Source organism: Rhagoletis zephyria, unplaced genomic scaffold (assembly GCF_001687245.7).
Source record: "Rhagoletis zephyria isolate East Lansing unplaced genomic scaffold, Rhagoletis_zephyria_1.1 Rzeph_scaffold_01142, whole genome shotgun sequence".
Classification (NCBI taxonomy): Eukaryota; Metazoa; Arthropoda; class Insecta; order Diptera; family Tephritidae; genus Rhagoletis; species Rhagoletis zephyria.
In genome coordinates this window covers 46,423-116,982 of record NW_016158226.1, presented here as the reverse complement: position 1 = coordinate 116,982, position 70,560 = coordinate 46,423, and the positions used below count along the sequence as shown (strand labels likewise).

Genomic DNA, 70,560 nt, shown 5'->3' with positions numbered 1-70,560 from the left:
TGCTACAGGCGACTATTTGCATTTTATTCGATAATTTTTTCCATTAGTTTAAAAATTCGATAAAGCAGATATATCATTACAGTAAATTTTGAGCCAAAGATTATGAAAATCGGATTAGAAATATAGATGCTATGCAGCGCAATCTGCACAAATTATATATTTTTGTAAATAACTGCGAAAAGTACCAAAAAACAAACTCAAAATTTGCCTATAAAATAATAGTTTAAAGATTTTATCTTTTACTATACTTTTATAAATATTCATGTAAAAAAAAATTAATATCGATGAAGAAAACGTGATTTATTTTTAAAGCTTAAAATGTATTAAGAATTTTGAATCATAAATACTCTTTTGATATTTTTATACTACGTAAATATATGTAGGCATATTTTTGAAAAATTGGCCCTCATTTTGAATCCATATTTATGGTCACCGTAATTATAGCACCCATTTAACAGAATTTTTAAGAGAGAGCCGTAAGTTACGTTTAGTTGCCATAATTAGACCATAACAGATTCTCAAAACTTAGCTCATCAGTGTTGTGATTTCTAGTGCACCGCAAAATGTGCCAAAAAAGTTCGATTTCAAGTGGTAGAAAAATACACAAAAACTTAAAATTTCTTGTTGTAGTGACATATTTGTTGCGGCGGCAAACTTTGAGGCTCAGTAGAAATCACAGCATTGATCACAGCTCATGTTAGAATACAGCTGTAAATGTAATCTCGAGCAATTTTTTTTTTAATTTGGTATTCACTTCACCTCACACAGTTTCAAAACAGTCGCATCCCTCTAGGAAAGGAAACATTACGATGTCATTAGTGGAAATCTTTTTCTCCTCACTGTCCATGGAATCTATGGGGAGGAAACTTTTTTCCAAAAAGTTCTCCAGTTAGCTTTACTTAAGAATTGTGAAAACATTGTTTCCATATAAGAAGCAATAAGGAAGCGATGCTTCCTGGTACTTTTTTTCCATAAGCAAAGAAGAGGAATGTTTCTACATTAAATTGAAAGTTTGCGTATTTTTCTTGAGGACTTTGACCCACCAACTGTCTATCTACAAACATCCATACATAAGTATACTTTTATATTTCTTATGGAAAATTTATTATTTCTTTCTTCAGCAGGAATACTGAAATCCCAGAGAGGTAATACCATGGATGAGAATGAACGCCCAATGGGTGCTGAAGGCGAAAAAGAAACCTTTATCTCGAAAATAACAAATTCCATTTCCTCTTTAACGGATAGAGATGGTCGATTTCAATTGAGCGAAAGCAAGTGGTCACTCTTCAAATGCACGCTCGTCTTCCTCTTTGGCGTAGTCTTGACCAAGAAGATGCAAAAGGTGGTCAATGAAATTATGTGAAGTTACCATGTATGCAAGCACTGAAATAAAATAAATTGCGTAAATAAAATATCCGCTCACTTTTGTTAATATAAGCTATTCGTGATATCCATGGATATACGCGTTCACCACTTGCAGCGTCGACTTCCGCTATGCCACAACGCGCTGTGTTGACTTTGGACTGTTCCGTTGGTGTGATGGACGGCTTCTTTGTTGTTGAGGTCGTTGTTGTTGTAGTAGTTGTCGTACTTGTGGTCGTTGTCGTTGTCGACGTCGGTCGCTGCATCGGAAACTTTAGTGGGCGATTTAAACGTCTATCGTCTGGATATACAATAGCGCCATCATTTAAGGGTCTAAAAATTATGCGAGGATATTCATCTTCATCGAAATGGTCATTATCGTGTATGCTAACATGTCCGTGTCCTTGATCGAGCTGGTGATGCGAAAAAGATTTATGCCCGCCAATGGGATGCCATTGCACATCCGTTATAGGCTTGAACTGTTTTTGCCTATCCTTACCACAATCGCGCTGTGCATTATCTTCATAATTTTTATGGAATTCAACAGATTCTTCATTGAAAGAATGTGGAAAATTTCGTTGCGTCTTTGGATCCTTAAAATCAAATATATCCGTTTCTTCGTACAAAATTTTTGATCTGCCTTTGGTTGATCTGCTATCCATTGAGCTGGCTGTCATCAACTTTTCTGTGAATGTATCAAAGCGTGTGGGCAATGGGGCACTGTCCCACACCCACGCGTCGGGATCTGTTCTAGCGAATGTATCGATTTCTGTTGCATGCACGCGCGTCGTTGCTTTGTGGTTAGCATAAGTGGCGGGGCAGCAGACAAGCGGCTCAAGACCGGCATAACCACAACCGGCACTCTGCACAATTTTGTAGATTATGTCTGCTTCCTGCGGCCTGTGATTCAAGAGCAAGTATGCGATTGGTTCGCACTCTTTCACGGGTATACAATTACATTTGGGCAAGTCAACGGGTAGGGCAATGGCATTGCTAACTGAAAGTGGTAAAACAAAAACAGAATGTGGAAATCTGCAAAACTTGGGTAAATAAGTATTACTAGGTATATGCGTTTGTCATTTCATGAAATCATTTCATGAAACGTAGCTAAAAATGCCTGCATAATCACAATTTCAAGCATTTGGTTCATGTATTTAGAATACTTTATTTGGAAAATTTATTAGACTCATTATCAGGGAGCGGATTTTATGAAACTATTTTTTTTTTGCTAAAGGGATAGAGTACATTCAATTAAGGATGTCCACGTATTAGCTTTCCCTGATTCCATATATGTATACACATTTGATTTTGCTTTTTTTAAGATATTTGCCTTTTTTCCTTTAAAAAAGTAATTGTAGCTAGGAAAAAGCCCTTATTCTTGATAATATAAACACTTCAAACGCTCCATATTTAAAACAGGCGCCTCATGTACATATCAACTCACTATCACTATATTTATATATAAGATAATAATAGATTGGATGTTAATGTTGGGCCGAGCTTCTCCTCCGTTTTGTGGTATGCGCCTTGATGTTGTCACACAAAGAGGAAGGACCTACCGTTTTACGCCGACGCTGAATGGCGATTGTATTTTTATGATAAGCTTGACCGAAAAAAAGTTTTGGTAAGAATAATTTACAAAAATAAATCCTTATGAGTTATTAAATAATAATTTAAAACTTTCTTATTTTAAATTACAGGATTTGACCAGCGTGAAGCAAAATTAGCAGGCCCAGCTTGGAAGTAAGGCAGGAACATCTTCATGTAAGTATTATCTATTTTTGACAACGTATTTATATACCAAATGACTTGTTGTGATTTAATAAAGACAAATTTGAATATCATATTTTTAAAATGATGAAAAACCATGTTAGGATTTAATTTCAACATGCGCATATTCAATTAACAAACGATCATTTTTAAAAACGATATGAAAATGTGCATATCAAAAACCAAAACATGGATTTTGGAAATTTAATTGAAAGTTTTCGTTCTCAAAATTTAAATAAATATTGTAGGTGCAAAACCTGGGCCAAAACGTTTTTAAAAGTAAAACGTTCCATACAAATTTGAAAACGAAAATTTATGTGTCATAAAAATATATTTTAATCTGAATAAAATTTAAAAATGCTTGTGGTAAGGATTTTTCGATGTCCCGAGTGATGCTAAACGGCTTCCGATGAATGAACTGGTGAATTACTAATCACTACTCCCATGCAGTTCCTTCGAAGAAATTCTTTTTACCCTAGTGAAAGAATTATATGTGCAATATGTTTTTCTTCGATTTCTCTTTGTTAAATAAGGGTAAAATATTTGTGATGAGCAATTATAATAGTCTTTAGTTTAAAATCATTTTTCCGTACAATTGGTTGGTATTCCGGTATAATTTTAACTATCGTTATAAAAATCAATAGCACATTCAATGGTAAATAATTATATGTCCATAAGGAGTAAGTCGACATCCGATTGCTGCAAATGTCATAAATTCTCCCGAGCCCGCAAAGATAATGGGAAAAAATTTTCAAGGCATGTAATCTTGTTAAGAGTAGATAATACAAATCTTCTGGGGAATTCAAGCCCTGATTTTAAACTAGACACTTAAAAAGTGGGGTTGTCTTTCCTTGAATAAAAGAAAAAGTCCAAATATCTTTTATCGAATTTCGAACAAAATTAATCAGAACGATGTACGAGGAATGTGTATACTTCTGCGTATTCATTTTTTTTTTTCAAAGTAAAAAGATTTTATATATTTTCCAAAGCTATACTTATGTACATAAGGGATCCCTTTCGCCAAAGGTAGGTTTTCCGTGGAAAAATAAGAACACTAGTTCATCACTCAAAATATCGTTTTTCAATACTTTGAGGTTTATATAGGTAGTGGTCCTAGTGGTAGAGTATGGAAATCATAGTCTATAGATTTCTTGAAAGTAATTTCTTTTTATATTCTGATGTCTGCTTACTTTATCAATTAATTAGCTACCCGTCATGCCACAAAAATTCTTTACCATCATCTTTCCGGTCTCTTCTTTAGATAGTTCAATGCCACCGGATATTATGGGCTGTGACATAATATGGAAAAATAACAATACGTTCACGCACGCTTTTAATGGATTTTTCCATATTCACCAGGTGCAGTCTTTTTTGAAACTCGCGCTTTCTCAGGGGTCTATAATGTTAAAAAGCCAATTCAACAAATTTTGGTCGCTCTTTCTTGATTTCTTCGTTCAAATCCGAACTCATCATTTCGCCACATTGTCCGTAATGGACAATCCCACCAAAGACTCAATATAAATTGGTTGCTGTCGATCAAGGCTTTGGGGTCGTTTGCAGATGGTCATCGATCTTTTACCATGATCGCTTGCATTGCTTATTCTCGTATTCGGTATATTTTTCAAAGTCCCTAATGACTCGCTTCAAAAATGGTTCGATTTTATTGCGATTCAACAGCGTTTCACCGATGGTCAGTCAAATTTTCATTCTTTCAGTAGCCTTTTTATGTGATTATAAACTGTCATGTGAATGATGTTTGATGTCTCCGCTATCTCCTGACAGCTTACATACCGGTCTCGATCAACCATTTACATTATTTAATCGACTTTTGCAGTGACTGGCCGACCAGAGCGAGAGGCGTTTTTGACACAAAATAAATTCCGCAGCGGAATTGAGCAAACCGCCGTTCACTAACAGCGCTCCCATTTTACACTACACGAATTTTTCGGCATGTTTTTGCGGCATGTACAATCATCAAAAAAATTGGAATTTCCCCAGATATTTCACTCATTTTCAAATGTTACCTTTCAAAGGCACGTCGTTGTGATGCAATTAGATTAGTGTTGCCAGATGTATGTATAAACATGACATCTGGACAAAAATCCGCGAATACTTTTCATATGACCCCATACTTTCAGTTAAATTTTTTTAGAGTATCTGAACTAGCATGTGGCTAATATGAAATTTTATGCCACTTTTCTCACATATTTACATAAATATTAATTGCTGATTAGCGATAATTAATTCAATAGTACATACATTAAGGTGCACGCGAATTTACATTTCGCACACGTTCTTCAGAAATATGTACATACATACATATATCAAAACAGAGTTCGTACATATATTATGCACTAAAAATGTTCACAGATTATTCATCAATTTACCTTCCAGCAAATGCCAAATGCTGAGGCAAAAGAAGAAGAAACCTATTTAAAGAAGAGCCTCCCTTCTCCATACGCCTAATATGAGCTCAATTTCAAATAAATAATAATAATTATGAAGAACATGTGCGGTAACATACAACACTCATTTGCTATGTGACTATCAAGTTCGTGCCCAAAGTCTTTTGTTTTCTTGCGCTGATATACGCTGTACCGGCACATTTCATTCGCATTGCGTCACAACCAAGGGCAACGAGCCTGTGTGCAGGTTTAATTGCCATGCAGACATGTAAGATATGCAAAAACATACCCACATACATACATACATATGTATGTATAAATGCTCTGGCATCTGCATATGGAACTCGTTAAGCACATGTTCGCCAAACTACTTCGTGATTACATGGCTATGCATTTAAGTAGGTACATACATATGCACATATATTCATACATACATATTTCTACTTCGATTACTATGAAATCGGAATTAGTGCAGCTTCAAAAGCAACCACTGAATGGGTTTGTGGGTTTTTTTGTTGGTTGGTTTCTTAAAACAACACAAACGACATGTGTCACTCGCCCTTGTCGCTTAAGAGATATGTATTTAAACTTTAAGTATTCTATGGTAAATCCCAATGCGGAAATATTTGAAAAAGTCGCTTAAGAAATTTTTTGAAAAGAGTTGTGTTCTTTTGTTATTTGCAAGATAGAATGCAACAGATTTAGTTGTCTTTAAAAACAATAGCATGTACATATATTAGCATAAGCGAAGAAATTTTTTGGATTACAGAAAATATATATATTTTTTTTGTGAATTATTTCAATTCAATTATAAACTTAATTAGATAAGAAACTGTTGCAGTTCCAATTATATCAATTAATTGGGTTGCATTTTTGATTTGTTGAAGTTAATAATTTTTATCACCTGGTTCGTTAAATTTGCAGTAGGAAGTACAAGCACATATGTAGCTATATTGACTTCAGTAGGATTTCATATTCATAGGCAGGTATGTATTTATGCCCACACCGATTTAATAAGGAACAACATTCCGAGATTGAATTTGGCAACATCATATCTTCATTTAAATAAATATGGTAGTTAACTACTTACGTTTATAAAATGTACACAAAATCAGCAAACAATTCCACCGATGCATTTTATGTTTTTATTATTATTTTTTTCTATTCTATTTTGCCCGTTTCTATTTATATATTCACTATTTGCCTTTTAGCTTTTTGTTTGGTTACAACCTTTTTGTTTTTTTTTTTTATCTACTTTTTTCTTCTTCAACGCACTTCAAATGAGATGCAGTTTATTTCATTTTTTATTAACTAAGTTTTATTTTATTTTTATTTGCTGCTCTGCTCTTGTATAATAAAAATATTTATTTTTGTGGTTTTATATATTACCAAACTCATTTCGTATGAACTGCCCAGCATCCCACAATCTTCTGTCAACCAACACGATTCACTTTCAACTCGATATTAAAACGGTTAAAAAAAAAATTAAGTTTATTTGAGAGCTTATCGTCAGGAAGCAAACAAAAGAAGAGCAAGAGCAGTGAAATACAAACAAAAAAAAAAACGATAAAATACGCTACGAAACAATAACACGTATCCAATGAATAAATTGTGTTACTCGCTTGCATGTATTGAACTAAAGAATAGCCCCGTTTCGTTTAACCTTAACAGCTGACTGGCGAAACCGGAGCAGTAAATCTGTGCATCACAAGCATAGAAAAGGTGGCGCCGCGGCACACAGTGTGTTCGAAATGAAAGTCTGTTAATAAAAATCAATTTGGCGCATTCGTTCAATAAGTATGTACGAGTACACACTAGTACATTCATACATCTGTTTTATATATCGAAGTACAGTGTACGGCGATAATTCAAACTCCGTTAATTCGTCAACCTCAATAATTCGTAACAATGCATTGGTCCCTTGAAAAAATCGCGTTAATTCACTAAACGCCCATAGATTTTATTTTGCTCCTCTTATTAAGTGGTTTTTTTTTCTTTTGTTTGACAATGCAAGTTTGTTCCAGCTTTTATAAATNTGTAACAATGCATTGGTCCCTTGAAAAAATCGCGTTAATTCACTAAACGCCCATAGATTTTATTTTGCTCCTCTTATTAAGTGGTTTTTTTTTTCTTTTGTTTGACAATGCAAGTTTGTTCCAGCTTTTATAAATCGTAGTTGGTTGTTGACAACCTCTTGTAATTCCTAATGCAAAGCAAAATTCTGCGCAGTTGAACTTTGAAAAATAAAACATATTTAGTAGGCGTTTATATATAGTATAGCGTTTATGTCTAGCATTAACTATATTTCCCGATCGAAATCTGGAGCCAGAAGGCCTAAATTAAGTTAGTTCAACTATCAAAAACGTCTGACTATCATATCCGCTCACATCGATAATTCCCGCGAAGATTGGTCTCTGCAAATAGACTGATGGTATAGCACTCAGCCTAAAAAGGTTCACAGGTCCACCGAAAGTTTCAGTCTGTCATATGCTCCTGCTACAATACCCGCAGGAGTCTAAGAGCCGTTGTAGCTGTTGCTATTGTTGTTGTTGTTGTAACAGTTCACAAATTCTCCAAAAATAGTTTTTGGGGAGTGTTCCTTGAGTGAAAGTGCTTGACCAGATATAAATCTGGGTCGTTCCGATTATGTGGACCCCACTGTCGTGGAAACGGTCTTAGAGCCATCTGGGTGCCTAGCTTGTCCCTGTGCCTTGATGATAAGTCCTTATCTTTGCCCTCTTTCGCGAAATTTAGTAGAGTTCGCTTTGAAGCCCTTTCAACTGTAAAAACCTCCTGCGCTGCCGTCGGGCATGTGCGCATTGCTCCTGTACTGCTAGCAAACGCAAGACTTTGAATCTTGGTGAGGGTATTCCTCACCGTTACTAGAGTAACCCTGGAAGCCATCTCATGCGTTATCACAAAGGACCCTGAGTCTAATTGAGTCCACTTAGGACTGCCATCTATCCTGGAAACCGAAGCCAATGCCCCCTAGGCTACTATTTGTTGGTGGTACTATCATAGTGTGCATGCATATCGGAACATGGATATGCCCACTAGACGAAAATGAATTCTCCACAGGACTTTGGAATCCAGGATAAGTCCCAAATACTTCGCTTCTGTTCGTCTTGAGAGCTTCTTTTTTTGGTGAAGGGGACGATAGCTGTCTTTAAAGATACATCCGTGCCCCATCTTTGTGCTAGGTTAAGTCCTCTTTGGACGAATTCGCAGAGGGTACTTGCGGAGCAGAGGAGATAACACCAATCCATGCGGGCACCCTCAAGTCCCTTGCTGACAGCATTTACTGTTGTTGTTATTGTACTCGTGACAGTCGATGATGAACTATGTAGCGCCAGTATGGACGACAGAAGCCATCCCAACAACGTAACACGTGAAAGGCCATAGTGCAAGCTAGATATGTGGGGTTACACATACTTAACAGATATGTCTTGGCTGAACTCATATGAGTATACATCTGTACATTGACGTCGTTCGCTTTGTGTTGTCGCTTTCTCCCCGTCTGGCTCGCTGAGTCGGAAGATGAGGAGACTTTCTGTGGTTCTTGTTGTTTTTGTAACAGCATATGTATAAATTCGCCAAAAGGGTTTGAGGAATGATGCTGGAGTGACAGTTCTTGGCCAAATATAAATCTGGAGCGTTCCGGTTACGTAGACCCGACAGTCGTTTAGGTCGAGCACTATGCTGCTACGATAACAATATGTAATCCCAAATTTTGTTCTGAAAAACTGTGTTTAATGGGCAGATAATTTTTTAAACCTACTTGAGAAAACAGCCTTCGTATTTTTTAACCGACTTCCAAAAAAGGAGGAGGTTATCTTTTTTTTTATGTTTGTATGTTACCGCAAACTTTAGACCACGTCAACCGATTTCGATAATTTTTGCATCGGAAATGTAGTGTCTCAGAGGTGGTTCCATACTAATCTGGCTAAGATCTGATCAGTNTTATGTATGTATGTTACCGCAAACTTTAGACCACGTCAACCGATTTCGATAATTTTTGCATCGGAAAGGTAGTGTCTCAGAGGTGGTTCCATACTAATCTGGCTAAGATCTGATCAGTGGATCATGGGGTATATATATAGATATTTTTTTTTTATATGAGAGTTGAAGTCGGTTTTTTTTGCTAAAAATTACTTGTTATTTTCCTTACACAATAACCTACAAAGTTTAACGATTTGAACATATCAAATACACTGTGCGTTGAAAGTTCGCAGCCGCAGTTTTAGTTGCACACTTAGTTACCCATTTATTTTTGCACATACATATGTACATACATACGCTGCTATTGAAAATCTAATTGAACTGCGAATGTGAAATGAGTACATATGTATGTATGTAGATAAGCCACTTGCGCCCCACAGTGACGTGCAAACTTTGTATGAGTAATGAAAAGGTCATTCCAAATTTATATTGCATTACGGGTATGTGGGGCAACAATTTTTGAATATAAAAACGTTGGGTGAGCCAAAAGCAATAAAAGAAGATCACTGTTTACAAGAGATTCTGCATACAATTAATTTTCATTTTATTAAGTTTACTTATAAAATAAAAATACACAATTAAATCAAAGTTTTTTTAGATCTATGGTTAATAATGGAAATGTTAACTTTCCAATAAATGCAAGTGGAATGCTGTTGTTCACAAAAACTTTATAAAAAATATTTCGAAACACTTGTATTAAATACAAATTTGTGACGTTAATTTTATACTAATAAAATATATTTAAAGCATCGAGTGTGCGGCAGAAACTTAGATTTTTCGACTAATTTTTATGCAATGGTAAATAAACATGAATCTGTGTTTGTATGTAAGTATATGCATATAGATTTCTATGTATATATTTATTTCCTTATAAAAAATGTATCTTTTCTGGTATGCTTCGCCTTTTCAGTAACGGTAATTGATGCACTATTGAGGAATAATCCAAGTCATTAGCCCATTTATAGATGCTATGCGTATAAATGTAGTTAATTAATTCTGGTTTACATGCTTGTTACTTGGCTACTTGCCACAATTATTAATTAGAAAGACAAATGCAGCTTATAATATGTAGGTATGTATGTATGTTTTACNTTGTTCGTGCTTGTTACTTGGCTACTTGCCACAATTATTAAGTAGAAAGACAAATGCAGCTTATAATATGTAGGTATGTATGTATGTTTTACATATATTTTTTTAACTTATCCACGTTAGATTGGAATCTTTATGCGACAGTGGCAGTCGTGTTTGGGCTACAATCAGCCAATACACTATTTTCTTCGAATATGCTTTGTGCTTGCATTAGATCTTGATCAGCAGGTTCCAAGCGCAGTTGTGTATCAATAAAAGAATTCACTGTGACAGCGGTAGAGTCTACTTCAGTAGTACTAATGTTTGTATTTGTTAGAGTGATATTGTCATCAACCGGTGTTTCATTGTTCAATGCTGCTACAATTTGGCTATCCAAGTTGGTAGCTTCCTCTGTTGTCTCTGAAAGTTCGTCAGTGACACCAAAAGACGTTGAATTTCCCTCGTCGCCCACCTCAGGTTCAGTAGGTGCTTCTATATCTTCTCCGACACCGTTAAAACCATTCATTTCAATGTTCAATTGTTCGCCGCCATGTGACTTGATTTCGTTTACGATCTTCTCCCCTACTTTCGAATCCATTTCTGTAATTTTCTCTTGTAGTTTCAACTTTAGTTCTAAAGGCCATTTTTTATTCCATTCTCGGAAAAGTTTTATCTGCATAAGAAAATATGAGTTATTTTAAGAAAGAGCAGGAATTTACTTATATATATGTACATATTAACAAATTAAAATAATACTTTTTAAAGTGGTAAAATTTAAAAGCTAATTTTTAGCTCTCAAAAAGAATTTGCATTTTTGGCCCGGTTAAAACAAATCGAGCAAGTGGTATTTGGCACAATAAACACATTACTTACCCTGCATTGAAATAAGCTCATTGGCTTATCTTGGATACCCGCATGTGCCACTGAGTTCACCATCCCGTTCATATAGACTTGACCAGCACCAGCTTCTCCTTGCAGCAGATACTCCACCAACACCGGCACAAAATCATCACGCTGCAATTCACTCCACTCGTTAAACCACTGTATGATGTAACGGAACTCGCCATCAATTGATAAATTGTTCATACCCATTTTTTTGTCTAACAACCAAAATTTGTAGTAAAGTTACGGTAGCACAAATATTAATCTCTGCTCCTACTGATTTGCTACCAATTGATTCAATTAGCTAGATTCTTCTAATGTATTTACTTTTATGTAAGTTTGCTGCTGGCTCCGTTAGTGCATTGCAATCAACTGATTTTTTATTATTTCACTTTTCATTAAAAACAGCTTTAAGCTATGCGTTTTTTTTTTATGCCAAGCCGTTCACTTCACTGAACAAATGCAAATGCTAGAGTCTAGCAAGGTGTTTTCTTCGACGCCTCTCATTTCAACCCAGCTCACCTTTTCCGCACTTCTCTGCTGTGTGAACTCTGCGCTGCAATTTTCTTCCACGATCAACCCAAAGATGAAAAACTAGAATCTCTGAATTACCTACAAATAAGAGTACGTACATATGTACATGTTTGGTCGTTATGCAGCTGCAGTCCAGTGTTGGACAAATACACACGTACGAATATAAGCTGAAATGGTTACTGGACACTGGCAATTGGCTGATGTCTGACTTTAACAAATATTATTTTCTCGTTTGTTTGGTTTTTATTCTGCATTACTTGTTGTTGCATTAACAATTTTTATGAGGCTCCAAATGCATTTTACCTTTGTTGCTTTGTGCATGTACACTGCACTACCAGCCGCTTTCGCGCTGCTGTATCGACTTATTTTTGTGATTTTTCTATTTTACTGACATCCTAATCGGGTTGGAATCAATATGCACCCATGAACCAAAAATACAAGATAACATAAAAACGCGACGTTGTATCAAAGAACGTGAATTTACCTTCTTTGCCTTAACATTGTTTCCAAGATGTATCAAAATAAAAAAATGTTTATAACTTCAACTGTAAGCTCAGCATTGTTTCAAACATGTCCACACATGGGTAACATTGACCGTTTCATTGCGTGTTTGACACTTGTGTTTGTAACAATGTTCCTCGTGTATTCGCCGCTTTAATTCAGCATGACAACATGTTTTAAGCAGTTTAATGAATAATTTTACCTAAATTGTGGGGACATATTCTTCTAGGAGTCGGGGATGGAAAATTATATTTTGAAATTGTACCAAAGAAGGTCATCCACGTATCATGTAATACATTTACGTTCTTTGAATTCACATATTCTACGAATTCTTAAAAACGTAGATCCAGACTTACGAACGTCAATGGATTCACGTCTGATGCCAACTTTTGTCCATTGTGCATACTGACAAGTGAAAAAAGAATCAGATGTTTTCCCGAAATGCCTCACAGCTGAGATCACCTGATTCTATGTGCTACAGGGTTACACTCAATATATATAAACAAAAAAAAAAAACTTTAAACGGACTGACAAAACCAGCAAGAAAAGCTTTATTAAGTTTAGGAGTCATTGACGAAAATGCTTCAAAATATTAAACTGCAATGTAATCATAGGAATTCGTTTACTTCGATGCGTATTTTGCCAATTTTTAAGGTTAATTTAATACTTTAGTCCTTTTCAACATCCCTTTAAACACCCTGTCTAACATTTTGGCAGGTTATTTCTATGTATTTACAGGATATTTCTATGTATTTTCTAGGCGGTTTCCGGGCAGAAGAACATTTTTCACTTGTATCAAAGAACGTAAATGTACATTTACGTTCTTTGTCTCTACGAAAACTCTCATGTAAATTTACCAATATATTTCAAGACTTCTGGCACCCCTAGCAACATATGTCAAAAAATTTCCTCTACGAGACGAACACTTTTTTCATCTGAGAAATAAAGCAGGTAAATTGCGAAAAGTTTTAATAAATTTTATACAGGCAATGTTTAATCCAGTTTAACATTAAAATTAAATTTATTTACAAAACAGTACAGAAAAGGGAGAACGAGTTCTGCAAGTGAATTTGCAAATAACCTAATTGAAAATACAGCGCCAACGCATTCACTTGCACGAGTAGCAAGCCCCCACCATAAAGGAAGCGCAGCGTAGGACGGTGATAAAGGAATAAATTTGTAAAGAAAAGTTAAGGGAAAGTTATTTGAAATATGTCGGCGACAAAAGTAGAAGTGCAACAGAATAACGAGGACCCTAGTGGGGTGAGTAAAGAAGTCGTCAACGACACCGACTCAGCGTCAGCAACCCTCAACAATGCAATGAACGAGAATAATAATGCGGCGGAGAAGGCGACTAAAATGGATACGTCAACCACGACGCAAGAGGCGACCAACAATGGTGTAGATGAGCGTAAAGAATTAGCTGAAAATTACAAAAATCAGGGGAACGAACTGTTAAAAAGTAAGTCAAAACAAGATTTACACCTGCTGATAGGCTATTCACACGAGGAATGAATGATATGATATAGTCATTGTGTAAGAAATGTATTGCCCGGATTGTTTGTAAAATCGCTGCCCTTGCGTTTATTATGTACACGCGTGTGTCAAACTAAAGATGAAAGCGCGCACCCCTTAACCGTGCTTCAATCTAACCTTAAAGCATTCGATAGAAAAAGCAGACGACAAATAGGAAATCGTTGTTGGTATTATATGTATGTTGTTGCCGTTGGGTGTTAATTGATATCTGATAAAAGCGAATTTAGCTTTTGTAATAGTTGAGGGCCCGAAGATAAAGCAAACAGCTTGATTATTACTTTTTAATTGTAATATCTCATCACCTACTTGTAAATAAGAATATCTATTGATATATCCGTAAATTATAATATGTTTAATACACAATTTTCACTTAATACCCTAGTTTGTTATTAATTGAAGTACTTATGTACCTACATATGTTTAAGAAAATATACGAAAATGTTTAGGAACTTATAATTTTACCAATCACACTTTGTTTTCTCAGATAAGGAATTCACTAAATCAATCGAAATGTACACCAAAGCTATAGAATTATATCCGTGCGCTATTTACTATGCCAACCGTTCACTAGCTCATCTGCGGCAAGAGAGTTTTGGATTCGCGCTGCAGGATGGTATTGATTCTGTCAAAACCGATCCAACCTACCTGAAAGGGTACTATCGTCGTGCTGCTGCACACATGTCTTTAGGAAAATTTAAGCAAGCCTTATCCGATTTTGAATATGTAAGTTATATATAAATATATAATAAATACTTTAATGTATTAATAGTACGAGTACTTTGAAATTTACAGGTCTCAAAATGTCGTCCTAATGACAAAGATGCTAAACTCAAGTTTACGGAATGCAATAAAATAGTTAAAATGCGTGCTTTCGAACGTGCCATTGCAGTTGATACGCCCGAAAAAACGTTAGCGGAGATGTACAAGGAATTAGAAGATATAAGTAATTATGTTTAAATTAACATTTATTTAGTTTTTATAATAATGTATATTTTCAGCTATTGAAGATGCTTATACGGGGCCGGCCCTCAAAGATAATAAAGTAACATTGGAATTCATGTTAGAACTAATGGAGCATTATAAGAGCCAAAAAATATTGCATCGTAAATACGCCTATAAAGTATGTGCAAAATTCAAATATCGATTTAGATGTGAGCGGTTATTTTCCATTTATACATAATTATAATATATTTTAGATACTCTGCGATATCGATGAGTATATGCGTACTCAGCCTTCTCTGGTCGACATTAATGTGCCCGATGAATCTAAGTTTACAATTTGTGGTGATATTCACGGTCAGTTTTATGATCTTATGAATATATTTAAAATAAATGGCTTGCCGTCGCCCACGAATCCATACTTATTCAATGGCGATTTTGTTGATAGAGGCTCATTTTCTGTGGAGTGTATTTTTACACTATTTGGCTTTAAACTTTTATATCCGAATCACTTCTTTATGTCACGAGGTAACTATAAACTTCAACTGAATTTTGTTAATCGTTTACCAATTATAATAAAAATATTCATAGGCAATCATGAGAGCATTAATATGAACCAAATGTATGGCTTTACTGGTGAGGTGTCAGCTAAATATACATCCCGAATGGCTGATATGTTTACACGTGTATTCAATTGGTTGCCACTATGTCACTGCATTAACAAAAAAATTCTTGTTATGCATGGTGGTCTATTTTCAAGTGATAATGTCGTTTTGGAAGATTTGCGTCGCATCGATCGTAATTGCCAGCCACCAGAGGAGGGTCTCATGTGTGAGCTATTATGGTCCGATCCGCAGGCATGGCCTGGTCGTGGACCTTCAAAACGTGGTGTGGGCATACAATTTGGTCCCGATGTCACAAAAGCGTTTTGTAATCGCAATAATCTGGATTATGTTGTACGTAGCCATGAAGTCAAGGATATGGGTTATGAGGTCACACACGACGGTCAGTGTATTACTGTATTTTCAGCACCTAATTACTGGTAAGTTTTTACGAACTCCTTTTTTTCTAATCAAAGAATGAGATTTTCCCTTATGATAATTATTTAAGTCAGACTTCTTTAGCGGCGGTAGTTTTTATTTATTTATTTATTACGGTCATATGACCTACATATATATACACATAACCATATAAACAAATATTACAAAGTTCACATTTATACATTAAAAGTAAAGATCGCGTAATGTTAGTTTTCGTTTGCAGTTTTTTTTAATGGTAATTACAAAATGCCACCATAAAATACTTCCTTCGGCGGTTTTAGGTTAGATTAAAAAAGTTGGAAACTTTTTAGGCCTCTAATATTTCCGTTTCCCACTAAGGCCCGCCGTAGCTTATGAAAGTTGGCAGCACACTTTCCGAGAGCTTAAGAATAAGATACGTAAGATACAGCGACAGCAATTTCACCTCTGTAGTGTGGCCCAGACGCACTTATGTATTTTCTAATAATATCCTCAAGGCGATCTATACTTCAAAAACTACCCAGGTGTGCTTCAATGAAACATTAAAACATCTTCCTAAAAAAACTAAAGCTAGCGACCACACGAATTTATATGCTGTTACAACAACAACCATAAATTATGATATATGAAGACTGTTAGCGTTGTTACAGCAAAAACATTGATTTAAAGAGTTTTGGGTTCTGGTTTCCCAGACCCGACCCAAGTTCAATTTTCGTTTTTAGTTATTCCTATAAATTCCTTACATACCTAAATATACATACATAAATACTATATTGTCAAAGTATCATCTTTTGATTTTGCACTCTCTATTGCTTCTATTCGTATTAACATTGCATATTATGAAACTTCATTTGATTACAGTGATACAATGGGCAATATGGGTGCTTTCATAACAATAAAAGGCAATGATTTAAAACCAAATTTCCAATCGTTCGAGGCTGTGGTAAGTGCCCCTTTTTACTTTACTTGTATTTGTGCAAATTTCTATGTTTTTTTTTTTAAATTTATGGTATTTTTCCTTTTCATTGTAGCCTCACCCTGATGTCAAGCCAATGGCATATGCAAACAGCTTAATGAGCTTGCTTGCGTAGTCATATAGTTTAAGTTGACTTTGTATAGTACGTATACATAAAATGGGCAAGCGTTTGAGCAAGTATTGTATTATTCAACAAAAATCAACAATCGACAAAGAACACAGATATCAGCATGTCTTACGATTACTACCATGAAATGAAGTCAGAAATTTGTTAAGAAAAATTAAGGCTTTTGAAAGAGTTTGCAAATTTGTTTCAAAAACAATAATTGGTGCTTAGCATAGAACTCCAAAAATGATAATCTACTGATTACAATCAGCCCTAAAAAACCAGCAAAAAACAATGAAGATTCATTACTATTATTTGAACAGCATACCATAATTAACGTTTTAAAGTCATTGTATCCAAAATAGGCATTGTTTTAGCAAAGAAAAAAGCTACAATAAATATATATGTTAGTCTTACTTTTCTACACAGCTATTTGACCAACTGCTCAGAAAACAACATTTAATTCAATTACGTAAAATACACATTTATACAAATATACAAGATGTGGTTAATTCTGTTTTCATTTATTAAAGTCAAAGATACGTTTGTAAATGAAGAAGCAGTGTCATTGCACAACACTTGGAAGGTGTTGTGTGAAAATGCTTTTTTTTACAAAAATTGAACTGTTTACACATCACCAATTGTTTGCAATTTTTATTATCCTAACAAATACATATGCGTGTTAAGTCATCCTCAGTACGTTTTAGTTTTATTTAAATTTAAACACTTATACAATCATACAAATGTATAGAAATAGAGATTGAAAAAAGAAAACAAATAATTTGCTATGAAAAGATGCAAAAGTGTGGTTTTATTCATACATATAGATGCTAAAGCATACACTTAAAAAGTACTGGGCTATTTTATTTTAATATTTTAAAAATAAGTACAGAATTACTGCTCTTTGCTGCATGCATTGTATCTATTTTTCCTCTATTGAGTTTGGTGTAAGAAGTAAAAAGACATTGTATGCAAATAAAGCCGCCTAGTACATACATAGGTGCATGCACGTTGGAGAGTGTTTTAGCTTATCTTTTGATGAATATACATATACTTACGCTTGACTGCGTGGATGCCACTAACCACTAGTAATAGATACTTAATATGTATGAAAAGGCAGGAACGCATGTTGATATGCGTGAAACCGAATGAACAATGTATAGAGCAATTAAAACAAAAATATGTATCAAACTAAAATTTTTAATAAATAAAAATTCGAACAAGTTTATAAATAGATACTGTAATTTTATTTTTCTCATGCTGCAACAACATGGCTACACTTCTTTCTCGATGGCAGTTGCTACAAGATTTTTTTTTACTTTACAATGACTTGAAATGTTCCACAAAAACTGGATTTTCATAAACAGAATAAAACAAAATTTGTAGTCAAAAACAATCACTTCTAGACTTATTTTAATAATAAAAATTTCGGCCAATACCATTTCGAAATCTTCCAGTTTCTTATTTTACCAAAAGCGTTCGCCGATTAGGTTAAAAAAAGCTTTATTGCGAAGACAGTTTCTCGGATTACAGGAGTTGGAGTTGCATTGTGTGTTCTATGACTTATCATATTGCATTACATTGATTTGGAAAGTTGATACAACTGTCGACTAGGCCTTTGAAACTTTGCACGAGATGAGGTATTTGCAATGCAGCGCAAAATAACAATAATTATTATAAATACGTATATCCATATATGTAGTTGGTTTTGTTTTTAGTAATTCTAATGATTTGAATGCACCAACGTATTTCGAAGAACGAAGGTATTCGTCTAAGTATAAACATGTATACATATAGTATATCCGCTAATGGGTTTCTCTCTTCAAAGAACAAAATTCAACAGCATGCACCAGATCGATGACGAACGAGTCAGTGGATGTCAACCAGCACAACAGAATCGCGGCAGACAGCGTTTGAGCGCACCCTCACCTCGTTTTCCGCCCTCACCACGTCAGTATGAGGCACATGAGTTTGGTTTATGTGAAGATGAAGAGTTTCAACATCCACGCATGTTTGAAAATCTAACTTGTAAGTGTGCACAGCTAGCGTTTCAAATTGTAGGCACGTTGTTTACCATACCCCTCACTAGATGAAAAGAATGCTGATGCATTTGAAGCAATGCGCGCGGAAAACGCAAGACCACCCTATCAACAACAGCCCAGATTCAATGTCTCTGACCTCCCATCGGAGCAATTGGAAGATTTTTCGAGTCCACAATTTAGCGGTGCTTATGATGAAGAGGACTGTAATGAATGTTCAGAGCAACCACAAACACCGGATATTTGTGATATTTCTGCACCAGACTTTTGTGATGTATCTGACGCCTCACCTTGGCCGGATCAAACACCCCCACCAAGGCGTGCGCAGTCGCCATCGAGACAACAGCAAGGGCAACACTATACAAGCGAATGTTTGGACGATCAATCGGCTCCAATGTACGATAGTCCAGGAGGATCACCTACACCGCAAGCTCATTATACTCCTATACGTCTCTTGGACACCCCGGATGTGTGTGCTCCATCACCACCGGCGCCCACGCCTACACCTCCGCCTCAATTTTCACCAATAAGGTTTCAGCTTTCACCAGTGCAGTATCCGAGCGAATGTTTGGAAGACGTTACAGTGCCTTCGTTTACACGTACGCCTTGCGACACGCCGACACCACCTTCGCCACCAAGAATACAAATGCCACAGGACTTGCCTTCTGACATGGTTTGCGAAGTCAGTGCTCCGTCTTTTCGTTCACCTGCAACGCCTTCGCTGTCATTTCCAAGTGAGCCGTTAGACGAAATAACAATGCCTTCTTTCGAAAATGCGTCCTGCGGTTCACCTTTGGACAGGCGATTTCTTTTGGACCCAAGATTAGCCGAAGAAAGCCCACCCTCTTTTGCCGTTTCTGGTGCTTCATCATCAAGGCGATCGCATTCTCGAAGAGATACATCGTGTGTGCTTATGGGAACACCACCTCCTGCGTGTCCAACACAGCGTTCAGTTTGCCAACCATCACAGCAATACGAGCCAACTCCCATACGAAAACGCACGTCCCCGCCACGAAGATTTAATCTAGCTCAGACAATGGCACAGGATTACCCACCTATGCAAAGTTCATGTCCGACAGACTCGCCTACTCCTCAAGCGCCGCATTTTTCATTCTATTCCCCAACACCGGTCGGTAAAGACTCTTTTCCCGGAGAATGCCTAACAGACATCAGCGAACCGACATTCTTCGGCGCTTCTTATCGCAGCTCACCTCACACAAGGCAATTTCCAGGCAGTTTACCTAGTGAATGCCTTGGTGATATAACTGAGCCATCATATCAGATGACTCCTCCTGCGCGTACACCCTCTCTTCCGTGTGATCTACCGTTAGAGCAAATTTGTGACATGAGCCAACCCATGTATGATAGCCCACGCAGCGAACGTTTGTCTAGCATGTCGATGCCGTCCTTTGCAGATACATCATGCGGCTCTCCTTTGGATAGGCGGTTTCTTTTGGATTCTAGAATTATGGATGAAAGTCCGCCATCTTTTGCATCATCTATGCCATCCCCGCCTCTCATTTCACCGCCATGCAGATCGCCTTCGCCATGCGTGCCGCGTTCCAGAGCGCCAACACCTCAGCGAACTCTGTTTGCGCCCTCTTTTTCTCCATCCCCAAGACAGCGACGTTCTCGAAGTCCATCTCCTGTATGTCCACTAACACCGCCAGCACCACATTTCTCTTTACGCTCTCCTACGCCAATAAGATCCCCACCTATGCATTCAATACCAACAGATCTGCCGGAAGAGTGTTTAGCGAACATAAGTGAGCCAGCATATTTCAGTACCCCACCTAGAGCTTCACCTATGCGAAGATATTTTCCCAGTAACATGACCAATGAGTGTTTAGCTGATATTAGTGCACCATCTTATGAAATGACGCCACCCCCCAGAACGCCATCAATGCCACACGATCTGCCATCAGACTTGATATGTGACATGAGCCCACCGATGTACCAGTCCCCCGCCAGTGAGCATTTATCAGGTGAATCGATGCCTTCATTTGCAGACACTTCTTGCGGCTCCCCCTTAGATCGTCGATTTCTATTGGATCCATATTTAGAAGACGAAAGCATGCCAACAATGGTTTCTGGTGGATCGCGATCTATTTCCCCGGAGAGATCAGCGCCTAGGGCAATAGGCGACTCCAGCTTTGATGGGACGTATTGTGAAATTCTTCAACGGTTTAATGCATTGAAAGGCAAAATGTATTCCTCGCAGTGTGGAAGTCCGGGATCTCCTAGCATGAGCGGTGGAGTGATGCCGCCAGGTGAATGCATTCGAGAAACTGTTATAGAACGCACAGAAAATGAGAATGGACAACTAGAAAGCACCACTCAGCACATAGTTGTGACGATTGATCCATGCGGCTCTATGAAAACGCACACCAAAGAGATAAGAACGCAATTTCCACACCAAACACCAAGAAGATTAGTTCCACCTTCGGCGGACTCCGGGGTTCTTACCCAAAGTCCTAGGCCCGCTACACAAATTGAAAACTTGCGAAGCTCTGTTCGCAAGCGGTTGGGCTTTGACATCTCGGATATGCCCAGCGAAAACTTAGCCGACATGAGCCCGCCGTGTGCTGATGATTTACCTTCTATGTCCACCGAAAATATTTTGCAACATTTATCAAGTGTACCCGAGGAACAACTCACAGATATTTCTGCACCATCGTTTCGAAGTCCACCGATTCCATCCGTCTCGTATCCAAGTGAAATGTTGGAACAAATGTCGATACCATCCTTCGAAAATGCCTCTTGTGGCTCACCACTGGACAGGCGATTCCTATTGGATCCAAGATTGGCGGATGAAAGCCCTCCGACGCTCGCATCATCCTATGTTTCTTCGCCACAAGCTTCTTATGCGACTCATTCATCTGTGCCAAGCGCATCTGGTTATAGGCCTTATATGCGTGTTAGAACACACACTCATTCGCCTAAACAACATTCTCCTCAAAGAGCTTTTGAAGCGGAGCCAGCTAGCACTACTTCCCCACAGCGATTTTCGCTTAGGCCATCACCTCGCACAGCGTCTCGTTCGCCTACGCCAGTTACCCCACAGGCGCCTTACTTCTCCTTACATTCACCCACACCTATTGGCTCACCACCTGGACGTTCTTTCCCAAGAAGTTTGCCCAGCGGGCAGTTAATGGACATAAGTGAACCAGCGTACTTCAGCTTTCCACCTAGAGCTTCGCCACAAAGGCGTTCGCTACCTAAAAGCATTCCTAGTGAAAGACTTGAAGATATAAGTCAGCCATCATACCAGAAAACTCCACCACCCAGGACGCCCGGCACACCTACAAATCTACCAAGCGAAATGCTAGGAAATGTATCTGCGCCTTCTTTCAGTTCACCAGCCAGTGAGCACATTTCAAGTGTCAGTATGCCAAGTTTTGCAGATGTTTCATACGAATCACCTTTGGACAGGCGCTTCCTCTTAGATCCTAGATTAGCGGATGAAAGCATGCCTACATTACCTAGGACGCCGTCGACACATCAATCTTCGAGTACATCTAGACCTGGCGGAGCAAGACGTCGGCTCTCGTATAGTCAACCGGATTCAAGCAGAGGAAGTGCTAGGAGAGAAGATACGGCCAGAAGTAGATCGGAAGGTAGAAAAGACCTTGGTGAACACGGTGCAGCCACTGTAGAGCAAACGCACATCACAATAAAACAGAGCGGAACATATCAACAACAGCAAAGGGTATCGCCTGCAAGAAAACACGGTTCTCAAACCATAACTCAAGGTGAGCGTGGACAATCCCCCTTGATGGACGCATTAAAGGAAGAACTCAAAACAACAACGTCAATTCACTCTGTCAGTCACATATATCCTCAGGATTCTAGAGGAAGTCGAGCAAGTAGACAAGCTCCAAGTCGAAGTATGTCATTACCAAGCGAAAATCTAGGAGATATTTCAATGCCAACGATGGGAATGACCACCACAGGCTCTTCGCAACAACGCAAAATGTCACCAGCAAGTCAAAATCTGAACGATATTTCAATGCCTTCAGGTCCAACGTCTACATTCATGTCTACTACAGGCCGCTCATCACCGCGTACCAGGCGACGAAGATCTGTACAAGATGTTAATGATATATCGCCTATTTCGTTTGCAACTACGATACCGTCGACTAATATATCCGGGTCGAGTCCGGGTAGAGGAAATTCCAGTAGAAAATATACATCAACATCGTCGAGGGGGCTGTCGGGTTTAGCTAATTATGCCCCTTTCTCCGAACAAATACGTTCGCGTAACACCTCTGGCACATGCGATTGCTGTGATCCTTGCAGTCCTTGCTGTCCAACAGTCCAAAATAATGATTGCAATGACCCATGTGCGGGTTTTTCTAATTCTAATAGATCAAACAAAAGCGACAAGCGTTAGTGGCTAAAACGTGGTTGGTAAAATATGGACATGCATTTTAAATTAAGAAAAAAAAAATCAGTTACACTTTAAAAATTAATAAAATAACTATGCAATATTTTATGTGAAAAGCATATCAAATAAATACATAAACTTTTTCTTCTAAGCTTTAACGTCAAGCTTCTGGGGTCTCGGTAGTGCATACCAAATCTAGTATCCTGGCTTAATAGAACGCATGGCGGAATGGATTTTTATCTGAGTAAGTTCTTGAGTGGTCATGGCTGTTTTAATGCATACCTGTTTCAAACATGAGCACGACCCGTACTGCGACTTCTGTCGAAGTGGCGTGGAAGAAGATGTCCACCACGTATTCTTAGAGTGCCATCAATTCCATAGGCAGATGAATCATCTGAAACTAGCCGTTGGATGAGTGTTTACGTCACAGTCAGTAGTCGACTACATGATGAAAGGAGCCAGTGAATGGGCATCAACCAGCGACACACTAACTTAAATTTTGAAGAAACTCAGGGACCTAGAGAGACAGCGGCGTATCACCCGGGATTATTTTCACCAACCAAAGCGTAGGCGCGGACCGGAACCTAGGCCGTTCCAGCCACTCGAGCAGTGCGGCTTAGAAACTTGTGCTTTCAGACCGCGCCTTGAACATGAAACTTACCAATTAAATCGTAAGCGCGGACGTATCACGTTTTCGAGCCGTGAACGGATGTTACGATTCGAGCTTATTAAATATATTCAAGCGATTTATATATTCAGCCAAGGCGAATTTATATAAGGTGATAGCAGGAGTACAATAAAAAAAACTTACATATATTTTGTTTTTGCTTTGGCGGCATAAACTGTCAAAATCTGTAAGAGTGTGTGTGGAAATTCAAACAAAATTTTTCAATTTGACATAAGAAGCCGTGAGGCGAAACACATACACAAAATCAGCTGATTTAGTAACACCACCTTATATAAATTCACCTTGTATTCAGCCTTATCCTGAGTTTCGCCTGAAAAAAAATTCACCCGAAAATTTGTCATTCGCCCACAGTAAAACCATGGAAACCAAAAGTGAAAAGTGAACCGGTTCGGGGAAAATGAAACTCATGATAAGGCTGATTATAAGCAAGAAATGCCCCAACGAATATACAGTGACTGAAACAAGTATTCATATGTTGACTTTTTTAATTTTCACAACATTTTTCAAGCTGATTTTTTTTTTTGTTATTTTTTATAAAAATATTGTTGATGCTTTAATCGAAACCACAAAAATCGAAGTTTCAAACTTTATACAAAATAAAGACCAATTAAAAAAGTTTTGAACAAAATTTCGAACTATTTCATTTGAACCTTTAGAACATTTTTGGGTTTGCAGTTTTATAGCCCACAAAATTTTAATCTTAATAAAAAATCATCTGGCTAAAAAATCGCTCCCATTTTTTAAGTTTTTTTTTTCTGATAATTTTTTTTTTACAATGTTAGAATTTTTTTAACCCTTCGGGATTTTATATGTTATAGCGTTTGTCATTTCTGGAACGTTTTGGGTTTTATCGAGTTTTAGTTTAATAAAAAATCATCTGGCGCCCATTTTTACCAATTTTTTTTTGCTGATGATTTTTCGGAATTTTTTCTGAAACTTTTTTTAAGTCTTTAAGTTTTTTTCTGAACTCTTCGGGATTTTCCCTGTTATACTTTTTGTAATTTTTTCTGGAACATTTTGGATTTTATCGGGTCTTACCGTAATTTTTGGAGTTTTCGAGATATTTGGTGTTTTGTTTGAATGAAATTAACCAAATACTTTTATACTTAGTATTTTGTACTGTGTAAATAAGTAAATACTAAATTACTTGGTATTTAGTAACATCCAACAAAATTAGTAGATAGTCCTATGGTGTTTACTTCAACCTAGAAACCTAGAAATACTATTGTACTTAGTATTTAGAAAATAAAATTTTGCCCATCACTGTTACATATGTATGTACATATGCATATTCGTGCAAAATAATTCACTGCCCTTAATTACACAGTCCAACAAATTTAAACTTTTTTCGACAACAGATTAAGCATGGTATAATTTTGAAAGAGAACTGGCCATTGTCGAGAAAATATTTCTTATCAAAAATTAAGGGCGAACAATAAAACTTCCACAGCATTTAAGCAAAAAAATTATGAAAAAGTAGAATACGCCATAACCCCTTAACCACTGTTCAACGAAAATTTTCAGCACGATGTCCTCTTTTCAAAATACTAATCATCATTATTCTGTTTACAATCTTATTAGACATCGAGCTGTGCGAATAGAGCGATTGGGCAACCTGATTATTCTTGTTTAAGCTGAACTATGTATGCCTTTATAAAACCGTTTAAACCAACTTTTTTAAAATGATTTTTTTTTTTCTTAAATTATGAATTACCTTATTTAATTACAGCTGTTGTACATTTTTTAAGCAAATACATTAACACTTTTTCTGCATTTTCTCTATAATTACTTATATGCGCTTTCTTCAGCACAACCATATACGTTAGAGGTCCATTATATAAATAAAGGCTGTGGTAAAACTTTACAGCTAAATCTTGCAATTCCCTCGGCTGCTCTTTGGCAAGATATAAGGAAACATTTTCAGCGATTTCATTTAAATGCTTACCATCAATTTGTATGCTCTGAATGAGATTAGCAAGGTTTTCGAGCAGAATCACTTGTAGTTTATACTCTTGTGTTTGACTGAAAGAAAAAATTAAAAGAAACTATGTATTAGTATTGGGAAAATTAATTATCGGTCATATCTATAGCACGCCATTTCATAGTGATATTGTCTGCCCCTTATGTTTATTTTTTAATTTTCAAGAATTTTCAATTAAAATACAGTTCATTCTCTTACAAACCCCATATAAACCAAAGTTTAAAGCTTTGTAGAAAACTTGTTTTTCGTTTTTAGTATTTATGGCCTATAAGAATTATATTCAACATTTTTTATTGAGCTTGAGGCGATTTTTAAAGAAAATCCATTGTGGAACCAACAACCACATGATCAAGTTTAAATAGCACTGGAATATCTGCGCTTGATTATAGTTGGCTTAACAAATGTAATAATTGGAAAAGCGACAAGAATTTATAAGGGCTTTGTTAGAGAAGGATGGTATTTTAATTGAAACTTCCTTAAAATTTAAAATAAATATAGGTGGCAAACAATATCACTTTAAAATGGCGTGCTATAGATATCACCGATACCGTTCATATGTACATATGAATACATACATATATCGTAACCCCAATGCAGAAATACTCTAATATTTTGTCTGTTTACAGAATAATTAAAAACGGTATACAAGTTAAAGTTTTTCAGTCGCGATTTTCTTAAAAAACTCTTTTCTAATAAAGACTGCAAGTAGTCTTTCGACTCCTGCAGTAAGGTGGACGTTGGCAGACAATGAAGTAGCGTATTTTTGTATTAAGGTACCGATGAAACAAATTCAATAAAACTTACACTGTAATTCCCTCTACTCTGCTATGCTTAGCTGTGTTTCTCAAAAAATCATTTAAAAAGGGTACTACATCGCTACCAAAGCAAAAAAAAATAAATATTATTGTTGCATTAATTAAAAAAAGCGCAGTAACATACTTTACGCTACGTTTTAATATAAATTCCTTGGCATAAGTCGCAAGCACATTCAACAAAGTAAAACAGCGGTTCAAAACAACTGCATCCTTATTGCGGAACTTCTCTACTAAAGGTGACCATATTAAATGTACAAGTGGCAGAAGCTCATCCTCGTAGTCATGCAGCAAAGGCACCCCACAAGCCAAACACTCGAGGGCAAGTATCTGATGAGTTGTTTCTCTAAATCCAACGTATTTCAGTACTTGATTTATTATGTCTTTAACCATCTCAATATGACGTGGCAATTGTGGTTTTAAGTCCACCTCTTCATCCTTCATATCAACATCATCAGCAGCGCTGGTTGCAGGATTTGCATTTGATAAGCTTTCCATATTAGAGGCATCACTTTCTTCGAAAGGACTAGGCCTTTCCAAAATATCTAGCCAATTTCGCAGAGGATCGACGTCTTGCATTTCCTCCACTTGCATCGTCACAGACGCGACATCAGCATTGCTAGTTATCTTCCAACGGGCAACATTTCGCAGGAACGCATTAAAGACACGCAAAAAAGCATCAATATTTTCAGATTGTTGGGATTTGCTGCATTCGTTGCGAATCGTTTGGAAAATGCTCTCTAAATGCGGCAACGATCTTCTACTGCTTAGCTGTAGCACAACTGTGAGTATGTCCACGGCAGCATAACTCTCGGGTGACTACAACATATTATACAAATATTACATAAAAAGAAAATAGGATGCAAAATTTTGATATATGTATGCACATACATATGTAAATAAGTACATACCCGCTTTAAGATTGAATTGAGGTGATAACTGATGTAATCTGTGTGTGTTTCTATTAAATGTGTGACTTGTGCGAATTTCAGAGCCTTTTGTATGGAAACCAGACAAAAGTTGGCCGCTTGGTTAACTATTGTATTGCTACTTGCTAAGAATACATATAGATAAATTTTAATTAACTCATGCATATAAAAACAAATAGATAGCATTACATACCCACTTTCAAAAGCACTTTGTGAAGACAGCGAAATATGTAACGGTCAAACCTGTCGCCGTAAAACAATGAGCAGTGCCCTAAAACGTCCAGTGCTAGGCATGTGTGCAGCACATTGAATTGGGCATCCAACATTGTTACACGTTCAGATTTGTTCACTGGTTATAGAAATAGATAAATATCAGTGATTAATAACTCAATAGGGCGGGACGTAAATAGCAATCGGAAATATTGAGATCTTTCTATTACATATGTACTTGTCTATTAAAAAATTTTAAAATTATCGATTCGTACCAAAAAATACGCCATTATTTAAATTTGCATGATAAACATCGTAGTTGCAATGTTAAAATAAGATATTTTCGGATAATTCTATTAGTCACATCCAGAGGTCGCGAATAACGGTCACCAAGCGCGACGAATACCGAATAAAAAAGACGAAGCATTTTGAAAAAACAGCTTAGCTCCGAAAAAGTCCGAAAAAACTGAAATTTTAAACCAAAAGAACCGAAAATTCTGAAAAAGTACGGAAATGTCCGAAAATCCCCCAAAAATTTCGTGTGTGATTTTTTGGAGGATTTTCTCGCTTGTTGGGAGCTAAAAATAATAAATAACATACAATAAATCCGAAAAAAACCAAGAATACCAAAGAATTTGGGGTTTAGGAAAGTTAAGGATTTTTCCAAAACTAAAAATAAATTTTTTCGGGATTCGTGGCGTCTAATTTTTGGAGACTTTTCTTCCGACTTTTTGATGTTTTCGAGATTTTCGGAACTCAAAATCAATATAAAACACAAAAATGCCGAAAAATTATCTAGTTCTTTAATAAGTAAAACACGAAGAATTCCGAAAAAATTCCTCGGTACTTCAACTCAGTAGTCTTCGTGTTTTTCGGAATTTTTCATGTTTCATATTTTTTTAATTCTGAAAAACTCGAAAAAATCACAACATGACCAAAAAATCTCCTCGGTGCCTTTAAGATGTTTTAGGGATTCTTTCTGTTTAATTTTCCGGGATTTTTCCGAAAGTTGTTTGGAACTAAAAATGAAACACAAAATACGATACGAAATACACGATTTTATATATTTACCTTCATCAAAATTTTTCTCATCATCGGAATCCACGTCTTGTGTTCGAATTTCAACCGCGGATTCATATAAACCCGGTGTCCGATCCACAAACCAGTCAGTTGGCTACATAATGAAAACAGAAACAAAAAAATTAAAATCAAGCTAACAAATATTCGAATATCTGAAATATATACTTTATCTACTTTAAGTCGCCAATTCGCATCCGGTTTCAATGCTAAGTACCAATGGTGGTCATTTAGTATTTCTTCAATAAGAGTTTCCACCAATTCCAAATCATTATGATCTTTGTCTTTTTTGGCAACTGTGCCTACCCAAAGCAGTAAAAGTAGTATCTCATTCATGGACTCATGATTTTGAGCCAACAGTTCCAATAGAAAGTCGTAAACCAAACGATTAAGGCCCTTGGTCTTGCCCAAAGTTTCACAAATATCCTTTACTAAATTAACGCAACGCTCACTATTTAAATATTTATATTGCCTCCAATGCAGTTTTGAAGCCTCAGCATAATCAGATTCCACTACTTCCTTAGTAGCATATTCTTCTTTTAATAAATCGCGGCTTGTTTTCATATCCACTGCAGACAATAGACACCTACAAAGCATTTCTAAATTTTTCGGAACCAAAAATAAACAATTTATTCTCGAAGCACTTAAATTGTTTAGAAATCCTTTTAAAAAAATTAACTCAGCATTTTGTTCAACATCTACGCAACGGTAAATTATACGAGGCAGTTTGGCTAGATGTTCATCGAACAACGTCTCAGCGTATTCATCGAAAATAGTCTCGTTGTCACTACCTACTTGTTGCAGTTGCGATAGTGTCTGCACACACATTCGTCTTATAAGTTTGTCCTCATCCTCTGACATGGCTATTACATTTTCTAGCAAATTCAAAAAGTTACTTGCAAGATTAGGGGCACAACGTTCTATTAGAGTACAGCACATGCGTGCATATTCTGTGCGAACAAGGACGGATTCATGTGAGCGCAAAATGCTTGTCTGTGTATAAACTATACGGAGTTTTTTGGATGTTTCATGAAACCACTCTTTAGAGCGGCCGTTGCTTTGCATGAGCTTGAGTCGATCTTCTATCTGTTCTTTTGAACATTTGCTGCTAATCATATCGTCTTTATCGGGAAATTTGAGACTTTGTTGTAGAACAGTATGAATTAGGGTTTTAAACTCATCTTTACTGTAACTACGTTTGATTATGGCCTCATTCGATTGGTCGAAAACTACACATAATACGCGACTCAACGCTTTAATGGCTATCTGAAAATTTGAGAAAAGTAAAACATAATAGTCTATGCTGTATTAGTAAAAACGTTTCTCTGTAATTAAAGCTATTTGTATGGAATAATACTCATAACTTATGGACTTACTGATTTTAGTGTTTCACCTAATTTATCATCAGCAAGGCAAGTCTTTAATAAGACCGTAACAATTTTAGGCAGAAATATAAAAGTTGTGTCCGCAACTTGATTTCGTAGCACTACATCAGTGAACTCCGCTTCATTATGAACATAGAAAACTGTCATTAGGCACTCAAGAGAAGCGGTTCTAAATATTCAGATCGAAAAATTTACAGTTGAATACTAAGTACACTCTTTTCCATTACTTACACTAATTTACGATATTTTTCTTTTTCAATAAATTCGACCAAAGATAGCAATATTTGGCCTAAAAGCACTGCAGATTGTTGTGTATAAAATGATTCGAGCACGTCGCTACTGGACCGACGCAATACCTCTGAAGTGCACTGAGCTGAAGCTAGTTTTAATTCCTCACTCAAATTGGTTCGAGTTGCAATTGCACCCGGTTCACGGACTTGCTTTAGCACAATTACTAGTAAAGTGCGCAGCTCTTGAACATCTTCCAAATATAATTTGGATACAACAATGCGAACGCAATCTAAAATGCCTGCCATTAAATCCTGGCTTACTCTATAAGAATCCAGTTATTATTGCATATTTTCGTTGATAAAGAATAACATACCCGTTAAGCTCTTCTAACTTAAGTACCAATGGCGCGAGTATCTGTCCATGGAATACTTTCATTTGTCGGAAATTAAATTGCGTGAGTTCACTCCTCAAGCGCTCCAAGTGGGCTCTGTTCGGCGCACGTAGAAACATATCAAGTGCTGGTTTTACTTTGAGAACAAATTGCTCAAACGAAGCCATTTTTAACCTTACATTTAATTTAAATTTTCACGCGAAATTTTTCATATGGATAAAACTCAATGCAAGAAAATGCAAACACGCCGGCTCCTTGCGATGTAAACAATTAAATTTCATACAAAAAAATTAAATCAGCTGTTTTCAAGGTCGATGAAACAGCTGGCAATTGTTAAAATTTATCGATTACTTTAGCTTCGTTTATTAAACTTATTAGGTTTGTTCCACACGAGGCCGCGGATACCCGCGGTAATAGAGAGCGAATACGTTCCACTTCTGGCTTGTTAATGTCTTCTTCTGTATTCACGAAACAGCCCGGACTTTTTTTCCGGGCGCAAATGTGCAAAGGGCAATTTGAAATAAGAGCCGTTGTTTAAATCCGAAACAAAATTTATAACTTATACCATGTTCTGACCGACAACGAAAACACTTTGAAAACGTGTTTTGGGAGTGTGTGCTGAAGGCTGTTCACATCGGCTGTTAGTGTTTTCGATGACATTTCTTACATCCTCTCATTACAGTTTTGCTACACAAAAACAAAACCAAAATGCTTTTCCCTCATTTTCTTTTCATTAGCAACCTCTTACTTTCATTCTTATTTTACTTTTGCCAGCCAATTAACAATAAATCCGAAATGGCGTATTAATGATGATAAAATATGACTTCCACTTCGATAAATAATCGAAAAAAACGAATGAAGACACCGATTGGAATGAGTGGAACGTGAGTTTTCAAGTAGTTTTCAGCGAAAGCTGGTTTTCGTTTGACAGATTTTACATTGACGAAAACACAAGTTTTAAGTCGAAAACCAGTTTTAGCAACGAAAACATGTTTTCGATGTCGGTCAGAACATGGTATTAGGGTTTACACCGGACAATATTGTCAAAATGATGTGTTTGTTGTAATATGAATTCGCCGTATTTACAACAAACACATCATTTGACATGTCTTGACAATATTGTCCGGTGTAAACCTAAGTAAAACATAAAGTGGAAAATACCACAGAATTTTCAGGAAATGTAGTTAATTAGTAATTTTATTAGCTATATAAGATACATACACTGTAAGTTCGTGCGCAAGGGCAACCCTATACTTTACTCTACAATTGGAGAGTTAATAAAGTTAGTGCAGCGAGCAGAAGCAAGTCGAAATACCGTCAAGAAACAAGGAAAACAACGAGAAGAACGAGAGCTCAGCCAATTAGCTGAAAATATAATTTAATTGTATGATATGTAGTTTAAATAAATAATTTAATTTCATTTTTTCATTGTACCTAAATAATCATCGTGTCACGTCAAAGCTGACATAATAAACACATTTCTATTTTTAAAGTCGAGTTCATTTTTTATGTACACGTAAAATCATTGGCGCGTATTCATAGTCCACCCACTAAGTCGAAACTAATAAAGTTGCAACTTAAATTTAAGTACCAACTTAAAATTCACTTCTATTCATAGTCGCATTTCAGACTTCTACTAAGTAGTTTTAACTTAGTTTTACGATATTGCAAAACGAGTGTGAAAATGAATAATTTTTCTTTACGATATTTTGGAAAAATTACATTTTTATTAAATAATGTCTATGTATATATATAAAATCTGACTGATTCTGACTAGACCGGTCTCGTACGGGATCGCAACTTATTTAGAGGTTTTCGATTACCGTCTGCATTACCTTTTCCCACTGGGCACTTTCAACTTAACTCCGCAAAAACAATGAAACTGCCATCCTGATAAATTTTGTCTACTTTTCTATCGACTTTATATCGCATCTAGAAAAAATCGGTGCCCGCGCGACTAAATAGAGGTTTTGGGAATATCCTTGCATAAAACTAAATCCTGGATGAAATTTANAAATGAAACTGCCATCCTGATAAATTTTGTCTACTTTTCTATCGACTTTATATCGCATCTAGAAAAAATCGGTGCCCGCGCGACTAAACAGAGGTTTTGGGAATATCCTTGCATAAAACTAAATCCTGGATGAAATTTAGTTTCGCTGCCCCAGATCATTTAAATTTCTTTTTACGAACCGGCGACTTCAAGCAGCAGCTAACAAGGGTAATGTCAATTGTAAAAGCTTTCAACCAGTCAGTAAGCACTACGGCAGACTCAAAACATACAAATCGAGTTTGTTTGCTGCAACCCATGGAATCCGATTACACGGCAATAGATTTAAGCTCAGGTAAGAACGTGATAGGACGCACACGCGAAACTGGAATTAGAGATGTCCGTTGCTCCAAACGTCAGCTGGAGTTGGACGTTGACATGGAAAAGCCATGCGCAAAAATGCGAGTGATTGGTATAAATCCTTGTAGCGTTAATGGCTTGATGGTTATGCAAAATACAGAGTGCAAACTGGAACATGGTGATATAATCGAACTCGTTTACGGCAAACATCAATTCGAGTTACAATTCAAACCGCCACCTTTAGCGGAATCAAAAACCAACCAGAAAAATGTGCAGAGGCTACAAAGTACAGCAGATGAAATATCTTCGGTAAGTAAGAACTGTGTAAGCGGTTCTGGGCATTGGGAATCAATAGAAAATGGGGCCATGATGGTTTATACAGACGCAGGGGTCAAAGCAGCAAACAAAATTGCTGCCTATGATATTGATGGAACCATTATTACGACGAAATCGGGCAACGTTTTTCCAAAACATGCTGATGATTGGCAGATAATTTACCCTGAAGTGCGAAAAAAACTAAAATTATTGCATCAGAGTGGCTATAAAATTTGCTTTTTCACTAACCAAGGAGGTATTGCTAGCGGTAAAATAAAGTTGGATGACTTTAAACGCAAAATAAAAGAAATACTTCAAAAATTGGACGTCCCGGTCCAGGTATTTATCGCTGTAGAAGAAGGCCTTTATAGAAAGCCCTTAACTGGAATGTGGCAGTACTTGGTGGAGCATCAAAATGAAATCGTAGAAATAGATTTGGCAAAAAGCTTTTATGTAGGTGACGCTGCCGGACGACCAGAAAGCGGTAGTGGCAAAAACAAACGTAAAAAAGACCATTCCTTGACAGATCGTCGATTCGCTGCTAACATAGGAGTTTCATTTTACACACCTGAGGAGCATTTTCTAGCTAAACCGACGGAGCAGTGGATTAAACCTGAATATGAACCGGCAGAGGTTGTAAATAATACACACATTCCACTATTAGAGCCAGAAAATGTAGAACTACCTAGTGACGAAACCGAAATGATCATCATGGTGGGATTGCCGGGCTCAGGTCAGTTTCAAAAAATTGTATTTGATCAAAAACTTTTCTTTTTTCATTCTAAAAAACTATTTTTTTCGTTTTAGGTAAAAGCTTTTTTTGTCGCGAATATTTGGAGAAACATAATTACACTATAGCAAACGCAGACAAAGCTGGAAGTACTCAAACGTGCATTAAAATTTGTGAAAAGGCATTGGCAGATGGTAAATCGTGTGTTGTTGACAATACAAATGTCGACGTCGAATCGCGTAAGAAGTTTATAAAGCTTGCCCAGCAGTACAAAGTGCCGTGTCGATGCTTCGTTATGAATGTGCCCGTAGACCAAGTGAGACATAACATAAAATACAGACAATTGACAGATAAAAGTCATTCAAAGATAAATGAGATGGTCTTTAATATGATGAAGAAAAAGTATACAGATCCATCTAAAGACGAAGGTTTCTCACATACAGTCAAAGTGAATTTAAAGCCAAAATTTAAAAGTGCAGTTGAAGAGCAATTATATAAGTTATATTTGTTAGAAAAGTAAGTTCGATTTGAGAAAAATGCCTAATAATACTAAGTATGAATGTTCCTTTATCAAAGTAAGAGTATTAATCCAAGGTAAATATGCGCTTTGCGATATCGTCAATTAGCCAATCCATAGCGCCTAGCAATTTTTCACCAGTTACGGCACTCACACCCACAACCAGCCAATGATGTGTAGTTATATCGTCTAGCTCGAGAATCTGAAACGAAGAAAAATATTGGACAGATGTATAAATGTATTCACATTCGTTGCGACATTTATATAAATATTGGGAGTGTCTACTTACACGCGACACGGTCACAATTACCGCATATTCACGGTAAAAATTAAAGATTATCCACGGTAAAAATCACCGTAAATCCATTGTAAAAATTACAGTAGATCCACGGTAAGATTATTGTAAATTTTTACCGGGGATATACGGTAATTTTTACCTTGCATGTACGGTATTTTTTACCGTGGATATAAGGTAATTTTACCGTGGCGCATGTGTGTAGACACTGCCATAAATATTACATCTTTGATATCATTTGCGCTGAGGGCACCAGGTAAGTCCTGTTTGTTCGCTAGTACTAGCAGTGTAGCGCCGGCAAGCCTTTCCTCTTGTAACAACACTCTAAGTTCTTGTTTACATGACTCAAGACGCATACGATCTGCACTGTCAACTACCCACACTAGCCCGTCAGTTGATTCAAAGTAGTTGCGCCAATAAGAACGTAGCGACTTCTGACCGCCTACATCCCACAGATTCAGCATATATCCATTGTGCTCTAGTGTTTTTATATTGAAACCCAATGTTGGCGAAATTGTGTCTATGGACTCGCCGTTAAATCTCTTTAATATTGTTGTTTTACCGGCATTATCCAGTCCGCTAAATAAAAATTGGTTGAGAAAAATCATAGATGACTCACTAAAGCGTATCACATTTTACATACAGCAGTAAAATTCGCATCTCCTTTTCTTTTTGACGCATTTTCTTTAAGACTGAAAGAAATCCCATGTTTGTTTTATTCCTTTTTAGTCTTTAGATAATTCACTTAAAATCAATTTTAATTTCCATATGCGCTAGGTGCGTTTTGTTTATTTCCCCAATGATAATTATTTTGTGATAGTGATGGAAAAATATCGATTAAAGGTTAAGTTACATACCATAATGCCATAGCCATAGCCATAACTAGGGCTGTTCGATATTTAAGAAAGTATCAATATCATAAATCGATTTAATTCGTTGCAGGTAAAATCGATATGGCGATATATCGGGCTGAACAATATCGATATCGGAAAAATCGATGTTGAAAATCCTACTCCCAATTGAATAGAATATTAGTCCCCTTTCAGACACGTCAAGTCTTGCTTTCAAGTCTGCTCGTTCGTAGGCGAAGGAGGTGAGAAGAGAGGGGAAGAGTACAGATACTTCCGTACCGTCAATTCGTTTCAAGTTTTCTTGTCTCCTTTGATCTTTTCGTTGCTTCCCATTTAAAGAATCAAGAACTTGAATTCAATTAATGCTTGAAATACAATACCGGCGAACGGCAAACTTCGCCGAATTGGGCGATGCTGTCGTTCACCGTTCGCCCATCTATTTCGCCTACTTAAACAGAATTAGAGCGTTAGCGAAAACAGCTGATCCCATTTGGTCCCCTTTATAATTTGGGTGACCATATTTATAAAAAACTAAACCATATTCAGAAATGAGGAAATGATAACAAATATAAATGTAAAACAAAAAAAGATTATTATAAATAATTTGTTTCAAGCCAGATTTAACGAATCCACAATTATATTTTTCAAACAACAAAAAAAAATCGTGTTTAGGTTGTTTTCTTTTAAAACTTTGAAAGCAAAAAACAAATACGGCCACCTTTGGCAAGCACAGCTGTCATCGCCCAGCAGGGCGATAGAAATAAATCTATCGCCATGAAACGCCGCCAAGCGAACTTCGCATTTCGCTTTGGCTGTGTTCAATTTCATATGCTTGCGGGTGTTCTACTTTTGACAGCGCGAATTTCGCTGTGGTGAGTTCGCCGTTCGCCGGCATTGTATTTCAGCTATCAAGTTGACGCGTGTGGAAGCAAATAGAAAACACAAAATAGACTGCGAAAAAAATTGCCTTCAAGACTTGACGTGTCTGAAAGAGGACTTAGACCTGCCTATCAACTCACCTTATTGTGTTATTTCCATCTTGTATATTTACTGAGGATTAAAACAGCATGCCGGCTGACTCAAGCGGTTTTTCAAACTTAAGAGCTAAATAAATCACACAAGTTGCTGATTAAATCAACTTCAGTATTTTCCTATACACTTTTTTGTAGATGAAAAACAAATTTCAACTTAAATATCGATTTTGAGGGTAAAGTATCGATGTCTACGATATATCGACCTTGGAATATCGATTCAAAAAATCGATTATCGTGCCACGAAATATCGATATTCAGAATAATCGATACGATATCGAACATTCTTCGAGAGGATAGGGGTATTCTCTGAGTCTTGCAAAGCCCTTGCACGGTGCACGGATTGCACGGTAAAAACCGGTTTTCGTATGGGACAGCTTTGCAAACCGTGCAATCCGTGCACCGTGCAAGGGCTTTGCAAGACTCAGTGAATACCCCTGATATGTATTTGCATCTGTAAATGTGATTCTTTCGTTATTCGCATGGTAATTCGGTCTGAATTACCTACAAAATTTTTTATGGCGAATTATGTAATTCGAAGCGTAATTGGACTGCGAATGACGAATGGTAGGGCGAGTTTACGTGCATTATAACCATTTGAATTCATTTCCCATACAATAGATAATTAAGTGAAAGTTCACTCCGTTCTGTTAATTCCATTATAACCCAAGCATAAGTCAAATCATCGATGTTTTGAAAAACATCGCAGATGTTTCTTTACTAATTTTTCATTACCGAAAAAAAGAACGCATTCCAGTTTTGGTTTAGTTCTGCACGAGAACAAAATTTAATGTCAAGAATATTCCTATAAAAGAACAAAACGGGAACAAAAGTGTTGAGAGCAGTTTAAACGGGAACAAAATGAGGACAAACGATTTGGGAAAGTTTTCGTAAAGAAGTCAATACAAACAAAACTCTCGGGTACGTTCTCAAGAAGAACAGAATGAGAAGGAAACCTTTGGGAACGTTTAAGAACGAAAATATCGAGAACGTTTTCAAGGAGGATAAATTAAGAACAAAAGTCGGGAACGTTCTGCTATAGAACAAAACGAGAGCAAAACTTTTGAGAACTTGACGTTAATAATAAGACGAGCGTCTGCATGTTATGATGAAAAGTCGCTACAGTGAGAAGTACAATTGTTAATTGTGAGCCAGAGGAAAGCCGGATATTTTAACTTCCAGATTGTTTATTTTTATGCGCAACTGTCCACTTACGGAACAGCTTTTAATTTTCTGTACACGAAAAGTTCGTGTCTAAAGTCTTTCGTTTACTTTATTGGTATAAATATCTTTCAGTTCTTTTTTGATCAGTTTTACTATTCAAACATTTCAAACTAATGGGCCGCTACGGAAAACATTTTGCTCTCGCTTTCATTCTTATGGGCTGGTTTTGCTTACGAGTAAAAGCACATTTAGCGCATTTAGCTCTAAATGCTACTCTAAATGTACATTTATCCATACAAAATTCGTCACTAAATGCAACTCCATTTTTGCATTAAGAATCTAAATGCTAAAAGCAACCCTGTGATCTTCCAAAATTTCCACGATTCGAACTGGTTTAATGAGAAAAAGTGGCAAAATTGCTTTTTCGAGTATACAGTCGCTAGCTGCGTTTCAGTGATCGCTGATCGAGATTTCATTTATTATTTTACATTATTTGGATAAAGAAAAGTTACGCAAATTTAACATCGATATGATGCTGATAGAAATCTGGATTAATTTGTGATCAACTCTGTTTGTTTTGTTTCCTAATTAAGTGAGGAAATTATAATTGACAGCACCGACAAATGAATATATACACAAACAAATGTTCGGTTATGGTTAAAACAATTCAAGTTTTTGTATTGAATTTTCGGTTTAGAATTTATTTTTTCCTTTTCAGTAGGTGTTTTTGCACATTATCTTCTCCGTGAGAATTTATCGTAATAGATACGGATCTGAATAAGCGACTGGAACACGGCTGTTTGTCAAAAGCATACGATTTCGAACTTGCGTAAATGTACATTTGCTAAATGCGGTAGCATGAACGCTCTTCGAAAACATATGTTCGAAAGTGCTAAATGTTGCATTTTAAATGCAGCAAAAACGCTGCATTACAGGCTTCTTTACCAGTCAGAAAGTTACTCAGACTTTAGTTCCCAAAAAGACGAATGGTAAATTGCTTCCAGATATGTTGAATAAGGAAAATGTAGAGACGCTAGCGATTTTATTTACTTGTGGCGATGAAGATAGTTGATAGGGGTTCCACACCTTGGAAATAGTATGGGGATTACTCAGGCAAAACCTTTATTATCATCAGTTGAGGAGTAAGCAGCAGCTGTGTATTTATATACCGCGGCAGTAAATACTGGTCGCCATAAGGGAATCTGCATTATGCTAGACAAATTATTAGAGAAAACTCTTCTTTATTTATCATGTCGTCATGTCCATATTTTGGAAGTTGTTTTAAAGAGAGTTTTCAATTGCAAAATGTACCTCAACCAGATATTTTTCTAAAATTCCAGAAACCAGACCGGACTTCATTTATTGACCGCCACTTCCTTCATCGGCATTTCCTTCCGCTTTCGATAATCGTACTTCGAATTTCTTACAACAGTGTACCCACCCAAAAGTGAACAAGCACTTAAGGGTAAAAAATTACCCTAATGACGGCAGGCAGCAGCAGCCGGCGACTGGCCATTCATGAATGTATGACGCGCGCGCCTCAGTCGAATACGGACCGGTGTGCAAGAGCGACGTGTTTGAAAATGTGTCGGAGTGGTTTTAAAAGCGAGTGCGTTTATTACACAAATAGTTAGCTTGCCAACTAGTAAATTTACAATTGAAACAACATGTGTCTAAAAGGTGAAAGATGTGTTAAAATCTTAAAATAAGAGCAAATGCTTACGAGGTAAAAACTAATTTTTTAAAAGCAATATGTATTTATATACCAATGCGTGTCAAAGGGAAAAGTCGGTGAACAAGTGCAAGTGAAAATTCAAGCAAATATTAAATTTTCGTTACAAATAATGTGTCTCTGGTGAGAAACTTTAAAATGCCATTTCTTGTGTGTGCAGTTAAGTAAATCTACATTATATGGACGTTAAATTTAAATTCCTCTTGGTGGGAATTATGGGCCATAAAATATGCTGGAGCTCCGTGCTATGAACAGGCGATTTAAACTACAGATTTCAGTGACGAACTATGTTAGGCCGATGGTAGAAGAAAACCTGTAAAACCGCCTTGCCAGTCGTATATATATGTACGTATGAACATACGTATGTATGTATGGATGGATGTGCTTTTGTACATGCCTAGCGACTCAGTCCAGTCGGCATAAGCTAAATAAGCAAGCCACCGAGGCAATCAAAGAATCTTAATAGGAGAAGCATCGCCGCGATATTGATGCAACTAACAATGAGAATTATGTGTACGTTAAATAGCGCTTTGTCGGCGAAAAATTGTTTGGAGTTAAGTCACTTCATGGCAATAGCAGAAGAGCGTGTACTGGGCTGAAATTATCAGAGATAAAAAATGGATTTATATATAGTAAAATTATGCTGAATGTAAAATTGTTCGAGTGTTGAACGTTACAATTTTCCTAAATTCGCGCTTGGGTAAAATAAATCCGCATCCGCAGCATCACTTAAAATAAAAGACGAAAACAACATCAAATTTGTATTAATAATGCTTTATATAAAACAGTAACAACAATTCTGATTCCGGTGCAATAATAAGATACACAAAGAAAAAAAACTCCGCGGGCAAGCTGCCTATGGCCAAACGCAAGCTGTTTCGTTAACCCAGCGGGAAGACGAAAGGCCGATTGAGCTGAACAACAAAGGCGCGCGTTGCCTGTGTCTGTGCTGAGGATTTATTATAGGAGTCTGTTCTGGAAGTTGTTTTTCCAGTTTTTGCGATTTAAATCACGTTGAGCATTAAAGTAGTATGAATGTGCCGGTGAGAAGGAGATGAAGAAAATTTTTATATTCATAGCATATACATAGTACTTATCCATGTACATATGTACATACATATGTATGTACATATATACACGCGTAAAATAATACAATGCTCTTCTGGAGCAGCTTTTACAGTGTAATTGATAATGCGAAAATGTTTAAACAAAATTTTAACGGGAAAATAGAAAATAGTTAAATATAAATATAAATATGTAGGTATGTATATGTACGTGTGTTATCTAAATGTCTGTGAAGCGATTAGAATGAAGCAAGAATNCGCAATCAATAGTAAATATTCAAGAGATATGTAAGTTTAATCAACAAAGTATGTAGTTAAATATAAATATAAATATGTAGGTATGTATATGTACGTGTGTTATCTAAATGTCTGTGAAGCGATTAGAATGAAGCAAGAATAAAGAAAATAAAGGTTGAGAAATTGTGAAAGTGTCTGTGCCAACAAAACCTCAGAGTGCCTCAGAGCGTAATCAAGTAGATAAAGAAAATCTACTCTCATCAATTCACACTGCCACATTCCTAAGCCAAATAGGAGAAAATTGCAATTTTGCATTGCGTAAAGTGTTTCAAATTGCATTGCAAGCATTAAAAAAAATACAAAAACCAAACAGCCGGCCGGCGACTCACTCATTTTGCCCGCGAATCACAAATACTTTCGTTTATAATCTCCACATTAAAATTTACTTACTCTTCCAATTCGAATACGCTGTGCGCCGAAGATGCCGTTCGTACAGCGCGTCGTTCAACCGACGCGGCTGGCGCTAGCTTCCACCTCCAGCGCTGATGAGCGCGCGCGAGCCACCAAATTCCACTGCACACCAGGCAAATGTAAAAACAACAACTGCATCAATAAACAAACTACACAAATACAACAAACACAACAATCGAATGGAGAACACGTGAGAGAGGAAGCTTGCATTGAGAGCACTGGCGGTGATGGTGGTGGTGTAAATTCAAGGACAACAACCAGTGCCAAGGACACTGCACAGCAGCAGCAGCAGCAATCGAGGAGTCTTGCAGCAACACCCACCGCCGGTGTTAACCAAACGCCCACTACCACTATTACCAGAGCAATAATACATGTGTCACAACAAAACGGCGAAACAACGAACACGCTCGACTTCACTACAAAAACAACCGCCACATCAGCACCAACTACGCCAATGCGTGACATTGTCGATTGCTCTAATCATCTTCATCATCATCATCATAATCAAGCAAATGGCTATACATGCAGTTTCAGTTATGCCACCGATACGGAAGAAGAAATCTCTGTGGCAACAACATCTACTCCAACAGCTGGACCGGTGCTTTCTTTGAAAAAGCTTAAGCATCATGTGGAGTTTTTGTCCACTGTTCCTTCACCGACACGCAGCGTCAGTGCTGGCGAAATGCACGGACCACAACAACAACAACATCAACAACGCCAATTGCAATTGCAGCGCCAACGTCAACAACAGCAGCGTACGCAATCGCCAACAGCCGCAAAAATTGTCTCCGGTCATGAATTTGAATCAATTAGTAATCTAACGCTGAGCAACGCTTTACGTCAATTGGCATCGCTGGTGCTATTAGCAAGCGATATATTCGATGAGCTGCACAGCGAGCTGCTTTCGGTGGGCGAGCGGGCACGCAATGTACAAAGAAAAGTTTTAGCTGTGGAGCAGCGCGTCTCCGCCTACAATCCGAAGATGGTCACAGTTCGTAAGTGTCTAAACTATGCCATTTTTAATCACTTATTTATTTAATTGTTTTGTACTTAAAAAACACAATTTTAGTGCACGATTGGCTTTCTATTAGGGCTGGAAGTGCTTTTTTGAATAGCCGAATATCTGAATATAGATATGATTAAAAAACAAATCTAATCTCCGGATATTAACCTGATATTCGGATGAGAAAAATTAAAGCCTATTAACCGGTTCAATAAATAGAACGGATATTTTTTTTTTTAGATTGGCGCTTACACATATGTTAGTGTTTGGCCGAGCTTCTCCTCCGACTTGTGGCGTGCGCCTTGGTGTTGTCACACAAATCGGAGGGACCTACAGTTTTACGCCGACTCCTAAGGGCGATTGTATTTTTATGAGAAGCTGTTTTTCATGGCAGAAATACACTCGGAGGTTTGCCATTGCCTGCCGTGGGACGAGCGCTGTTAAGAAACAACCTTTTTCCATATTTTTTGCGATGTTGCTTTGACCAGGGCTTGAACCCAGGTGCTGATGAGTTAAAGCGCGCACTGCTTACCACTACACCACAGCGGACGAACGGATATTAACTAACGAATATTCGAATACACGAATAGTCCCAGCCCTACTCGCTATACATATTTATATGTATCTACTTGTATCTATTTATTTAATGTAAATATCAGTAGTATTGTCTAGTTAGGAAAAAGTAGCTTTTTACTGTGAGGCTAACTACAAGGATCGAAAACATGATTTTGCGTATTTTAAGGGTTGTGGAACCGTCGTCATCTTGAAAATAAGGTTAATCAACATATGTCCCCAATACACTGAAAGACTCAATTTACAAAATTACACATCATCAACATTTTTTTAAAGTAGGCTAAATTTTTATTTTTTTGGTCTAAATAACTTGCATACAAACAGGCTCCTGTCTCTTGCAATTCATCAGCGCCCTCAATGTCTCTATGCCAGTGTACCTAGACAAGAGGGACGACCATTAAGCGCAGCTTCGTTTTGCATGCTTTAACAAGGTCAGATTTGGTAAACGCAAGATGCTATTGCTAATAAGGCCGCCAGGCTTTCGGAATGTATTGCTGCTTTAAGTTTTTAACCAACACCAATATCTAAGATTTTATATGCTTTAAAGATAGTTAAAACTTCCATTTGAGGGTGCACCGAGTTTCTCAGAGTAGACCGCAATCGAGTTTGGATTATTCTCTTTATCAGCCACTCAGTCTCTTGTCTGTTCTCTGCGTGATGTGAATCGCACTTGCACACTTCAGTTGAAGTTAACATTGGCTACCGTTCAATCTGCCGTTCTTCCCAATTGCATTTTGGTAGCGATTGACCCTTGTCCGAAATGTCTAGTTTTCCAAAGACCTGAGGCTGACCACTGATTTCATAGCGCTTCTGCGTACAGAATGATCGCGCGTCCGTCACTCCGGCGCCCACTGCCCTTTTCGAATGCTTCTTCAAATCTGATTATGTCAACTTAACGTAATTTAGAACTTAGAAAATCAATATGAAACAGACTTCGACGGTGGCATTAAGTCGCCTATCCGAATATAAGCAGCATCCCTTTAAGATAATTTTTAAGTGATAGCCTCTAAGTTAAGTTAAGTTGCCATAATCAGACTATATGGTAAAATCATTTCCGTCAGTCGGAATTCCGGTTTGTATACGCCAGACAATGAAGCCAGGGTGCCCTATGTTGGAATTGGTTTTATGAAAGCAGTATACATCTAAATCACAAGTTTAGGTTTTCATCCCAGTTTTTACTGAAGATTCTCTTTCAGGTGTACTTAGTATGCTGGCTCCCACCAACTGCCTTATACATTGGATACTTGGCGCTGGACCACATTGAAAGTATATATACGGTGGTTTTTATTGTGGTATTTTGTACCTGTTTGTCTTGCCTGTGTTTACAGTTAGACCACTTCTCGTGGCCCAAGCATGTCACTTTGACAGGGTTCTTGTGTCCTCCTCGCTAACGTTTAAAAGGAACGATAACATCATCCGCATATACTATAACTTTGAGGATCCCCCTGTTTGGTCCCATGCCGTTTAGTGCTACTAAACATGAGCAGGAGTCTCTCAGGCCTACGTTCACGTCATTGAACTATGTCTGAGTCAGTATGTAGAAATTAAAGCAACCAATAAATATGTACATCTACATACACTCAGACAGAAGAGCGCCACTTCTCGCTCTTAAAGCGAACGAGGTCACCCCAAAGCCGGAGTGAGACTGTCTTAAGATGTGAATACTTATCGCCTCCACGAACCGGATATACCTCATATGGGTACCGGGACATAGTGGAGTCCTGGAAAATGAATTGGCAGATATTCTCGCCCGAAAAGGGGCTGCATAGGGATTCATAGGCCCAGTACTCTTACTGGTTTGCCATGGAACTTAATTAGGCGAAACCACTGTATCTGGATGCAGAAGGAAGCGCAACATTACTGGACAAATACGGAAGGTAACAGAGAGCTCAAGTCCTTCATTCCGGATATATTAGCAGCGAGAATCGAAGAACTCCATTGTCATTGTGCCATTGTGAAACCCTCACCAGGACCAGACTTCGCTTCTTAGGATTACCGTACCTAGAAGCACACGACCTAAATGGTATTGAGCCAAAGACCTTGCGAGGTTTCTTAGCAATACGTGGATCAAAGATGACCTTAGTTAAATAGAGGTTTGTTACAGTAGATCGTTTCGGTCGAGGTAACTAGGTGACCTGCTCGCTCCTCTTAATCTAATCTAATCTAATCTAATCTAATCTAATCTACATATCTACATGCATATCTTCGTTTAAAGTACAACACCGTGTATCAACAAAATACAAAACCGCGTATGTGAGGTTGCATAAATAATTTCCTAGAGAGTAAAAACACTCATATTTCGAAATGGTTCTCTTTTTTTATTACCTTCCTTTTATTAGCTCGGCATGTAACTATGTAATATTGATGCGCCTAAAAGATGCAGCGATTTCTATTCTCAAGTTACATACCTGATGACAGTACGAATGGCAATTATAATAGGGAGGTTTTAGTTTTTTAAACTATAATTTTATTTATAAAGCAATCGCATTTCTGGCAAGTATATTTCAGAACGAATGGATAAGGATTGAGCCAAGAGCTTGTTTGAGCGAATCCAATTTTTGGCAGCAAATGTCAGTTACGCGGTTTTGCAAAATGACGATACGCGTTTTTGTACTTTAAACGACGATATATACAATTGAACGTCCACATTGAACATTACGAAGGTTTAAATTTTCGCGCATTTTGACTCCGGAAAAGCTCACAATTTACTTATAAATAAATACTTACCATGTGAATATCTATTATAAATAAATATTTGTGTTTTAATTCTTGAATGTCTTTGGGCTTATTAATTAGGTCGTAGTATGTATGTATGTATATATGTACATATGTATGCATGCATAACGAAATTCTTCTTTTTCTTGCTTACTTCTTAAACAATAATTAACGAGAGTTATCGCTAACAAGTGCAAATGATAAAATCTTATCTCTTCCTAACAAAGCAATTTTACGAGCAACTTTTACACTTGTACTTGCGCTTATGTATGTATGTGCCCATAGAGTGACTCAAACAAGTGTTCACATGTTGGCGTTTTTGAACCGGATTCTCAGATAGGGTGTTTTTCAACCAAATTCTGGAATAAGGCGTTGTTCAGAAGTTTTCTGAGATAGAGCGATCTTCTAATTAGGTGTCGATATGAAAAAGCCGTAAAAGTCGTCAGCAAACAAATTTTAAAAACAACGCGTTTTTTTTTAATTCTGAAAAAAAGCTTAGAAGTTTTGATGAAAATTAAGATTTCTAATTCTAAAAAAATTACAAACAAATTTTAACTTGAAAAACATTGTGAATATTAAACATAAATTAGCATGTGAACACTTGTTTGAGTCACTGTATGTGTATCTACATCCGTATGTACATATGTATGTTCGCATGTGTATAATATAAACCCACATCTTATGTACTAAAGTCAGCGGTGAACTAACTAAATAAAACACAACCGGCCATTTTCAAATCTTATCGCCTTAAAGAGCACTCATCGTCCCCTACTCCCGCCTCATAAAAATATCCGTACACTGATATTATGCAAGTATATTCAATTAAATTTTTCCTTAACTAAATATGTATGTATGTAACACAAAAGTGCTCATAGTACCCACCATCAACCGCCTTCCTCAATAAGCACTCTCATGCTTCTTTGTTACCTCATTGAAGTGCGAATAACTTAATAACCAATGAAACCAGGCCAACAGTCAGCGACGGCAAACGGGTGTGATGTTGTGCTCGAGTTGTGTTGCAATTTTTGTTATTGTTCGCGCAAAGAGGCGAAAATTACAAATTAACACCTCCGCTAAATGGTTGCCTACAAAAAGTAGTACACACATAACTAAAAAGCGAAACACAAATAATATCGTGGAAAAATGGAAGAGAAAGAAAGAGCGTAAAAAGTGCAAAAATTGTAAAAAAAAAGAAATAGTAATAGTGGGCTGTGTAGAATTCGCACCAGTTGAATGCAGTAGCAAACGCAGCCGCATAAAAATCAGAGCTACCCATTTCACTTTAATTATTAAATTTAATTTGCGTCCATTTGTTGCTCATTATTTCAGCAGTAAATGCCGAAGTCGACGCTGGAAGTTGGTGATAGTAACGGCACTGGTGTTAACTTTGGAAAAAATACTAAACACAGACATTCATATATTCGTAAATACATATGTAAATGTAATGTAATATTATTGGGTGCATCAGAACCAAGGGACACCGCGACCTAGATGAGGGTTCCTTACCCGGTCGCCTAAGATGTTATTAGCCTCCTTTATAAGAGCTAAAAGTTTCTTGGTAGAAGAATTCCTGACGTTGAGGCTATCGACTGAGGAAGCACTGAAATATTGCAGCCCTAGTCTGGCTAATGCCGGGGACAATCACACATAATGTGCTCCGAAGACTCCTCGTCTTCAAGGCAAAAATTGAAATCCGTCTCGATGTAGAGACCAATCCTCAAGAGATTTATATATTTTCTAGCAAAAGGATAACCTACAATTCTGGCCTACCACTCCCAATGAGAGTAGCTAAGGGTCAAATAAGTCCACAAAACGGTTCCGGATCCGCAATTACAGACGATGAGCCTGCCGTTGCCTTGCTCTTCGTTGGCGGCCTCATTATATACAATTGCGCAGTGTCCTGGTGCCCAGCATAATAATACCGGCGAGAAAGTCATTCCGGTAGCACTTATCACTGTGGAAATACTCAGAAAATCACGCACCTCTATTCACTCGGCTACGGCGCACAGTGATGCCAAACTGCAATTTACTGTGCAAAATGGTACACAGCCTTCACATTTAAATCGATTTGATTAACAAAAACTAGTTGAAAGCAATTATAAAGTTTCCCTGAAACGAAAAAAAAAACTTGCAAAAAAGCAAAAGTTTAAATTCATAACAAAAAATTTATTTTTTTTTTCAGAATTTTTAGAAAAATTTATTTTATTTTAGTGGGATAGAATGGAAGTTCCAAGTGGTTAGCGATTCGCGTTGATTTTATTTTTTTTTGTTTGCTGACAATCCAAACACTTTTGTGGAACCCTATAAATGTTTTCAACTCGTTTTACTGTGTAACATTTATTTACAGGAACAGAAAAATCGATTTCCATTATAATGGCTCTTTCAATAAACTATGCACTAAAAAATTTAATACAAACAATTAAAAATTCAAAATTTGGCCACGACAAATCTCTTTGGTTGAGAGAAGTTAATCAAATCGGTTGAAAACTTAAGGCTCTGAACTATTTTGAACAATAAATCGCAGTTTGGCACCACTGTGAGGCGGCTGCTTAGGAATTAAGCTAACTTTAACCGTTTTCGATACTTCTTTTTTATCAGAAAGCTGGCTAACGCTAATCCTAAATTTTAATTTCTTGTATGTCCTTGTGTTCAAACAAAATCAACGTAGCTCTCTACTTGTATCTCGCTGATGACTCAGCGACTCGCCTCGATTCGAATAAAATTTTTAAACATTTTATATTTCCCATTTGCTGTCTGATGTCTTAACTTTAAGCAGAATAAATGCACACATCAATACGTACACAGCTGCAATTGCAAAGTCAAAGATCCCAGCAAGCAGAGAAACGTAAGCTTTGCCGACAGTGTGGACTCATACATTTTTTGTATCCGGAAACGTGCATAAAACGGCTAAATTTTCGTTCATATTCGTATTCTAAAAACATTTATGAGAAAAAATTCAGAAAAACGGTCGAAAACGTATCCGTTTCACAACCATTTTCGCTACTTTTCTGTGCATAAATTTTTGCCGCACACTTTAGTGGAGAAACGGATCGTCAAAACCCGCATTTAATCTACTTTTCTTTCCTTTTTCGGATGGATTTTTGCTGGCTGGGGTATGCAAATACAAACATACATATTTACTATATGCATTTTATATTAACGTGCCATTTTGCCAGCATATTTCGTGGCATTCATGCCACTTTTCGCAAAAGTTTAGCGTTCATTGACAGTCGCCTGGTCGGCGAACTTCAGGCAAAAAAAGTAAATTGTTAGCATTTCAAAAATTCTTATTTTGATCCTCAGCAATGAGTTCAGGTCTGTGCATAATAATATAAATTGAAAACAATTATCCACATATATATATGTACATATACATACATACAGTGGCGAACAAAAGTATTGGCAAAGAGAGTTTTTCGCAATATATGCAAAGTTTTTTTGCTATTTCTTTTTTTATAAAAATATAGTTCATAATATTTACAACAAAAAATATAAAAATAATATCTCTAAACTTCGTGTAAAACTCAGGAAAATTCAATAAATAAGCATACTAATTTGCAACTTTCTAATCAGATTCTTTAGAAAAAGTCTAAGTACGCAGTTTTATAGCCTGTTCAATTTGTTGTCACTGTAAGTACAAGAATGGCGAATAAAAAGAAAAAAAACAGCTGAGTTGTATTTGAATTAAAACACCAAAAAGACTCAAAGGAGTAGTACTTGAAAAACCAAAATTATTTTGACTAATTTTCTAAACGTGTTTTTTCTTTGTTGCTTCTGACCAAAATAAATTGCGAAATTATTGCACAAAATGTGTTTTTCAATTGAATTTTCGCTATAATTTGCAGTTTTGGCCTTATTTCGAATTTTTGCTACAATCAAATGAACATTTCTATGTTTAATCTACAAATGTATGGACGTATGTATGTACGTATGTACATATGTACAGATGTATATCCGTATGTATATTAAATTATTCTTATGTATATACTTACGTATGTATGTGAATTGATGTGAATATTTTGTATACATTTGCCGTAGGAAAAAAACTGTGTGCATTTCTGCTACAAATTTCACATATTTACCCAATACATTTCTTTTGTAAGACTAGTCCAAACAGCTGCCAATGGCAATACAAGTATGTATATATATGTACATAAGTATGTTAGCATGTTATTTACATTAGCAGGTAGCCAGGCCAACAGATGGCTCTTCTCCTTTAATGCTTTATCGTGTACCATTTTAATATTATGTGCGTTGCATGTTGCACGTGGCACGCTAATTTTCAGCTGTTATTTGAAAGAAACAATGCAAGAAGAAATAACAAAAGCAAGTACATGATATAAACAGTTGGTGTTGTTCCTCTTGCAATTAAACACCCAATAAGTTAATTATTAACATTGAATGTTGCAACATACAACTTGCAACAAATTTTGAAATGGTAGGAGGTACAATGCAAATAATTTGCCTATGCGTGCTAAAAAAAGGAAGAGGCAAACGAAAAAATGCAACCATAAAAGTGAATAAGATCAACATCGATTATGAAAAAATGATAAGGTTGATTGGTTTCGACCGGAAGTGGGTCAAACTGACCGGAATCCATTTTTTCAAATCTACATGTTGCGGATAAACATACATAACTTTTGTTTGAGACTTTTTTCTCGGAAGTGTCTTTTTCAACTTCTAAATAAACGTCTAAGTTTAACTTGGCCTGCACTTCTAAAATGGAGGAAAATATTTTTATTGGCAAACAAAAAAATATGAAGACCAAGTTGGGGATGCTCTGTATTTTCGTCGTATTACCGACTTTCGGTTTCGATCGACGGTGTCTATTCGCCAAAAGATTGGTTTGATTAAAACACATGTAGGAAAGGGGTTTTAGTGATATCTTCTCTACAGGGCCTCTGTGACCTCCGAAAAAATCTCGACAAGACCTAGATTTACTGCGAATGAGTTTTAGTAGCATCGCACATATGTACATATCTACTTGTATGCCAATCTTTTCATGTGTGAGAAGTAATATTGCACAGTGAATGAATTTCAGTAATATTTTTTAACAGAAACTTAAACTTCAAGTCCGCATGAGTTATCGTCATCCTAGAGCAATAAAACTTTATATATTTGTTATTTATATATATATACGTAGCACATAAATATGTAAGTATGCATGTGGGTATGTTATTCACTACTACTAAATACTCGCAGTATTTCGATTATTTTTATTTTTATTTTACGAGCGTTTCCTTCAATTTTAATTTCAATTTTATTGTTTTCTGTGGATAAAAATGTTGATGTTAATGTCCCTCAGCGGTCACTTACAGGCAAACAAATACTACATATACGTTTTGTAATTTTATTCGTGTATAATAATTTACAATTGTGCGCTGAACACAGCAAAATGCATCGAAGTGTGACAACCCGCTACCCGCAACTTACTGCCAACAGGCAATTTAGCATGGACTTGTATGTACATACAGTGACGAGCAAAACTGTAACATGGTTTAACACTTTTTGTTTCAGCCACCGCTATATTTCATCTGCCTTAATTTACATTTTTATCTGCTGGTTTTTTTATTGTTGTTGTATTGACTTCAAATCATTATGAGAGAGGGAGTAGGGATGTACCAACAAGAATATTCAACAAAAGGAAGAAAGTCGTTAGAACTTGGAAATATAGCGGTAGCTGAAACAAAAAGTGTTAAACCATGTTACAGTTTTGCTCGTCACTGTACATACATACCAAACTACATGAACTACAAAGCCTTCCCAGAGACCAACAAATGTCTGCTATCTTTCCGACAACTGACTAGTTTAGGTTAACTACAAAGCAATTCGAATTCGTTGTTAATACGAATACTCAATTCTTTGTATAGTATTTAGTATTTGCAACGGTGTTGCGCCTTCTCGCACACGCAGTGTGTATTTGTTACGATTGAGTGAGTTTAGTTTTATATCAGGCGGTGGTACTTTTGTATGAGGGTATTTTAAGCGATATTTGTATGCATGCATATATAGAACAGTATGTGTTGCTATGTCTGTGCAACATACAATAAAACTATTGCAGCAGCAATCATTTTAAAGGTTGCATGATAAAGTTGTCTATTCGACGGCCACACACAAAATGAATGGTTGCAGCTTTTGTTTTTGTGCTTAATTTGCATTTTAAAAATGTTGTTAAACTATAAAACGGTATCAATTTAATTAAAATTTTATGAACAAAAACTATAAAATAGCTAATCTGTTCACGACTGGCGGGCAGCATGACCTGACCTCAATGTTGCTTTGTGGCTCTGTGGGATTGAAAACTATTTTTTTTTGGCTCAGAATTTTTCTGCTTGATGAGAAATATTTGTGTATGTAAAACTAAGCATTTAATACATAGAGAAGTGTGTTTTGAATTAAAAACAAGTGAGAGCAGTGCTGTCTTCGAGCAGTGCTGTGCCAAAGGCTTCATAACTTTCATGAACGTCAGAAAATTTTACTTTAACCGATTACTGCATTTGAAATTGGTAGCTTGGGGCTAATAAAAATTTGTATATCCACAGCATACATAGATAGAGGTGTTACATAAACTCTAAAAAATTGTTGTTTAAATTTGCGCATATTAAGATAGGTAACCAGTTCCTCTCTTAATTAATGCATATTTACACACCGTGTTAATTAAATTAAAAATTAAACACTGCTTGTTTACGTTTACTTATCATATGTGTGGCGTAGAACAGATTTTAGATTTGTTTGTTGAGTTCTAAACATTTATTGTTCACAATTTCTGGAGTAAATGTGAGCACTTAATGTTGATTAATAGCAAAAAATATATTTATACTTTAAAATTTTTTACAATTTTAAACATTTTATGTGTATATTTATGTATATTTTTTAAACATATCATGTTCAAAATGAAATCTTGAACATCTTGTGCGTATATTTACACAGGTTCCGGTTGAAAAAATAAACACTTTTCAGTAGTAGTTTTACATGCACTTTTTAGAGTGTACGTGTTTATATACATATGTATATGAAAAATTATATCTAAAAAATCAGTAGTATGGAAGATATACCTTATAAATCTAAGTGATTTTCACTATTGTGTGTGATCGGTATGTAAAGCGGTAGCACAACTTAACTGCTTAGCTGCCTAAATAAAGGAGTTATATCGCACAAACTTGTATTTGGACAATAAGTTGTATGACAGCTATATGTAATAGTGACCAGATCTTTGTAATTTTCACTGTAAGTATTTTGTTATTAATGAGTGGAAATAGTGCGAAATTTCATGCTCCTAGCTACATATATAAATGGAGGAGTTGTAAGTAAAAATCTTATATCTGAACAATTAGTTGTACGGGAGCGATAGCTTAAAAGAATTTTTTTAAAGAATTTTTGCAAGGCAATTTCGAAAACAAAATCAGTTTTTTTACCGAAAAGTGGGGTTGGTTACCTTTTAACATTTTTCGGTGACACCTACATTCGGAATTCTTTTTAACAGGTCGACTGGAATAATGAAAATACTTGCTTAGCAAATGTTTAATGATTTTTGGCTAGCTTTAATTTACTGACATTAGGGTGACTGGAACTGAGATCTGGTGGGTAAGTACTAGAACGGGCTTCTTATAATAGTCAACTAAAAACTGCAATAGAGCCAAAATAATAAACGATGCTGCCACAGTGAGCGCCACAAAAAATTTCAAAATATCTGTCAAACAAACAAAATAGTAGCTCATTGCAACAAAGCATGTTGGCAATACATAACTTGAAATATGAATATTTCTAATCTGGCGTTACGTGACACGCGTACGACAAAATGTTAAACAAAAAATATTGAAAAAATCCAAATTTTAAAAAGGTTTTTTTTGATACCATTAAATTGCTCCTTATTCAGTAAAAAAATACAACTCTTCGTAGTAGCGATTTAAAGATNTCAAATTTTAAAAAGGTTTTTTTTTGATACCATTAAATTTCTCCTTATTCAGTAAAAAAATACAACTCTTCGTAGTAGCGATTTAAAGATATTAATAAAAATACGAGGAGGCGTGAAATTGCAAAAAAAACAGAAGTAGATTTCGACTTCGAATTCAAAATTGCAAAATCTGCGAATTGGGCAAGACTATTTTTTTTATATAAGATTTTGTAGTAATATTGGAAATGGTTTTAAATGTATAAATCTTTTCTGCTTTATGTTTAAACAGCTGAATTATCTGACGTGACGTTGCCGTTGCGCTACGTTACGAAAATTTCCATTGAAAAAGTTTTGTTAATATTATTACATATTAAAAAGATTTTTAACTGGCAGAAAACATGCATTTTATGTGGAACGTACTTTTTACTTTGACATCAGTGCCACCAGCGATTCCATTTTTTGTTTTACTACGTTTCAACTAAAAATGCCAAATGTGAAAGAAATTATGCACTATAAATACGGGTTTTCAAAATATCTCGACCCTGGCGCCACCTATCGAAACCATTTTAGGCAAAACTATTTTTGATTATACAACCATTAGATATTATAAAAGGCAACCAAATCGGCCTGTAAATAAGTTAGATATAGGGCTTTTATTTTTTTTCTCGGTAGACTTTCCGCTGGAATCGCCCATATCTCAAAACATAATTTGCCAATTTAATTTGCTGTCTCGATTGGCAATTTGCTTTGAAATGACAACTGCAAGCAATCAAAAGTTCACTGTCGAGACGTTAAGTTACACTCAGTGGCGTACGGCGAACATTTTTTCTGGTACGGTCTGATATTGATGTTTTACTTTCCATGTTTATTTCAAATTTACTCCAGCCTCATTGGCATCATATTCCAAAAGTGTTTGATAAAGGCTTATGCTGTCAAATTAAAACACGAACGAAAATTGGCAAGCACTGTGCGACGATATCAAAACATTGTGAAGCGTCGTTTAAATATTGCTCTTGATATACATACATATGCATGTATGTACATATGTATAAGCTTGACTTTAACGTCACTTCAAAACCGATTTGAAAAAAAAAAAAATTACACGCAGTATGGCAAAAGAGTTTCACATCCAACAAGCAATAAATCAAACGGCGAGAAATTTGTGTCGCCTGAAAATTCATTATACTCACGCAATGAAATATTCGATTTACAACGCTTGTATACATAATCTATGTATATGAATTTACCAGGGCTGTTGCGAATATTCGCATTCGCAACCGCGCAGCTTCCGCATTAATTTTTACATTTGCATTCGCAATAATCAATGCGGAGCTTTTGTGAATGCGAATGTTGGGCAAGTGCACCGATAAAACGTAATATGGCAAACAAAAAGACAAATTGTAGCCAGCATTTTTGCCTGTGGTCGTGGGAGTATTTGTGTAACAAAACTGGTCGAATGTCATATTTATCAACTTTGATAAAATTGTTAAATTGTTGTCTTAAGCCATATAACCGAGCTATCAATGGGTACTCATACAAGTTCCCACTTCTACTTGACCTTTGACGTACGTCAAAGAGAACATAGTCCATTTTATAATTTTTTTTCTGTGCTTTAAAAACCTGCAGTGTTTTTTTTCTTTATTATTTTATTTTTTATTATTTTTTTTGACCAATCTTAAAAGAAAACTACTAGACACAAAATAAAGTGTGCACTGTCATGCTTAACCAAATTGCTTTTGATGTTACGTATATTCGTTTCAATAATTTCAAATGGGGCTCTTTGGGGGAATTTATTTAAAAATTTAAAAAACCGTAATTTTGTTTACTTCTCGGGCAATATTTTTTTCACAGGGATATACATTGGATCCTTGGCTAAAAACTTCTGTAAAACTGTCCCATATTTGCTATTTAAAGTCAAGAGTTAGCTCGTTCAATAGGGATTTCCAGCAGAAGTGATCAACGTCTGGCTATAAAGAAAATCAATGCTTAAATAATTAAAAAGCTATAGGTCTGACCTTTAACTAGATAAGAATTACGTGCCTATCTGAAATTCAAATGCTCATAAAAAACGGGGTGCTTAAAAAAAAAAAAAATAACAATATTCTGATCCCACTCAGCTGGCAGCCACGACTTTCAAAAATAACAATAACTCGCTATAAGCACAAATTTTTTAAAACCAGTCGCAGAAGAAAGTATTAAAAATGTATTACAAAATCTAGAATCGAAAAACGCTGATGCAGTTACAGATTCCCCAAATTCTGAAACGGCGAAGGGAATGAGAATGAAGAATTCTTTTTAAAAAGCTTTAGGAAAACCTGATCTAAGTATCTGGTTTGGCTTGTAAGCGCTGTTTAAACAATGATCTCGCCACTATGCTGAATTCTAATTGTTTCTTAAAAATACTTGACATCCGCATTCGCATCCGCATCCGCGGTTGTTAGCTGTTAGATATTCGCATCGGCATTCGCATCCGCGGATTTATAAAATTCCACATTCGCAACATCCCTAGTATGTACATATCTAAAATGTGCATTGCCGAACAAGTGATCAGGCGTAAAAGGACAAGCAAGTAACACGTCGGTGTCAAAATAATAAATATCCTCACATACATTAGACTGTACATACATGAAAAAAAAGTTCGTCGCGCACCTTCGAATACAAAGTTTTTTTGGCATCTTGAAATTATTATATATCGATGTTCTTGTCTCGAGAAGTCCATTGACCTCAAGTACCTACCCCGTTCTAGTACTTACACACTAGATCTAAGTTCTTATCACCCTAACGTAACACCCCAATGTTAGTAAATCAAAGCTCACCGAAAACTATAAAACTTTTGCTAATGAAGTATTTCGATTATNGTTTTATGCATCTTTAAAGTGTTATGTATCGATGTTCTTGTCTCGAGAAGTCCATTGACCTCAAGTGCCTACCCCGTTCTAGTACTTACACACTAGATCTAAGTTCTTATCACCCTAACGTAACACCCCAATGTTAGTAAATTAAAGCTCACCGAAAACTATAAAACTTTTGCTAATGAAGTATTTCGATTATACCAGTAGAACTATTTAAAAAAAAAAATGTGTATTGCTGAATGCAGGTGCTGCCGAAAAGGGTAAAAAAGCGCCCCTAGATTCGGATAAATTTTGTTTGTTAGTTTTGTTGTTTTTAGATGCAGGGGTGAACGGCGAACGTTTTTTGTTTAATTGTAAGGTTGTGCGGTCTAATGTACATGCACACATGCATACACACACTGATATGAATATGTTGCAACACGTCAATCCATAGCGGTTGTAGCAACCAAACAGCCACATGTTTTTTCCACAAATGGCACTTGGAAAACGGTTTTGTAAAATAATTGACGACAAACCATTTTGGGCTACTGGACAAGCGGTCCCATAAATTCAACTAGTCTCTTTGCCGTGCCATACACCCAAAGAGGTAATAAAGATTTCCTTGTGGCAAGTTGTGTTGTCACTTTGTGGAGATAATTTTATGAGCGAATTAAATGCGGTTTTTTCGAAAGCTTCCAAAAGAAACAAAAAAGTTTAGAAAAATAAGGAACGGCGCTAAAGCAGGGAAATTCGTTTGCAGTGGTTTATATTTTCAAGTCTTGCTCTTGCGATAAATAGCCCATTAGGAAATTTTGTACATGTAAGCACAGAGAAAAATATGGCCTATAGACACTTCTTATGTAGAAGATTGTCTCTATGGAAACTTTCNATTTAGAAAAATAAGGAACGGCGCTAAAGCAGGGAAATTCGTTTGCAGTGGTTTATATTTTCAAGTCATTGCTCTTGCGATAAATAGCCCATTAGGAAATTTTGTACATGTAAGCACAGAGAAAAATATGGCCTATAGACACTTCTTATGTAGAAGATTGTCTCTATGGAAACTTTCTAAGCCACGAAGTAAAACAGTAGAAAACGAAGAAAATTTCATAGAGCTTCTTTAAGAAATTTGCAACGCCTTCTACTAAAGTTTTCTATTTTAAATGTTTTTGTAAAGAAAAAGCACATGTTGCCCGTTGCATTATTTCGTGGCGAAAGAGTGAGACATCCGGGTGTGAAATATCAGATGTCAAAATTTCTTGGCCTTTTTCTTAAAAGCTGGATACTAAGCAGAATTTTTGCTCAATTTTTCGTTTTTTCAACTTTGTACTATTTTGTAAAGCAACCATACTAGTCCCTAATTGATTCAAAGCTACGTTTAATAATGAGCAGTGTTACCATTTTCCTTTTGTAACTGTAAATTCCCGGAAATCTGTATTTTCGATTTTCGACCAAAAACCCGTAACGTTGGAAAAAGAAGAGTTTTAAAAAATATATTTTTTTTTTATATTTTATTTAAAATATAATACGGAAAACGATCCATTTAAAATCAAATTAAATTGTTAATTTTTTTGAGCGTTTCATTTTATACTTCCAATTTAATACCTGCTGAAGGATTTTTCTAAGAAATCTTTAGTTTTTAAAATATCAAAGAGTGCTGGAATTTCGAGATTTTGAAAGGAATTCTTTCTACATTTTCTGATGCGCCTGGAATGCAAAAGAAAGGTGAAAGCATTTGTTTCAAATTATTTTATTCTTTAAAATCGGAAATGTCGAAAAAACGAGCAGGTAATTAAAGCAACTGTACGTTTGTATAAAAAACTGGCAACATTGATAACGAGTAAAACGAATGTTTGTTTTCAAAAATCGGTTGCAAACTGACTGAGTTATTAAAGTTTTTATTAAAAATCATTAAAGCATAAAACTTCTGAATATATACATATATACTCTAATATATGTATGTACTTATATCTAAATAAATGTGTAATTGTGTGTTATTAGCAGTTTTTAACAGGTTTCTTATACTCAATTTATACGCTTGAAAACTCTTAAATTCTGACATCTGTTTTTAAGAGTATTGACAGTAATGGCAGTGGTTTCTATGTAATAATTAAATTGCAACATATGTGCGAAAATCAACCATCATGTCCATCGCATTTGTGCAAGTCTCTGAGGGTTTACGTCCTCAGCTGAAACAGTTGACAGCGCGCAAAAAAGCTGGATGTAATGAGTGATTAGCGTCACAACAAACAAAAAACATAAAAACAGTAGTCGTTTATAATAAATTGGGATTGCTAGTTGGAATATCCTTAAGCGTTACGTTTTCAAGTGAGTGAAAATAAAAGATGTTTTGCCAACAAAATACAGAAAAAAATGAAAAGCAATTAACTTTACGATATCCCGTAAAAATGGCTATTTGCATCAGGTCTGATGTCCTACGGAACTCATATTTTAACAAATCGCAAAAATATGATGAGCTCAGCATAAATTTTGGCCGAATTCAATAGACTGTCGTTTCACTTCTACGACAACTGACGCCAACTGGTAATGACAAGTCAAAGTTAAGTTCTTCTCTACTTAGCCTTTCGATCGCAGATCTGCTATCAGCAGCGGCATCCTTGTTGAATACTTTCAGGGCTGGAGCGTTTAGTTCGCTGTACCATGTCTATATCGTTCTATCGTCTGCGATATTCGCCCTCAAAGGGCGATATATCTTCCGTAGAGTCTTTCTCTCGAATGCCGCCTCATCAGATGTTGGCATTGTACATGCTTTTGCGCAACACACTAGCGGGACTAATAAAGGTGACTTTTGTACGACGAGAGAGGGCTTTACTTTTCAATTACCTACTCAATTCCAAGGGGCATTTGTTTGGCAAGAGTGATTCTCCGTTGGATTTCAAGGCCCACATTATTAATTGATGTTAATACTGATTCTTAAATAAACGAAGTTGTCTACTATAGTAACTTAACGAAAAGGAGTCCCCAGACAGAAACCTCGTTTGGCATCCAACGGCTCAAGAGAGGCCCTTCCGAATTTCTTTCCGTACTCCTTTATCATGCTGCCGAAAGCGGCTTTGAAATCGAGCGGCGGGTGTATCGTTCCTATTCTCGCGAGTCTTTTCTAATATTTTGGGACGTATGGTTAATATCTGGTCTATGGCCAATTTTCCAGATCTAAAGCCACACTGCTAAGGTGCAATGAGTTCGTTGACGTGGGCTTCAGCCTTTCATAGAATCCGCTTGATAAGACCTTATAAGCAATGCTTAGAAGGCATGTGCGTATTATGGCTGCAACAATATAGTGGTCTGAGTCGATCTTTGGTCCTCGGATCGTACGAATTTACGTCTTAAACGTTGGAAGAGTATCTTGAGCCTATCACAACCTGGATGGTTTGGTTTCTTGTGGCTTGCTGGTTCCTTTTACGTGTGTTAAAATCAGGGTGGGCAAAAACTCGGAGTTCGAGCGAGCGAGCGAGCAAACTCCTACTCAATTCCTCGCAGACAACGAGGCGCTCGCAGCTCGTACTCGTAGCAGCAATGAGGCGAGGAACGAGAAGTTTGCCTCGCTCGCCAAACGAGCGAGCGCTGCTTGTTTCCTCGCGCTCCTATTAAACGAGCGAGGCTGTTGTGTGTTGCCTCGCTCGCAGTACGAGGCGAGTAGCTGTCTGCATACTCGCTCTGCTAGGTAAGACGAGTGAGCGAGGAGCGAGCGCTCCGAGTGCACTATACAACACATGCATTTTTGTGCATAAAAATGTGGGAATGTATGTCAATAGATTATGTACGAAAGTATGTTAATAATTGTATGTACATATGTACATATCCATATAAATATGTGAATATTATATCGAGCCCTAACCGCCAAAATAACGTAAGCGACATTTTTTTCAAAATTTTATTTTTGATGCAGAAACGTAGCTAGATGCTCTAGGAATATTTCTGCATCAAAATGAAAATTTTGAAAAAAATGTCGCTTACGGTATTTTGGCGGTTAGGGCTCGATATTGGGGCAGCTTTTAAAACAACAAATAAAATTTATTACATACGTAAGCACAGATTATGGAATGAGATATTTTTTAGAGTTATATACATACATAACATGCATATTTATATATGTACATATGTATGAATGTATTTATGTATGTATGTACATATGCATGTATTTTGTCTTTACAGAGAAAAGTAAGAAACGAAGATAGTATAGATAATCGTTTGTGCCGCAGAAACAAAAAACAAGTAAGCACTTGTTAGCACCCCAAAATAGTTTGCTACTTGTAGCAGTTATGCTGTATACCTGAATGAAATATAATCCTTGGAGAAAAAATTTATTTGTGGCCTGTTGTTCAAGGACACATGTACATATGTATGTATGTATGTGTGGATATGTATTTGCGTAAACAAAGAATAGAGGCCGGTTCACATACAACTTTGGCGTTGCGTTGGCGTTGAATTTCAAAGCAGCCGTCCACCGTATATACGTACTTACCATTACGTTACTTTTGATGTCTCGTTTTTTCCCCTTTGTCCACTCAGCTTTTACCTACTTCACATCGCCCCCGTTTGGTTTACCCGCTTTATATGCTCGCTCGTTTGCGTTTCCCGGATTTTCCCTACCCTCCGCCCATGGATGCTATCTAGTATGTATGCAGACATAGGCACCAAAATGGAAAAATATGAACATTCTACTTGAAATGTTTCCAAAATTATTAAAAAAACACAATTATGATATTTTTCGAGTGAGAATGATATATTTATGCTATAAAACTACACACCAAGCATTGCTCTACATATAAATGTGATTAAAAAGTTTAAAACTTTGTTGAAATTTTCAATTTTTTTTACAAAGTATGAAACTTGCTTGGACTTGTATGGTCTGTCTCTCATGTACACTTAGGTCTTTTTTATGCGGTAGATGCGTTCTTCAGAAAGTCGCATAAAAAAGTTCTTTAATTTCATACAAGAGCAGGAGATGCGTTCCAGCATTTTCAAAACCCGCATAAATTCAGATACTTCAAAAAAAAAAAAAAACAATTTATTTCTTCACTTCTGTATTTTAACCAAAACAAAAAATATCATAAAAAATACATGAATTATGTAAGAAAAATTGAATGCAAAAAAGTAATAAAAACTCTCAAAGAAGCAAAATCGATACAGCGAAAAAAATGTTTGAAAAACCTCATAAATTCAAATCCGCATAAAAAAGAACCACATAAAAAGAGACCTAAGTGTATAAGTTGAAATTTTATAAGCTATTGAAAATTAAAAAAACTATACCTACATATACTACGTTTATACGTAAGCTATTTGCAAATAAAAATAATTTGCAAATACCTAACTCACTGTTTATTCGATGGTGAAAAATTCTTTTTTAATATTGCCTGATTATAAAAAGGCAATAATATGACAATCGAAAAAGAAAATAAAGTTAAAAATGGCAACGTCTTGATTCTAAAAAGGCAATAAGGTGACAATCGAAAAAGAAAATAAACATAAGAATGGCGGCGTCTTGCGCTTATTTGCAAATAGTAGCACTAATCAATACTTATTTGCGTGATTTAGTTATTTGCAAATAAAAAGTTAACTCAGCGTTTATACGGCAAATTTTACCATTTTGCAAATTGTTATTTGCGAATAATACGTGCGTATAAGTACATAGTAATATATATGTATGCACATATGAGCCTACCTAGTAGATAAAACTGGCAAAAATAGCACGCATCTATTCTTCTGTGCATGAAAATATATACATAAATAAATACATAAATATGTGTATATATGTATGTATATACATATCTACATGTGTGCATACAATCGTTTGCTCTAAATTCTTAGTTGATGCAATTTTTATCCCATACATTTTTGCTGACCAAACAACCCGTTTGCCTGTCTAATCTGCTTGCCTCATTTCCCTCGCTCGTTTACTCGCCTCGCTCGTCTGCTGCTGCAAATGAGTGCCTCGCTCGCAACGCCCCTCTCGCGAGGGCAGAGCTAATGAGGCCCTCGTTTGCTTGCCGCTCTACTCTTGCGCCGCCCTCGTTTGCTTACTCGCTCGCTGGCTACTCATTGCGTGCGCTCGTACCTAACGAGTGCTCATTTGCAAACAGCCTCGCGTGTTCCTCGTGAGTTGCGCTAACTCAAACCAACTAACGAGCGAGCGAGGGGCCAAAATGAGGCAAATCCGAACCCTGGTTAAAATCTACTGCTGTATACTATCATGTTTGGGTCCTCGTTGAAGTCGATCAGCCTCAGGCCGGTATTGGATGTTTCGTTGGGTAAGCTGAGTTTTCTGACGTTGCATATACGTTCACTGCAATTAATATTTTTGGTCATCCCCGTATGTACCATTCTGCATTTAGTCTTCGCTTAGTTGCCAAAAATAAATTAGTTTTTAAATAAACCATAATAAAAAAAATTTGGAGAGCTGTAAAACTTTATACCGAGTTAAAAGCATTTTTATATGAGTCCCCAGCGTAATTGCGTGTGCCATAAATTTCTAGACTCCGTTCCAGACAAGTAGCCGCACTCCAAAAACCATGCAACCATTGAACCACATATGTAAGCCACATCCGTCTTTATGTATTATGTATGTACATACACATGTACATCCAACAATGGCAACACAGTCTACGAAAATGAATCAAAAACCACAAATAAATCATCAAGAAATTCAAAACCGACAACAACAAAAAATCACTGCGCTCCAACTTTTAAAAAATACAACGACCAAACTGCAACGACCCAAAAAGCATAAAAAATAGAATGGAATAAACTCAAAGTTAAGACGAAGACGACTACACAAAACGCAGCGCGCGGTCGACTAAATTCAATTCAAGCGCTGATGAGAATTTGATTATATCTCTTTTGAGTTCGCTTTGCGTTCCACTCTTTTGTTTATTTTTCATTTATATATTTTCCTTTTTTTATGTGAGGAGTGAAAAGCAAATTAAAAAAAAAGGATACAGAAAATGGACGCAGCAATTATTAAACTGAAATTCCAACAGTGCTTCACACACAACACCTTGCAGCAGCCCAAAGAAGGTGAGGTCACTTGTAGCAGCGGCAGCGGCAGCGGCAGCGACAATGGCAATAAAAACAATAACAAAAGGCTTGACTCGTATAAGGTGCATGCCGCAGCGACCAGCTAAACAAGAAAGAAGTCGCCATCGCAGACAGAGCCGAAAGTGGGCAAATGTTGACTTTTTGATAAACATAAGAAAAAAAACGAACATAAACAAACAAGTCGTAGAATAAACACTCTCACACACGCACACTTGCACGATTGCCTACATACATACATAAATACATGTATTTGCACTCTGTGGCAATTGGAATGCAATAAGAAAAAAAATGTGTGTATAGGTAAATACATTTCCACGGCAAAATCAAAATCAAATGTGAATGAACATAAAGCACAACGAAACACTGCAAACTGGACGCTAAGAATGTACCTATTGAATGCTATACAAAAACACTGTACACTGTATTGCACCACACTGGCTGTGAGTTGAAGTTCCACTTTGTGGCCTTGGCATTCTGTAAGTTTTTCTTTTTTGTTTTGTTGCTGTAGGTACTCTTGCCAACACGAACCAACAAATTAGAATTGCACCGCTCCAACCAACCCTTCGAACGGCCCACCACCACAACGCCCAGTCAGCCTTCATTCCCATTCGCTGCTTTGGTTTGCTGTTGTCCTGCCAGCATCGATATTCAATAACCTTCTCAAGGTGCAATGCAATAAAATGTTGCAGTGTCGCTTTGTTGCCCACATCGGGTCTGCAAGTGCAAGCATATATGTAAGTATGTACATATTTATTTACACACGTACTTACATCCATATGTATACATAGTACATACAAACATACACATGTTTGATTGCGTCTGTATGCGGTTAGTTTGCAATACCTACAGCTTACTTGTCTGCCCATTGTGCGCTGTCTGTCGTGCAAGCATGCAACTCCATCCATTTCAGCTGCCAGCCAATTGGATTTTATGACCATTACCGGTGTTTGCAGCATATTTCTGCGTTCGATACCAATTGCTGTTGACTTTTGTTATTATGGCATTTCTGTTGCTCAGAATACTTGGAAAATTGTGCTTTAGCTGCAATCTTATTGAATTGTACTATGTATACTTTCAAAGCGTAGATATACATATGTATGTTGTAAGTAGTTTACATCGGCATTGCCAGGAATCTTAAATACTTATCTCAGAATTGCCATGTCATTGGAAGTGGGGGTTTAAGTAACTGGACCATGTGTTTCAGCAGCAATCCTCATAGCCAGGCCCAACGTGAGGGAAAGGCGCTTGAAGATTTTTCTTGCGCCAACAATGTTCAAACTTTAAGATAGAATAAACCTTGATCCATGCAACTCTTTAAACTTGGAATTGCAGTGCAGTCTTCGAAATGTGCCGTGGTAATTTACAATATTTCTTGCATAGAGCCCATCTCAGCTTACAAATGATGAAATGGGTGTTATTTTCCAATATTTTCAATCGATGAAAGGGAGAGTGTGCGAGAGACCAGCACTAGTCGGCCGCGCAGTGGTTAAGAGCTTTTTGTGTGCAATAAGTAGAAACAATGGGCCTTATGCATAAAAAGTGAGCTTAAGCTCAGACTCAATTTTTGCACTGAAGGGGTGAGCTCAAGCTCAAGAATTTGTACTGAAAATCGAGTCGGAGCTTAAGCTCACTTTTTATGCATGAGGCCCAATGTCTCAACACATCAAACATCGGTAAAGTCGAGATTCTTTCAACGAAAATGGCGTAGAGCGATCTCCACGTAGGGGAGCTAAAGCTACAAAACTTCAACTTAACTAACCCTATTTCTCTTTCTGCTGACCGGAAACGGCGACGGCCACTATATCCTTAGTTTTAGTTTATGTCACAGACAGACGACAACGTTGATCCGGATTAGCGGTGCAGTTGATCTGATAAAAAATTATACCCTCACAGACGGCAGTAATGCGGAGGAGGCCCACATCCAGTATAATTTTAATTTTTTTTTTTAATTCATATCCAACAAATTTATTGAGCTTGTTATTGTGAAAAAAAACAACTATATTATCGACATGATAGAAATTATAGCGACTATTCGGGAGATCACCACATCTCCTTATCAGATTTCTTCATGGCGGTTACTGGGATATGTACCAGCGACGTCGGGTTACAAAGCCAGTGGTCTACCCAATTTATTTATGTAACTATGGTTGTTGTAGACTTTGTATTAAAATAAATGATATTAAATGAAAGAAAAATATAAACTAAAGTAAAATATGATATTTAATTAAACAAATTAAAAACACGCAAGTAAAACAGTCTTAAGATCGGGCAAAGCCGACAATTAAATCAAATATCAAATATTTGAGTGTAGTTATTTTCACTTTTCCGAAAACTACCGTTACATGGTAAGCACGGGTAGTTTTGCCCCTATCTCAAACTTCTTCGATTGTATGTTCAGTTAGACTTAATGAGATAAAGTTATATAGTTATAAGTGAGCGATACCAATCCCAATTTCCAACATTCAATAATAATGTTATTTATTTTTAAGAGATTGTTGTGAGAATCGACGTTGAGTAAATTAGCGTCTTAAAATTTCGAGAATTCGAAGTTTCCGTATTTTTGCTATTCACCATTATATGAAAAGTGGGCGTAATTTTGGTCCAATTTCAAAAATTTTCAACGTAATTGTACCGACTTTGTTAGAAATTGATGGAACAGTTCCGGGATACACATATGTGGTCATAAGTGGGTGGCGTCACGACCGTTTTCCAAAAGTTTTTAAAAACGTATTTCTAGCTAAAGTTTATCGCAAATATCAATTTTAAATAAATTCGCTTTATCGAAAATTTCGTATTTATCTAAATTTTCGTTATGTGGAATGTGAACGGGTTTATTTCCCGATTTTGAACATTTTCAGCCGTTTGACATGTTTTACTAGGACCAACAACTGTGCCAAGTTTGGGAGTAATCGGTAAAGCGGTTCAAGAGATATACACATGTAATCATAAGTGGGCGGCGCTACGCCCATTTTCTAAAAATTTATAATATTCTTATTTTACAGCCAAAGGACATTACAAATATCAATTTTGAGTGAATAAACTTTAGTACTTACTACAATATCGCAGTTTCCGTATTTCCGGAAAACTACCGTTATATGGGAGGTAGGCGTGGTTATTGTCCGATTTTGCTCATTTTCAATACCATCCGTCCCACGCCCGAAAGAAGTACACGCACGGGTATTAAGTTTCGTTAAGATGTCTCAATTTTTACTCGAGTTATCGTGCGCAAAGACGGACGGACGAGCTGACAGTCACAGTCGATTTCTCTTTTCATTCTGAGCATTTATCTATATCTATCTCGATTCCTTTAGGCCGTTATATGAACAAAGTTATAATACCCTTGATTGGCAGCTTCCGGACCGAGGATCAAACCACAAATGGTTTGCACGATATTCGCCTTAAGGATCTGTATTCTATAATGGATGGTTTTTTTCACATCGGTCTATCACGGCACCTCACAAAACAAGTGTTACGGCGTTAATCGCAGTTCCGCGGTGGAGAATTGACATCGCCGAGACGGCTGATAATACTAATACCGAACTTGGGCTGTGTGCGCGCCATCCTGCTGAAACCAAAAATCCTCCAAGTCCATGTCTTCGAATTCCGGCGACAAAAAATCCAATATCTTTGTAGCTATCGATGGATGAAAAGAATATCCAAAATAGTATCTTACAATGGAAGAAACAATATTCTACTAGCCAAGTACAGTCAAAAGGTCATTCGAAAGAACATTAAAGCAATTAAAGAAGAAAATCACACTAACGAATTGAATGCAAAGTGCAGTGATTGCCAATTTAATTGCCTAAGCAAAACCACAATTTCTACTTACTGCCAAATTGGTTTGGCGTGTGATTAGACCAGAAATATGTATGTATGTATGCACATTGGTATAATTGTAATTACTTTTCAATTCATTCGACCACTTTTACACAACCACTTGTAGCACTGTTGCCGATCTCACACGAGCGTTTAATGTTGAACGTTTTGTATTAACCAGTGACTTCAAAGCTGGTAGCATCGATGAATGCATTTGTAAGAAATAGTGAGGAGGGAGGTGGGGGAAGCAGGTGCTGAGGGGCTGCCACAAGCCACAGCAGCGCTGGCAACTAGAGATGGGCGCGTGAGTGATGTTGGCTAACGTGCACGCACGCTCACGTTGATGGCTTTGTAAATCACGCACACTCACGATCCGTTATACTTTTTCAATCACGTTCACGCACGCTCACGATGCCTATATTTTTAATCACGCACGCTCACGCACCGTTTCTTACGGAAATTTTTTTCAAATTGAAACTTTTATTTAATAAATAGGCTTTTATCACACAAGTTTTATTACAAAAGCTTGGGAAACGCCTAGCAAGGGATGAAAGCACTATTAAAATTTGTTTATGCTTTTTAAGTTTAATTACTCGTTTATAAAAATATAATTAGTATATTCTTTAACAAAAACCATATCTACATCTAAATTTCAATCTCAGCAACATTTGAAAAAATAATTTACTTCCGTAAAAATTTCGAGATTTTTATCTAGATTTTTTAGAAATAGTATTTTGAGTATGCAGGTTTGTAGCCCGTTCAATTTAAGTATAATAAAGTGGAAGTTTAAAGTAGCTCACACTACTAAAAAATATAATTAAAAAGCTCGAAATTTTTATGGTCGAGGTTTTCACCTAGCAGTCGTGTGCGTCTTTCTTCAAGAATTCTGCCTGACGCAGAAAAGTTCTTTCACTAGTTGCTAAGCTAGTTGGTATGTTTAAAATTTGCCGTGAAAGGCTTCTAAGAAGTGGCAAATCTTAAGATTTCTCCCAAAATTTTAAAGCATCGTCACAACGTATTTATTAAATATACATACATACATCTGTATTTCCGCATTAATGTCTTAATTTTTGGTTACAAATACACATACTTATGTATGGAAATTTACGTGACTGACGGGAAATCTAACTCACGCACGCTCACGTCAGCAAAAATGTCAATCATGCACGATCACGGAATTTACGTGATTTTCTTTGAAAATCCCTCACGCTCACGCGTGAAAGAGCGTGACACAAACGTGTCACGTAGAAAATCACGAATTTTCCCCACCTCTATTTTCAACAAAAGACAAGCATTATACAACAACCACAACAAGAATAATATTAGCTGCTAAGCGACTGTACACACGGGTCCGGCGCGCAGCTTTTCAACCGCAAAGTTTTTGTTGCGCTGATTGAATGCACACATACATACGTACATAGATGTGTACTTCGTTTTCCATTACTTCCTCCGCTTTCCAGCTTGTGTCATTGAACTTCTGACGATTTTCCTTTTAAATTGATTCTTGCGGCTAAAATGCATTCAAAGCTCTTTCTTGCTGCATAAGTTCTATGCCGCGTCATCAGCAGTTGTCGAATGTTGTATCTATGCATTTGACGTTTTGTTTATTGATATGCCACAGCGCGCTCAGCTAAATGTATGGTAACATTTTCTTGTTGAGAATGAATTAAAACAGCTTGAAACTTTATATGTACACGGTTAAAAATTTTAATTTTAAACTTTTTGGACTACATATATGACCAAACTAAATTCAGTTTCAAATACAAACCTTCCAAGTTTAAAAAAAAGAGAGCACATATGTTGGGTTTAGAATTTAAACAATTCGGTTTAAATGGTTAAACCCAAACATTTTCATAATTATGAACAAAAAAAAAACAATCTTAAATTTCATGCTCCGTCTGGTTGGGATTGAACCCGGACAGCCTGCCTTGGTAGCAACCAATTGTATCAAGCATCTTTGCACACTCAGCTACAGCCACGCATGTAAATGTGCTTTCATATGTTGAGTTTGAATCAACACCACAATTCGCTGTGCAAACATATTCTATTTCGGTTTAGATTTTAAACCAAATTTTCTATATATGAAACCTAGAAACTAGAATTAAAACATTTTGGTTTGATTTTAAAACCACGAACTTTTTGGGCTAAAATTTAAACCAGAATATATTAAAAATTGCGTAAAACTATTGACTGGTTTAAAAAGTAGACTATAAAAGTTTAAAAAAGGCAGTAGTCCCAGCGCGGTTTAAAAATTAAACCCAAATTTTTGACCGTGTATGTACATAAAAGTACATATGTACATACATATCTACTTATATAATACAAGCAAACCTAGCATTATAAATTAACGAAAATTATAGTCTACGCGCGCCTCGTAGAGAAAATTAAAGGTGAAATACCAAATACGTACCAAAGAGACTCTTAAGTTAATTTTAAAGCATCCAAATTAATGAAGCTGCATTCATGCGGCTCTTGTTGCATCTCCGCAACGATTAAAATGCATGTGAGCTATAAATTATCTCAAGTCGAGGCGTGAAAAGTACTAATGACTTTCTCGTGTTTGTATCAGCACCTGAGACCGGTCGAAAGGTCTTTATTATTATATATGCACATATCGTACATTTGCTGCAACAGTGCCATAATCCCAAAAATTTAATTTTTGAGTTAAGTATGCAGAAATGGCCGCCA

The 70,560-nt window shown here is 36.5% G+C and overlaps 8 protein-coding genes across 17 annotated transcripts in view; 4 read left to right on the top strand and 4 right to left on the bottom strand.

The window, feature by feature from the left end:
* LOC108362921 (uncharacterized) overlaps positions 1-6,709 on the bottom strand; it is a 9,150-nt gene extending 2,441 nt beyond the window's left edge. Inside the window, exons 1-2 of the mRNA XM_017616076.1 lie at positions 6,628-6,709; positions 1,424-2,359 (exon numbers count right to left, since the gene is read on the bottom strand). Coding sequence (XP_017471565.1) covers positions 1,424-2,359; positions 6,628-6,673 — 982 coding nt within the window. The 5' untranslated portion in view covers positions 6,674-6,709. The remainder of the gene's footprint in view (positions 1-1,423; positions 2,360-6,627) is intronic.
* Positions 6,710-10,714: 4,005 nt separating this feature from the next.
* Positions 10,715-12,380, bottom strand: LOC108362919 (uncharacterized). Of its 2 annotated transcripts, XM_017616074.1 has the most exons (3): positions 12,179-12,380; positions 11,478-12,098; positions 10,759-11,277 (listed from the first exon to the last, which is right to left on the bottom strand). In XM_017616074.1, exons 2-3 carry the CDS (start codon positions 11,694-11,696, stop codon positions 10,759-10,761), a joined length of 738 nt encoding a protein of 245 aa, XP_017471563.1. In that variant the 5' UTR covers positions 11,697-12,098; positions 12,179-12,380. The 2 variants fall into 2 exon arrangements, with proteins under 2 accessions (XP_017471564.1, XP_017471563.1); XM_017616075.1 differs by lacking the exon at positions 12,179-12,380 and having other exon boundaries at positions 10,715-11,277; positions 11,478-11,696.
* Positions 12,381-13,402: 1,022 nt separating this feature from the next.
* PpD3 (protein phosphatase D3) lies at positions 13,403-18,331 on the top strand. 3 transcript variants are annotated; one of them, XM_017616073.1, is made up of 9 exons: positions 13,403-13,472; positions 13,563-13,983; positions 14,542-14,780; positions 14,850-15,000; positions 15,056-15,177; positions 15,254-15,524; positions 15,588-16,038; positions 16,877-16,958; positions 17,047-17,106. In XM_017616073.1, the coding sequence occupies exons 2-9, from the start codon at positions 13,734-13,736 to the stop codon at positions 17,104-17,106; spliced, it is 1,626 nt and encodes a 541-aa protein (XP_017471562.1). In that variant the 5' UTR covers positions 13,403-13,472; positions 13,563-13,733. The 3 variants fall into 3 exon arrangements, with proteins under 3 accessions (XP_017471562.1, XP_017471561.1, XP_017471560.1); XM_017616072.1 differs by having other exon boundaries at positions 13,407-13,472; positions 13,558-13,983; XM_017616071.1 differs by lacking the exon at positions 13,403-13,472 and having other exon boundaries at positions 13,734-13,983; positions 17,047-18,331.
* Positions 18,332-18,427: 96 nt separating this feature from the next.
* Positions 18,428-23,712, top strand: LOC108362917 (flocculation protein FLO11). The gene is made up of 2 exons (XM_017616070.1): positions 18,428-19,125; positions 19,187-23,712. Exons 1-2 carry the CDS (start codon positions 18,906-18,908, stop codon positions 23,527-23,529), a joined length of 4,563 nt encoding a protein of 1,520 aa, XP_017471559.1. The 5' UTR covers positions 18,428-18,905; the 3' UTR covers positions 23,530-23,712.
* A 1,561-nt stretch (positions 23,713-25,273) lies between these two features.
* On the bottom strand, positions 25,274-31,492 carry Tti1 (Telo2 interacting protein 1). Its single transcript, XM_017616069.1, has 10 exons — positions 31,210-31,492; positions 30,837-31,157; positions 30,597-30,774; positions 29,389-30,486; positions 29,215-29,317; positions 28,127-28,282; positions 27,916-28,058; positions 27,132-27,823; positions 26,997-27,068; positions 25,274-26,233 (listed from the first exon to the last, which is right to left on the bottom strand). The coding sequence occupies exons 1-10, from the start codon at positions 31,392-31,394 to the stop codon at positions 25,927-25,929; spliced, it is 3,255 nt and encodes a 1,084-aa protein (XP_017471558.1). The 5' UTR covers positions 31,395-31,492; the 3' UTR covers positions 25,274-25,926.
* Positions 31,493-33,251: 1,759 nt separating this feature from the next.
* Positions 33,252-35,163, top strand: PNKP (Polynucleotide kinase 3'-phosphatase). The gene is made up of 2 exons (XM_017616066.1): positions 33,252-34,625; positions 34,700-35,163. Exons 1-2 carry the CDS (start codon positions 33,371-33,373, stop codon positions 35,140-35,142), a joined length of 1,698 nt encoding a protein of 565 aa, XP_017471555.1. The 5' UTR covers positions 33,252-33,370; the 3' UTR covers positions 35,143-35,163.
* On the bottom strand, positions 35,089-36,298 carry Arl2 (ADP ribosylation factor-like 2). The gene is made up of 3 exons (XM_017616068.1): positions 36,078-36,298; positions 35,659-36,013; positions 35,089-35,341 (listed from the first exon to the last, which is right to left on the bottom strand). Exons 1-3 carry the CDS (start codon positions 36,140-36,142, stop codon positions 35,207-35,209), a joined length of 555 nt encoding a protein of 184 aa, XP_017471557.1. The 5' UTR covers positions 36,143-36,298; the 3' UTR covers positions 35,089-35,206.
* A 3,542-nt stretch (positions 36,299-39,840) lies between these two features.
* LOC108362912 (uncharacterized) lies at positions 39,841-43,195 on the top strand. Of its 7 annotated transcripts, none has more exons than XR_001847534.1 (2): positions 39,841-40,206; positions 41,384-41,444. XR_001847534.1 is itself a non-coding variant. In XM_017616064.1 (2 exons), the coding sequence occupies exon 2, from the start codon at positions 41,995-41,997 to the stop codon at positions 43,021-43,023; it is 1,029 nt and encodes a 342-aa protein (XP_017471553.1). In that variant the 5' UTR covers positions 39,865-40,160; positions 41,654-41,994; the 3' UTR covers positions 43,024-43,195. The 7 variants fall into 7 exon arrangements, 3 of the variants coding, with proteins under 3 accessions (XP_017471553.1, XP_017471552.1, XP_017471554.1); XR_001847532.1 differs by having other exon boundaries at positions 39,841-40,557; positions 41,384-41,436; XR_001847535.1 differs by lacking the exon at positions 41,384-41,444 and adding an exon at positions 40,262-41,042 and having other exon boundaries at positions 39,853-40,160.
* Positions 43,196-70,560: the final 27,365 nt, after the last annotated feature.

Bases quoted from the DNA above. Each gene is read 5' to 3' on its own strand.
- PpD3 (XM_017616071.1), top strand. From the start codon at position 13,734: ATGTCGGCGACAAAAGTAGAAGTGCAACAGAATAACGAGGACCCTAGT. The intron at 15,178-15,253 runs GTATGTGCAAAA...AATATATTTTAG, and splicing joins ATCGTAAATACGCCTATAAA to ATACTCTGCGATATCGATGA. The intron at 16,959-17,046 runs GTAAGTGCCCCT...TTTTCATTGTAG, and splicing joins TCCAATCGTTCGAGGCTGTG to CCTCACCCTGATGTCAAGCC.
- Arl2 (XM_017616068.1), bottom strand. From the start codon at position 36,142: ATGGGATTTCTTTCAGTCTTAAAGAAAATGCGTCAAAAAGAAAAGGAG. The intron at 36,014-36,077 runs GTATGTAAAATG...ATTTTTATTTAG, and splicing joins GAGATGCGAATTTTACTGCT to CGGACTGGATAATGCCGGTA. The intron at 35,342-35,658 runs GTAATATTTATG...TCTTCGTTTCAG, and splicing joins GCGCAAATGATATCAAAGAT to ATTCTCGAGCTAGACGATAT.
- LOC108362912 (XM_017616064.1), top strand. From the start codon at position 41,995: ATGCCGTTCGTACAGCGCGTCGTTCAACCGACGCGGCTGGCGCTAGCT.
- LOC108362917 (XM_017616070.1), top strand. From the start codon at position 18,906: ATGGGTTTCTCTCTTCAAAGAACAAAATTCAACAGCATGCACCAGATC. The intron at 19,126-19,186 runs GTAAGTGTGCAC...ACCCCTCACTAG, and splicing joins CATGTTTGAAAATCTAACTT to ATGAAAAGAATGCTGATGCA.
- LOC108362919 (XM_017616074.1), bottom strand. From the start codon at position 11,696: ATGGGTATGAACAATTTATCAATTGATGGCGAGTTCCGTTACATCATA. The intron at 11,278-11,477 runs GTAAGTAATGTG...TTTCTTATGCAG, and splicing joins TGAGCTTATTTCAATGCAGG to ATAAAACTTTTCCGAGAATG.
- Tti1 (XM_017616069.1), bottom strand. From the start codon at position 31,394: ATGGCTTCGTTTGAGCAATTTGTTCTCAAAGTAAAACCAGCACTTGAT. The intron at 29,318-29,388 runs GTATATATTTCA...TTCATTATGTAG, and splicing joins GGCGACTTAAAGTAGATAAA to CCAACTGACTGGTTTGTGGA. The intron at 28,059-28,126 runs GTATGTAATGCT...ATGTATTCTTAG, and splicing joins CAAAGTGCTTTTGAAAGTGG to CAAGTAGCAATACAATAGTT.
- PNKP (XM_017616066.1), top strand. From the start codon at position 33,371: ATGAAATTTAGTTTCGCTGCCCCAGATCATTTAAATTTCTTTTTACGA. The intron at 34,626-34,699 runs GTCAGTTTCAAA...TTTTCGTTTTAG, and splicing joins GGTGGGATTGCCGGGCTCAG to GTAAAAGCTTTTTTTGTCGC.